The 72,089-nt window shown below is 36.5% G+C and overlaps 2 protein-coding genes across 3 annotated transcripts in view; one reads left to right on the forward strand and one right to left on the reverse strand.

Annotated features, from left to right (window-relative positions):
• Positions 1 to 14,685: 14,685 nt before the first annotated feature.
• On the reverse strand, positions 14,686 to 42,315 carry LOC106881780 (speckle-type POZ protein). 2 transcript variants are annotated; one of them, XM_014932287.3, is made up of 10 exons: positions 42,287 to 42,315; positions 38,479 to 38,678; positions 31,691 to 31,812; positions 30,401 to 30,552; positions 29,867 to 29,994; positions 29,163 to 29,340; positions 28,796 to 28,851; positions 22,553 to 22,675; positions 17,164 to 17,306; positions 14,686 to 15,789 (listed from the first exon to the last, which is right to left on the reverse strand). In XM_014932287.3, exons 2-10 carry the CDS (start codon positions 38,554 to 38,556, stop codon positions 15,645 to 15,647), a joined length of 1,125 nt encoding a protein of 374 aa, XP_014787773.1. In that variant the 5' UTR covers positions 38,557 to 38,678; positions 42,287 to 42,315; the 3' UTR covers positions 14,686 to 15,644. The 2 variants fall into 2 exon arrangements, with proteins under 2 accessions (XP_014787773.1, XP_014787781.1); XM_014932295.3 differs by having other exon boundaries at positions 41,725 to 42,315.
• A 24,477-nt stretch (positions 42,316 to 66,792) lies between these two features.
• The window catches only part of LOC106881795 (RUN domain-containing protein 3B), a 50,538-nt gene continuing 45,241 nt past the window's right edge, over positions 66,793 to 72,089 (forward strand). The window contains exon 1 of the mRNA XM_014932307.3: positions 66,793 to 67,092. Within this exon, the coding sequence (XP_014787793.1) occupies positions 67,007 to 67,092 (86 nt within the window). The 5' untranslated portion in view covers positions 66,793 to 67,006. The remainder of the gene's footprint in view (positions 67,093 to 72,089) is intronic.

Genomic DNA, 72,089 nt, shown 5'->3' on the forward strand with positions numbered 1-72,089 from the left:
TATATATATATATATATATATATATATATATATATATATATACACACATATATGTTAACTCTGTTCATGACATACAAAACTACGCATGTTTTTTTCGAATTTCGAAATAATCAGAGTTTATATGTGTTCTAGATGTTAAAGAGGATAGGGAGAATAGTGTTAGACTATTCGATGCTGATCATTATACTGTGGAATAAGTCAGCGTATGAAGGAAATGGTTATGGGAAGGCAAGAGGAAGGGAACTAAGAATGGTGATAGAGACAGAAAAAGAAAGAGAAAAGAGCAGAAAAAGAACAAAACTAGTGTTTGAAGTTAGTTCATGTGTCATAGGTCATTGTCGAGGAACAGCTGAGTGGTGAAATAGATATGGTGAGGTAAGTATTTAAATATAAATGTATATATAGGAATTGAATAAAGGTTTTCCCTCTGAATTTCTCTCCTATTTGCTAACAAGCAAACTCTAAGGGATCTTCACACTACTATAATTATATTCAAACTGGAAGTGGCTTTAAACGTAACTTAATATAAACTGATACCCACGCAAAATGCCGAACGTAACAGTCATAGAAAAATTTTCTGGTACAAACCACCCTAAAGCATTTCGGTTGCAACCCCAGTAGCGCGATAATTCCACAAACGCCTTAAAAGGCTCTTTCCCACACGACACGTGTGCAACCCAGTTTTTAACAAAAGAACCAACAAAATAATTCACTTAATCACCCTAAATTTTTGTCCAGAAATATCGCAGACTCCAACATCTAACATCAACAAACACCAAATACACGAGTTTAGAGGAGAATACAAATTGCCCCATCTCTGACACGTGCACTGAAATGCTTGATCAAGGTCCATTTAAAAAAAATATTGATCAACTTGAGGTTATGATAGAAAACACTTGCTCAACATGCTGCTCAGTAGGATCGTCTTGAACTACGTAGTTGCAAAACAGTATTTAATTTCTTAATTTGTTAACAGCCACATGTGTGGGGAAAAAATATAGTTTTTTTTAGCACATTTACAAGTAATAACACGATTACCCAAAACCTCCTTTTCGGCAGTGCACTTTATGATAAGTGATGCCAATTATTCGTATATTTTTATTAATGATATCTTTATTAATAAATAATTGCGATGAGATATTTCTACAGAATATATGTTCTATAAGAAGAAATGTCCACTGATTTTGTTCTGAGGTGGTGAGGTAACAGTGATTTATTTAACAATCAACAGACGTTTGTTAACATGCTCAGACTGGTTTCATTAGATAGCAAGAAGCTTTATTGCGCACATACACACAATTAAGTCGTTATTTAACCGTGAGAAAAGGTAAACAAAGAATGAATATTTAGATTTGTACATTAACAAAGCAAATTAGTTTTGTACTTTGACAAAGAAAATTAGTTTTGTACTTTGACAAAGAAAATTACCACAAAATCTTGCATAATAACAGAAAAATAGATTAGCCGATGGTGAAGACTGCACATAGAAATATCAGTCAAAGTCCCTTGAATTACCCATTGCCATAAAAAACTGAAGACTACATAGCATAAACCATGCCTGAAAAAGGTGATGGCGAGAACGCCTTTCTACTCGATAAGAGCTGTCTCTCTCTCCCTCCTCTCTCTCTCTCTCCTCTCTCTCTCTCCACTATCTCTCTCCCGCTCTCTCTCTCTCTCTCTCTCTCTCTCTGTTTCACACACACACACACACACGTGCGTTTGCAAGTATACTTAGTTGAATATGCATATGTATATGTACGCATGCATATGTCTGTATGTATATCTATTTATATATATGTGAGTGTATAATGTATGTGTGAACGCATATGACTCAGTGGTTAGACCATCGAGCTCACAATCATGAGGTAGTGAGTTTGATTCTCGGACCGGATTGTGTGTTGTGTTCTTGAGCAAGACACTTTATTTCACGTTGCTCCAGTAATCAGTTGTAGAAATGAGTTGCGACGTCACTAGTGCCGAGCTGTATCGGCTTTTGCCTTTCCTTTGGATAACATCGGTGGCATGAAGAGGAAAAGCTGGTATGCTTAGGCAAATGCTGGTCTTCCTCAAACAATCTTTCCCAGATATGGGCTTCGGAAGGGAATTTTCTAGGTGCAGCCCCATGGTCATTCATGATCGAAGGGGGGGGGGGTTCGTTTTATATAATGTATGCATTTAGATAGGCGAGGCGTATCTGTGTGATAAGGAGCTTGCTTCCCAACCACATGCTTCTGGGTTCATTCCCACTGCATGACACATTGGGCAAGTGTTTTCTGCTATAGACTCGGGCCGACCAAAGGCTTGTAAGTGGATGTGGTAGACGGAAACTGAAAGAAGCCCGTTGTATATATATATATATATATATATATATATATATATATATATATATATATATGTAGTGAACACTTCTATCGCCATTATATACAAACAAACCATCTTCTCTCACTATAAATATTGTCAGACGCGAGCGTAGTAGAAAGCAACTCATTCCCTGTCATCACGTGACTGACTATTCTTTGCGCGGGTAAATTATTTCCATTTGCCCCCAGGACGCAAATCGACCAACCGTAGCCCCTAATAAGGTCACGTGATATTTTTTTTCTAATACTTCTCTGGAGCCTACCTTCAGCTATAAATAGACTAAATTATACCCGCCAAATCGTCGCGCCTCAGATCTTAGATCTGGCCGCCGGCCACACACGCGTAACACACCAACCAACCAGCCAGTTCCAGCGACGACACCAACACCATCGTCCAACTACGTACTACCAGCATCGCCGCCAGCGTCAACAGCTAACCGCAGAACTTCTCTTCAGCCCTGTTTGTGTGATTTCTTCACCACGATAAATAACAGCCAAGAATTTAGCCTGCGAAGAACATCTGTATTCAAGAACCCGGCTTGGCATGGAAGCCCTAACATCACAACTAGTGATCGCTCTGCCCCACACGCCTTAACTTCTTATATACAGACACTTACCACTGTGTACTCTAACAAAGAACTGGTATCTTAAATTCTTATACGTGTTACTGACTCTTTTCTATCCGCTGTATTTCACGCATACACATACATGTATTACTCGCACACACTCTTTTGTTTACATGACGGCCTGTCTTTTATTGTGTTTTATTATGTCGCATTCACTCACACACAGACATACATTTTAATGCTCCAATAAATCTTACTGTTATTCATCTCTATCGGTTGAGTTCTATCGTCTTCCTTACTGGCATTTACGAATTCACTATGTTATAGAATTATAACATATTTATGATTTGATATATTTTGTGTTCGACCGTGTGACGCGTTAAGAAAGGAGCCTGTTTTTCCATTCGTCACCATTTCTCCTTTTGGGTTCGCACGGTCGTTCTTATATATATGTGTGTTTTTTTAGGTGATTTTAAATGTCTTGCCCGCTCACGTTTTGGTATGCTGCTATATTTCATGTTGAGAACAGTTTAGGTCTTAATAGACAAAAGATGTGATCTATTTCTAGCACATTAATTGTCCACGTTAGTGGTCAACGTTATATATAAAAATGTTCCTTAATCCCCTGAGATTGCAGATACTATTTCTGAATCTCTTTGATTCTTTAGATGTGCTGGCCTCCTGGTAATTAATCGATATTAATTAATATATGATTAATTACCATATCTTATAATAATGTATTACCCATTACCAATTTCTCATACTGAATATGTACGACGCAGTAAATATTTGCTGCAGACATATTCCTGTAATTAGCGCGCCAAAACGAAGACTTTTGAATTTTACCATTAAGCTGTAATTAGCAGAACCATATACACGCGCACTCATGGCGGTGGGCAACTTTGTATACGATTCTGATGATTGCGGTTACATTACGAATCAGGCTGAAGAGGAATAGACAATCGGTAAGATTTGTTAAATCCGAAACCGGTCCCTGTTTAAGAATGTGTGTTTTTTTAGGTGATTTTAAATGTTTTGCCCGCTCACGTTTTGGTATGCTGCTATATTTCATGTTGAGAACAATTTAGGTCTTAATAGACACAAGATGTGATCTATTTCTAGCACATTAATTGTCCACGTTAGTGGTCAACGTTATATATATATATATATATATATATATATATATATATATATATATATATATATATGTAGAAGGTTGAAAATGAACACATGAGTTGATATATAAGGAAAAAAAGTCAAGGTAGAAAATGGTAAAATAATTTTATAAAATACATTCCAGTACCGGTTTTAGTCATTGACACTTTTTCAACTGTAAGTATGGAAAACAATTAAATTTTGGGAAAATTAAAAGAAAAGTTTTTTAAAAGAATATTTGTATAGTATTCAAATACAAGGGGAATTTTCCTTGTTTCTGCCTGTCTCTGTCTCTCTTGTTTACTCTTGTGGGTTCGAGATCGTTGTGAATTCTTGGCAGGGAAGAAGAAGAAGAAGAAGAAGAAGAAGAAGAAGAAGAAGAAGAAGAAGAAGAAGAAGAAGAAGAAGAAGAAGAAGAAAGAGGAGGAGAGGGGAGGAGAATGCGGGAGTGCCATGATAGTAGTGGGATGTTAAATGGTCAAATGCCCTGAAAGTGACATTTTGTGGATGGTAGTAGTGATTGAATCCTTGAGACATCTCTTTTGAATGTATTGTTTATAAAATTTGCATAGGTGTTATTCTAAACAGCAATAGTAGTAAAGTTAGGAAGGAGGTAGCGGAGAGGAAGAAGAAAGAGAAGGGAGAATAAGAAAGGAATGTAGGTGGTATGATAGTGGTGGTTGGCATTCCGTCGGTTACGACGACGAGGGTTCCAATTGATCTGATCAACGGAACAGCCTGGTCTTGAAATTAACGTGCAAGTGACTGAGCACTCCACAGACACGTGTACCCTTAACGTAGTTCTCGGGGATATTCAGCGTGACACAGTGTGACAAGGCTGACCCTTTGAAATACAGGTGCAACAGGAAGAAAGAGTGAGAGAAAGTTGTGGTGAAAGAGTACAGCAGGGTTCACCACCACCACCTCCTGTCGGAGCCTCGTGGAGCTTTAGGTGTTTTCGCTCAATAAGCACTCACAACGCCCGGTCTGGGAATCTTTGTATGTATGTATTAGATATTTTTTTGAAGCTAAAACAATGTAAGTTATAAAAATCAATAATATAAGTCGAATGGTAAGTACTATAACCTGGTAATAGTACTAACCAACCATTCGACCTGTTTTATAAATTCTTATAACTTGCGTTGTTTTGGCTTCAAAAAGATATTTAAAACAGACAATATTCCATGAAAACTATATTAATCTAATGTGTGTGTGTGTGTGTAGACACATGCATACATAGAGATTGCGGACAGAGGGAAAGATAGATATGTATTGTATGTGTGCGTGTGTGTATTCTTAAAAATATATATATGTATACACGGTATCAGTCTCTTTTACCGAACTGCTAAGTTTCTAAGACGTAAATACGTCAACACCGGTTGTCAAGCAGTGATGAGGAACTAACACAGACACAAAGACATTCACACACACACACACACACCTCCGTATTCTTTCTGTTGAAGAGCGTAGCTCGAAACGTTAAAGACTTTCTGTATTCCCGAGCGTCAAACTAATACATCCTTTTGTTGTTTACACCACCTGTCCTCGTCTGTTGTTTTTTTCGTACATTCTCCCATATATATATATATCTTAATATATAAAGCTGAAGTTGTGTGTCTGTGTGAAGCCTTTTTGAAAGTTTATAGAAATCCACATTTTCCACTTTTTCGTAAAAATTTTTACATCAATGGAATTTTCCCGATCTGACCTTTCCAGTGCAGTAATTAGATTTTTTAAATTCCGTTTGCTTTGTGTGATTTAAGGGAGATTTGGCTGTTGTTTCTAGCAACTTTTATATTTCATCCCTTCTTCCTGGAACGCCATTCTTACACACGCGCTCAACATAAAAATATAGAGAGTAAGAGTAAAAGGAGAGGGGGTGAGAGAGAAAGTGATACATACAACGTCATAGATTAAACTTTCATCTCAGTATTCTTTACCTATTTTTCATAACATAGATACGTAAAAACACACACAACCACACATACATGACCTGTGACAACAACATACACATTGCTCTCAATCTCTATTCATTTCTCCCCCTCTTCCTCTCTCGCTCTCTCAAACGTATACACGTGCAAGTAAACACAATCATTCACATCGTGGTATATTTACAAAACATTGATGGCATAACTAGAGTTGTACCCACCAACTTTGGAAGGTCATAACTTTCATAAAAATGAATATTTTTTAATGAAATTTTCTATGCATATATTATTTATTATGTAGATTCCAAATATACAAAAAATTTCGGTGAAAGTGTTTTGGAAGTGGGGGGGTACAATATTCGGAAATTCCATTTAAATTCCTCTTAACTTCCAGGACAATGAATATTTTTTCATGAAATTTTGTACAAATGTACCTTGAGGTATGTACATTTCAAGCATGTAGGAATTTTGAAGGAAACAACTGCAGGTTCCCCAATCGGTGGTGTTTCGGAGCAAGTCGTCCATATTTGTTTCATTTTTCTCTATTATGTGCTTATGTGCATCCTTAGATTTCTAATGAAGTAATAGGCAGTGAAGAGAAGCAGTCATAAGAAAACTTTTAACTACCCCTATTTCTTTCTCTCCCCCTCTCTACCTCTTCCTCTCTCGCTCTCTCAAAAGCACACACGTGCAAGTACACAATCATTCAGTAAAATATAACTCATGTTCGTCAATGCTTTGTAAATTTACCACGATTTTCACTAGGGTGTTAGGATTAGGGTTTTAGGGTCAGGGTTAGGGTTTAGGATTAATGTTACGGTTACGGTTTTTAGGGTCAGGGTTAGGGTTAGTGTTAGGATTAGGGTTGGGTAATCGTGAGGGTGTTAATCTGAAAAATTACAGATATGTGAAAAGTACCGACACTGCCATCTATTATAACTTTTGTTGTTCTGTTTAATATATACATAGATTATGCCTCCAAAGAAGAGAGTTTGCTGGGGAAAGACAGCAACTGGTTTAAAATGACAGCAACAGACTGCAGTAATGCACCACATTCCAGAAGCTATTTTGAACATAATGCAAAATGGTGCATCAACATTTTCTGCCCAATCTGATAGAATTCTGGCAAAACTGTGTAGCAACAGATCGCCAGCAATTGCTTCATCAGGTTATACTGCTAGTATATATATATATATATATATATATATATATATATATATATATATACCGGAGTAAGCACATGAAATGTGCAACAAGGTGGAAAAAAGAGTACTCAAATACCAGAGGTAGAGTAATATGCTTTATTTAAAAGCAGCAGAAATATAACAAAAGACTGTTACTCTGAGTTTCACCGTGAACGGGAACGTAAAACTCAGAGTAACAGTCTTTTGTTATATTTCTGCTGCTTTTTAATTAAGTATATATATATATATATATATATATATATATATATATATATATATATATATATATATATATATATACGACGAGCTCTTTTCAGTTTTCCGTCTACCAGATTTACTCACAAAGCTTTGGTTGGCCCGAAACTATAGTAGAAGACGTTAGCCCAAGTTATCACGCAGTGGGACTGAACTCAGAACCATGAAGTTGGGAAGCAAACTTAGCACACAGCATTTTCTCTCATGTCTTTTCTATAACCATATAAACCCTCTTGTTGCTACCGATTTTTCACATCACGTTTATATTTTTTCGTCAGATCCAATATTTTTCCAGTATACTTTGTGAGTATTTTAACCTGTTTTGACATTTAAATATTTTCTGCATAATTTCTCATTCTATTGATTGCAATCGTCCAGAGTGTGGAAGCATGATACTCGAAATGATTTCAGGTTCCATCAAGTATACTTAGTAACTCTATAGCCATTTCTTCTTTATTTTCAGACTCAGGGCTTTTCATAAGTCGACTGCTTCTCCTTCGAATGTAGCTCACTACATACAGAGATAAAAACTAGGGAAAAGAAATAGTACTCGCTTAATTTTTCAACTAAGAATATCCCCATTCCATCTATAAAATGCTGCCTGGAATGTTTAAACGAGAAAAAGGAAGATTATATGTAAAGAACGAGATTTATTCTCTGAGGAGATGCCCAGACATTATACAGATAATAAAATCGGATTTGAAACTCGAAAACTTCCCCCCATCAAACAAAATCAAAACTATTTAAGCGTAACTTTTTACTTGATAAAATGGATCATATTTCAGAAAATCCACAACAGCTTCCAAAACACTTTAAAAAGATCTTAATATATTTACCTATTTCCGAGGAAATATACGTTTATCTTATCATATAAGAAAAATTTCTTTGGTATACATGACAGGCTGCTTATTATCCAAAATAATATCACTAACGTTTATAAAAGAATATTATGTCAACACAAACATCTCCGTAAGACAAGAAGCAGAAGAAATTTCTATTACTTTTTAAATAGATGATAAAGTGAAATACCCAGACCTTTGTGTACGATGCATTACACTTAAAGTTCACAAGAGCAACTTCGCACACAACCAAGTATAACCGGGATCAGCAAGCAATTTTAGATGTACTTATACTTACAGTAAATATTAGAGAATAGTATAGCCGTATTAGAATGGTTTTGCAGAATCAAAAAGCAGCATTGTAAGTTTACTCGTTTTGATATCACTGACTTTTACTCTTCCATCACTAAACCACTTCTTTACAAATCGCTCTAATCAGTGAATCTAGCATTAATATATTTATGCCTACAAAGAAATCCCTGTATGTTTTCTTTTCTTTTCTTTTTTTTTATAAATCCACCTGGTTTTTAAAACAGCTGAGTCAAATTGTTTCATGTCTCATATGGAAGCGTACGATGGGGCTGAATTACATGAAATCATAGGCATTTATATCTTAGACGTTTTACATATAAGATTTCCTACAGTAATATTGGGGTCCCTACCGAAACGACGGACTCTTAGTCTCAGAAAACACCTCATTAAATTATTATTAATATAGGTACCCACAGTAATGCGTAAGCCTATCTTAATAGAATTAACTTTTTAGACATTAAACGTAGACACAAGAAAAATTCTGCCCTTACCATAGACGCCCAAGAAGAGATTATTTTTAGAACAGTTCCACTCACTGCCAGATATTTTAAATAATTCTTTATGTTAGTGAGTATCATTATCTTCAGATAAATCTGCATTTATCAATGCCTTTCATTATTACAACGCCGCTTTCCGTAAAAGTGGCTTCTCAGAGAAAAAGCAATACCTACCTGTATCTCATGTTTCAAAGCATACAAGTATACCAAGAAATATTCTATGACATTTAAATGCACCAATAAACATAGCTAAATGGTTCCCTACTCTTTCCATCAAACCAGTAACCCGATTAAGATTAGCTTCCAGTAAAAACTTCAGAAGCTCTATTGTAATATCAAAAAAAAAAAAAAAAAACTTTCTAGCAATAGTTTGCCTTCTTCAACTACTTGCAAATGTACTGGCGGCTTGTTAGTTAGTCAGACGAAATTTAAAAAATACACTTAAATAATATTTATAGATAAGCATTTTACTTTGGATTAAGCGAACATCTTTACCAACTTAGACATTCTTTTATTTCGAACAAGAAATTTACAAGCCTGTCCAAATATATCTGATTTTTGAAAGACATATTCCCACTACGTATTCACCTAATTCATTGGCCTATACCAGTGCTCCGCAACCGGTATGCCGCGGAACACTGGTGGGCCACGAGACGATGCTAAGTGCGCCGCAGTGTAACCTCAATATAATTTTTCCCTTATATCTTTAGTTCGTACCATCATAGAGATCCAACCATTTTTTTTATATTTAGATTCAATCAAAACTTATTCCGATATTTAAATATTGATTACATATTCTATTATATACTTCTTTTTCCACTGATCACAAACTTCCGAAGATCGGAAAACTCAAAGTAACGACTTGAACTCCACTTTCATAGATGAGTTCTGTCTTTTCCCCTTCTTGTCCTCATTCATGTGTTTACACGCACACTAGGACTAATCATAATTTTATGCTCGCTCTTATGTACCTATAACACTTGGGAGAGTCTCCTCTAGTACATCATCTCACTATTGCGATCTTTCAACTTTTTCGTGAGGTTCAGCCCTTTCAGATAAGTTTCCGCCACTTCATATCTTACCCTTCGGTATAATTATTTCGCATAGATTGCCCTGGTACTTAACCCAACAATTACTCTTCATATAGATCACAAGTCCGTACCAGTGAAGCTACATCTGATTCCTCTTATACCCAGGCGTTTTCTCTGCTCACTTTCAAAGTCCGTTCATGTACACTGATGTTTCACTACCAGCGGAGTTTCCTTTTAGCGTTCACGCATCCTCATATTCAATACCACCCCTTTGCTATTGTGCAATACTGGACTTTGCACAAGCATCGCACTATCTGCCTTTCATTCGGAGAGAGAAAAACCTTTCCTTACACCAGATCTAATAGCTCGCAGAAGCTTTTTTTTTTTTTTTTACTGATTCTTCTAAGTTTTCGAAACACCCGCCTTTAAGTCCCAGATAAGAGGCTAGCAACTATTTCTAGTCAGTTTTCTAAATATTCGAAAGGATTTATTTCATGAGTGCTTCTTTTGCTAACTTCTTGAGCATCTATTACATATGAAGTCTTTCTCAGCTTGCCAGTAACACCACTCCAGTTTTTGTAAGCCATTGTTTACAATTCGCTCAGGAGATAGAGCTTTTACCTATGCCTCTCTTGCATACACAAAAATCAATCCCACTTCCCTGATTACAAGTCTTTTCTTCCCAAATGAATTATTTTCTTCAATAAAATTACTTTTGGGGGCCTTTCAATTTTAAGCTTTGCACATTTTGATTTTCTTTTCAGATTTTTCAGCTACGAGAGAAGTAAGTCATCAGCACACAATTCTTCAAGGACAATCTTAAACTTCTCTCTTACGGACAAAAGAATTATAATAAACAGCAGCGGGTCGAGAACCAAGCCTTGGTAGACACCTACTTGCAAGCTAAATTCTTCACTAGACCCATTGCCGATAGCATTTCTGTACATGGATTTGATCTCACAAACCATTCATCAACACTGGGGTTTCTAAATGATTAACACTCTTCAGAGAATGGTACTTCTCAAAGCCGTTCGAATTTCCAAAAGATTGGTAGTGGCTTACTCTCAGTTAAGAACTTTCGTAATTGTTTTGGTTTGAAATAAGCACCAATGGTACCATCAGATCGCACACGAAAACTGTATCCCAAGCTAATTCTCTCGGCTATTTTTCCGTTACTTTCATAAACTAGACCATGATGTCTATGGTTAATTCTTTCTAGAGCATCCCCTTAAAGCAGTTAACAATTGATCTGCCTGTACTCTTATTGACGATTATGCAAGTGGTCTAAAATTTACATCTCAGCGGCTACCCCTAATGGTTCAATGGATTTCCCTTGCCTTCGTATCTATCAGCTTCAATAGTTATGGTTTCCCCATTAATCCATTATAATCAGCTACGATAACGAGATTGGATCATACGTTACCGAATTACTCAGCCAAACTAAAGTGCCCCATAGAAACAACCCTTTGCTCATGTCATTACAGCTTAGTGTATACGCAGAATTAACCTGACGTGTTACTCATGGCTAGGTTAAGCTTCATTATCCTACAATCTCTGACTACAATTATCAATAGACATATTGCCTACTCTACTCACCCACAAGAAATTGTACCTATGTTTATTGCGCGTGAATATGGAGGCGACTACATGCTACAGCATCTCTGCAAACTCTATAGCCCTTCTATTCATCGTAACATGATGTAACCCTAAAGAGAGAGTTTGCTCCATCTGAAATCAAAAGTTGGTGAGATCGTATGATCAAGACGCATCAACACGTAGGACGCTAGAAACGGAGCTCACAGTGAAGTAAACATTGAAGACATCAAATGTTGGTAGGATTACTGTAGTAATGCAAGTACGAAATCTAATTTAAACCATAAGTCCGACTCTAACTCCTTGGTGTAGTGCAGGTATAAAAAGTAAACACAAATGGCGTTTAAAATTTACGACAGCTATTTCAGTAGAATTTTAATGCATCTGTAGAAGATAACGATGATGGTGGATTATATAATGTGATGTAATCTTATGAATGCATTAAAATTCTACCGAAACAGCTGTCGTAAATTTTAAACACTATTTGTGTTTACTTCATACATATATAATTGTCACAACTTTAAATATTTTAACTTAGCTATTTATTGAACACTTCCTGATATTTTGCACCAGATTAATGTAGTAGGAATGCGTTGTTAAAACAATAAATAAATAAAATTGTATATGTACACACATGTATATTTACATTATTATATACAGATATACATACACACACATATGTAAATGAGTCTTTATTAACGATGTGTCCCGAAGCGAATTCAGCAATAAATAACCAGTGAGGATTGGCGACAGGAATGGCATCCGGCTTTAACAAAATTTCCTCAACAAATTCCGTCCGACCCATGCAATCGTGGAAAAGTGGACGGTAAATGATGAAGCTGCTGATGAATCCTGTTGGATGGGAAAATGCATGGCTTGAGCTATGCAGTCAGCTTTCCGCCCTTTTTTTTTTTTTTTTTTCCATTGGAAGGGAATTTTAACTTGATTTATAAGCCGTTATTTATAGCTGAATTCGAAAATCTTTTTTACATTACATAGTTCTTGATGCTTCTACAGTTGCGTTCCAAATACGTATGCACGCGAACGTTCAGTTTCTAACGCTTGTCACTCCATACCAACATAGTTTATACGCGAGGTAATTGAGACCATATTTTTACAGCTAGATGCTCTTCCTGTGGCTAACATTTACTTGTTTGTTTGTTTCTGGGGGGGGGGGGGGGGGTATGTAAAGGATTTTTAACTTCAGAGATATTCCAGCTATCAGACGATCTGTTGACAGGAAACATCAACACGTGATTGAATACAACCCACCCACAAATAGTGACGTAACTAACTGAAGCTCAGCGTAAGTTATAAACATTCGTAAACAGACATACACACAAGACAGGGTTTTTTCAGTTTCCGTCTATCGAATTCCTTCATAAAGCACTGGTTGGCCTGCAGCTCTATTAGAATACATTTGCCCAAGGTGCCATGCAGTGAGACTGAACCTGAAGACACGCTGCTGAGAAACAAACTTAATCATATAACCATGCCTGCACCTAAACGTGAGTGTATGATTGTGTGTGTATATATATACACCCACACATGCAAACACGTATATATAATTAGTGATCATAATTTTGTGTATGTGCATACATAACTATGTATGTATGTATGTATGTATGTATGTGTGTGTGTGTGTGTGTGTGTGTATATATATATATATATATATCTATTATAATACACACACACATACATACAAATGGATATATTTATATTTCATTAACATACTCGTGTATATACACTTCATATACACGCACACATAAACACACGTGTATATGTACATACATACGTATGTATGTATACATGTTTGATCAGTATGGAGCCGTAGTAGATGATACTTGCCCACCGCATATCACCTTCGGCAAGTATCATCTTGTACAACCCCGGGTCAACCAAAGCCTCGTGAGTGAATAAGGTACACAGAAACTAGAAAAAGATCGTTGTGTGTGTGTGTGTGTATATATATATAACTGTACGTGAGAGAGAGAAAGAGAAAATGAGTTCATATCTCGTCTATCTTCACACATTTGCTGATTGACTCACTGTTCATACAATGTCCTTTGCTTGCATTCCACTGCAAAAGCATGTCTAGGCTGTTGTTCGTTAGACAAGGAGATTATAACCTCACTTGAAAACATGTAGAGACTGTTGTCAGAGCCTCTGGCTGTAGAAATTCTTCCTTAATGCACTTTCATCTGCACCGAGTAAACATGGAAGTTAAATTGTATGTGTACATAAATTATATATGTATACACAGCACAGAGAGAGAGATAGATAGATAGAGACAGATAGATAGAAACACACACACACTAAAAGGCAGAAGTGGCTACATAGTTAAGAAATTCACTTCTCGTCTATGTGCACTCAATATCATAACATAGCAACTTGAGAAAATATCTTCTACTGTAACCCCACTGACACTTTTTGTGTGTTTACATTTATATGAATGTTTACGAATTATGATGAGATACTACCAGTAAAATTTGTGGAGATTTCCCATCAACAGATTGTCTACCTTCGTCAAATTCCTATAGGTAAAAAAAAATAAAGTTCCTTACTTCAAAAACAATGACAGGAAGAGAACATGGTCATAAAAATTCTGCCTCAAATACCTCCCTGTCTAACACAATGGTAGCATGAAAAGATAAGAATTTAAGTGAACAAACATAAATATATTCAAATATGTGTGTGTGTGTGTGTGTGTGTATATATATTTTTTACATACACATTTTCATGCATCTATCGATGCACACACACACACACACACACATACATACACACACAGAGGCATGCTCACGTTTATGCAGAAGCAGATTCATATCCTATGTATTACATTTTACAAAATGAAAAGGCAACAATATATTTCTGGTTTGCATTGTTGTGCTTACTCACTCCAATCAGAGCAAGTAAAACTACTTTCACTAAGGAATTTTAGCATTACAAAGGAACATATAGGAAATATAGTACCACCAAGGAATGTTTATTCAATAATCAAAAATGAATTATGAAAACAATATGTTCCTTTCATAACATTCATTGAACTACTTACATAAATATCACTAGAATGCAATGGTTCTTCTATCATGCCAAACTTTTCCAACAAGGTTAGACATTTGCCGGTTAGCTTTCACAAGGAATCAGTACAGAAACTACTGAATAGGTGTAGCTTTGAAGTTAAGATGGAAAAGGCAGACATGAAGTGTTTTGGGGGGGATTTTTGTCTTTTTTTTTTGTTTTTTTTAACAGGTGTATGTACATTTGTACGTATGTGTATATCAGTCAGTCTGTGTTTCTCTATGTATTTATATATATTTTTTATTTTTTTTTTAATAAATAAATGACTTGGTGGAAACAACAGTCAATATAAACAGGACCTCCAACAGCCAGTAACTCTTGTAGAAATGTTAGAGTACTCGCTTCTGTAAAAATCAGAGATACCAATTCTACTCTTTGACTATCTGGTGCTTTAAAACGTTTCTAGGAGCAGAAACTTAGTGAGGCCATGAAAATGACAACTCACACTGGGTTGGTGAGGTTGACACATCTTTTTCCATATGATACTCCTCAGATTTTCATCCATTTTCACCATAAAACTGCGCTTTTATTCAAACTGTTACATCACAATCCTATTTTGTACTGCATGATATCCAATTTGACAAATTTTAAGATGAAATGCTGCAGACTTTTAAAAATAAGGCAGTTATTTTGATAAGACAGTGGTGGCCATGAAGTAGCAGCAAAAATATAAAATCATAAGATGACTTCATTTTGGAGACAGCAGTAATAAATGCTCAATAATTCTGAAGAAATTGTGATGAACAGGGAAAAAGATTTAGCAAACAATGGCTTCCATGAGGTCAAGAGTAAGTGTTGAAGTATAAACTGCAGGAAAGAGCAGGAGTCTAATGTAGCTGAATTTTACGACTGCTTCACTCTTTTACGTGGTGGACCCAATGGTGGTGACTGTTGACTTGCAAGTGCCCGAAAAGCATCTGCAATTAGATGTGGATGACTCTGTATGAGTGTCTTCCAGCCAGTTGTCTCCATGACATCTGTAGCATGGCTAAAAAAATAAACAAACATTTATGTATATATATTCAATGAAATACACACTGCTAAGTTCAATCAAATACATTAACCAATAAAAGACAAAATACATGAAACATAAACACAATGGTTAAAAAAAAAAACAGAACTATTTAAAGATAATTTTTATATTGCAGAAGTTTACATTTAACAGAGTCACACAACACCATTTCAAATATACTTAACTTTTCATCCACTTGTTACCTTACATCAGAAAAAGTACTGAAAAGAATATCAACACCATCAAGGTTATTAAATCCAAATATCATACTACCATAAATAACTTGAAGTTGTTTACACTTGTTTTCACACTGTCTGCAGACATGTCCTCTATAAGCACAGCTCTATGTTTGACCCTATTCAACGTTTTCTTCAGAATCTCTACCATTATTGTCATTAATTTAAAGGGTCTAATCATTGTCATCAGTCATAATTTAATATCCATCTTCCAGGCTGGCATGGGTTGGATTGATCCAGTAAAGAGACTTCTTTACTGATCAGTCGACCTGCTAAAAATAGCAGCCAAACTTACCTCAAACAACATTCTACCATCTTAATAAGAAAAGATACACTAGATAATGTAGTCCTCTATACATTTCGGCATAAAACAAATGAGATCATCATGACTTAAAAGCCTTTAGTTCATCTAAATCAAAGCTGCCCTGGACCACACACACCCAATGAGCTTCTTTCAGTTCTGTCTACCAAATTCACTCACAAAGCTTAGTAGGGTCATCTCCCAGGCTCTCATAGAAGGCACTTGCCCAAGTCACCACAGAGTCAGACTGAATCCATGGCCACATAGGGGAAGCAAATTTCTTACCATACAGCCATGCTTGTACCATCTAGAGATTATCAATTTAGATGTTTATGGTTCCTTTAATAAAGAGATACTGATAGTTTTAATCATTCATCTTCCAGAGTTTAATTTTCCATATTTTTAAGTCTATTCAGACATGGATAACATTTTTAAAAATATTATAGTATTTTAATATTTCCTCCACCCCATCAAAAAATCCTCATTACCTGCACTCACTTCAACTAACATACATGAAAATTTTTGTTTGGTACACATTTTAGGTCAATTTCTCAGTGAAAAAAGTAATCCTGATAACTGCACTGAGAATCTGAGTAGGAACAGAGAAATTTTCAGTGCATGTGACTGAAGTGAAAATACAGTTCAATTCTAACAATTGAAATAAGAATATCCTGAAAATGGTTATGAGAAAATGATTGTGTGTGCCATGTAAACAACAAAGTTAAAATCAAATTTCATTAATTTTAGAGACTACATTCACAAATACCAACAAATAATGAAAAATTTAGAAAATAATTTAAACTTCTTACACACCTATTTATAAAATCTATGGCATGTGTCTTGAGTTGGTCAGCACTGTGTAAATCTGCTAAGACTAGTATCTCACAGACACTATCAATGGTGAGGCTGGAACAAAGTGCTTCTTCACACATTACTTTCAATCGCTCAAGAGCATACTAGAAAGAAAAAGAAACAGAAAGCGTACTTCTGATGAGAAATTGTTAAAACATGAACATTAAAAATAAAGATTTTTAAAAAGTAGGTTCCAAATACCCAAGTAAACTGTTGGATATTTTTGTTAGACAATTACAGACAGGTGTCAGCTCAAAATAATTACCAAACCAGACATTCAGCTTTCATTTAAGCAATAATTTATGGACTATGACAGTTTCTACAATTATCTTCAATATTTAATACTTTAGTTTTATTATTAATCTAAATAGTGCTGGTTCTAAAATAGGTATTAAGAGTTGTTGACAGGAAGGGCAACCAGCTGTAAAATAAAACCTCAGGAAAACTATTTGACACATGTCAGCATGGAAAAGTAAACATAAAATGCTGATGTAGGGTGCCACTATAACTTTCTTTTGTTACAAGTCTCTATCATGAAATAGTACTTTTTCTTTGCTACCAAGTTAAAAAGGAAAAATCCCTTGACATATAAATAGCATCAGGAATTATAATTGAATGTGCTTGATGAGATCTACTTTTAAAAATTGAAAACTTAATAAAACACAGAATGTGGACAGTTAAAGTGTTCTAAAGTAATATTACACTAAGAAACAACCACACACTATGACAAAAGAGAGACATACTAAGAAAATGAGATACGGACCAAGATAGGAAATCTGGATGGCTACTGAGTATCTGGCATTCAATTTTCTTTTCTCAACAATATTTTGAATGTCAGCTTATTCTGTAATGTAGCTTTTATATTTGATAAATTTGATGGAGAACAAAGAAATGTCCTCTAAGTTTAACTGATTTAATATAATATAATTTTGTTAAATATCTTAAATTCTTGAATAAGTCTTTTGAAAAGTAATTACAGAGAGGAATGAAAGTTTCAGACTATGTAATACATTTTGAAAAGTTAAAACAATTGATTTATCAAATTGGCCCAAATAAGCTTTCAATATACTTACATAATGTGTTGCACTGAAATGCCAATAAAAAGAAAAGCTAAAATGACAGAGGATTATTGGGAAGAGGTATTAAATTATTGTGGAAATAAAATATGTTTAAATAAGATGTAAACAAAGAACAGACAACTCATGCAGATGTAAAACATTGGCTTTCAACACAAAAAGCCTGCAACATGTTCAAGATGCCTTGCAGAGTTGAACCTAAGATCTTATGGGCACAAAGCAAAATTTCTTAATCATTTGACCATACTGCACTTACATTTTGTGTGTGTGTGTGTGTGGGTGTGTGTAATTTCATTCAGGTGTTAACCCTCAGGGGTACATCTCATTTGATAGAAGGAATTATTTTGAACTATGAACTTTTAAATTTTGGTATCTTTATGAAAATGTCTGCTGAAGTACCAGTATATCTACATTTATTTTTTATAAAAGAATATTCTATGCACTTGAAAATTTGATTGAGAAATCATTAACCTACAACTTATTATTTTGCCCATAAATAAAAACGTGTTTTCTTTTTTGTATACTTTTCATTTTTTTTTTATTCATCATTCTTCTTGACCAGTGGTTCTCAACCAAGGTCCCATATAAGATTTTTAGGAGTCCATGCAACAAAATAAATTGGGGACCCACAATGGTATTTTAAGGACTCTTAAAATCATTTTGTTTTAGGTATATGTACTGGTATGCATTGCAAGAAAATGCTAGATTTCTTTCTCTAGCATTTTACATGGTTCAACCTACACAAGTTAATGCATGAAGAACACAATAGGAATTTTGAAAGAAGTATGTATAAAACTAGTTCTTAAACATCGAATGGCTATAGCTGTTCACCAGAATAAAGTAGCAATCAAAGTAGTCCAAAGTAAAAAATGGTTGAGAACCCTTGTTCTTGACCAATTAATTCAAACCAGAGTTTGCTTTGTTTAGCTTGTAATATGCAAGTGTAACCATGCCCAATTTGATACAGGTATAAATTATTGATAACTAGTAACTACAGCAAATAACTTTTATACATAATGCTGAAGAGTCAAATTTCAATAAAATCTCATGAATAGTTGCATATACTATTGCATAATATAAGTATTATTCATGAAATTGAATTCAAATAAAACAATTGTAAGATAATGTAATCGAAGGACCTCTTCACCTCATCCCCCTTGTTTATATATATATATGTGTGTGTGTGTGTGTGTATTTCTATTGCATGATACTTGGTGTGAAATTGTATATTGAAACAGATATTATATTTGGGAAGGATAGTTTTTTTTTTTTTTTTGTTATTTTTGCCAATAAACACATGCACTATTTATTTGATCTGCAGTGAAGACCAAATAAATAGGGCATGTGTTTATTGGCAAAAAAACAAAAAGGGAAATGACAATCCCCAAATATAACTATAATAGTTTGATTTAGCTCCACGTGACTTTCAGGAGTACGTAGGACATATCCCTCTCGGAGGAATACACACACTATATTAAATGGTTTCAGTCATTGGCCTGCAGTCGTGCTGAGACGCCACATAAAGTATACAATATTTTAGGAAGTTACCTCCCTTGAGTGATATGTGCTTGGCTGTTGGTAGGAAAGTGTATAGAGAAACAAAGACCTGTACATGTTTCATTGATTATGTGAAGGCGTTTGATTGTGTCAAGAACTCGAGATTGATGGGAAAGATCTAAGGAGGATTCGAAATTTGTATTGGGACCAGAAAGCAGCCATCAGAGTGCATGGAAAATTGGGCGAATGGATTGCCATTCAGAAAGGCGTCCAGCTGGGTTGTATTTTGTCACCTGATTTATTCAACCTGTATAGTGAGAAAGCTCTAAGCAAGATCAAGACAACTGCAGGGCTACAACTGGGGGAAAGGAATTATAACAATCTGAGGTATGCAGATGATACAGCTTTGTTTGCGGACACAGAAGAGCAGCTTCAGGGATTGATTAATATCATGACTGAGGAGAGTGGAAAGCTTAGATTGATTAACTGCCAGAAAACCTTCTCAGTGGTCTGTACCAAGAAAGCACAGGTACCCCACATGTCGCTTGACGGTGAATGGAACTGGGATAGAGCAGAGGGACAGTTTCTTATATCTAGGAAGTTGGATAACATTTGATGGAAAGTCAGATAAGGACATCAAGTGCAGAATTGGATTAGCAAAGAAGACTTTTGTGGATATGAGGAGCATTTTTTGTGCAAAGGGAATCGGAATGGAAGTCAAGAAAAGACTATTGGAAGTGTTACATCTGGTCAGTGCTAACATATGGATGGTGGAGACTGAGTTGATGGGAAGGAGAGCAAGAGGAAGGCAGAGAATGAACGTGCAGAGCGAGAAAGACCTGGGTGATGTTGCGAGAGACAGAAATAAATGGAGGAGGAACAAGCCATGATTCATCAACGGCGTGAATATGTCATGACACAAGAGAGGTGTCAGCATGTGAATATGGCTGAATTGTTATGCTTGCTTCATAACCACAAGGTTCTGGGTCGATCCATACTTAATTCAAAATGCATGTTTATTTGCATTCTGTGCTAGCAAAATGTTCATTTATCAAATCTTATATGCTGCTTTTTACACCATGCCAAACAGTTGAAAGTTAATTTGGTAGTTCACATTTTATTTGTAATATCCAAAGAAGGTATAATACCAAAGGTTGTTTTTCTGGCTATGAAATCAGGAAAACCTAGTAGGAATTATACTATTGACATTTCAAATTGTTCAAGAAAAAAAATCAGTGATTAAGTTCTACTTATTACCAGACAAACTATGCCCTTTCAGTCTCTCTCATAAGACACACTGTCAAGAGAATCAAAAATTGTCTAAGCAGGTATGTTAATAAAGAAAACAATAAACATGGAAAAAACAATAGCACAGCTCAGTGTTGTGCAATGACTGAACAGCATTTTTTTTTTTTTGAGCAATGCAGTCCAGAATATGCAGATGCACACTTTTAGATGTGTGAGAGAGATCTTTTTACATCCACTTTCCATGCTTGCATAGACTATATATTATGAAAGGATCTAATGGATCAGAGGATACATCTTGCATTTGGCATTTCTAAAGCTGGACATCCTTTATGCTGCCCACTTTACAGAGTTTCTTTTTTTCTTTTGCAGAACCAGTACTAACGAGTTCACTTTGTAAACTGCAAAACTTAATAGCCCCTTTGAAAGAGAAAGAGTGGACACTTTAAACAAGGTGATGAGAGGTTAAAGCATGATGCAGGGAGTCAAACAAATTTACTGTTTGTGGAAGAGATGGTTACTTTGTTCCTTACACTTTTAGACAATTTGTATAAAATTTAATACACTATCAAATAAGTTGAGATTTAATGGAATGTGTGTTGCAACAACTACTTTAGTGAATATGTAAGCTGCTTGTATTAAAGCAGCTTTTGGCATTAACTAATTTTCATTTGTGTCAGTATCTGGGTGATTAGATGTGTAAAAGAAATGGGTCTTGAAAATTTTTATTTTGAATACAGCTTATCAGAAGGGCATTGTTTGTGACAAGTGCGTGTGTACGTACACACATGCAATTATGTGTAAGTAGTCAGTCGATATTTTAAAGTTACAGAAAAACTGAGTCAGTTGGGACTGACAACCTATGATGCTCTGTCAGGGCTACATCTATGAAATACTTCAATGTGTGTAAAACACAGCTATCAATAACTGGAGTTTGATTAAAATCCTGAATCATTCAGTCAGATATGTAGTAGTAGTAGTATGAAGGCAAGCACTAATAACAGTTTGTGACTGTGTCCACCATTTGTTGGTGTTGTTTCCTATTCCTGATGGAGGTCACCTTTGCACCACTCACATGACATCCTTCCAACACATGGGATCTATTTGGTAGTTGTTACTGATGATGGTTTTACGAGGCCAAAGAACAAATCCTGCTTCAACCTCTTTTCCTTGTCTTTTGCAACACACAGAGGCTATTCTTTCACATGCCAGTCCCCAGACAGCATAACTCAAACAAACAAGAAGAATCAATTGCTTTTAACAATTTGAATTTCTATAAGCCAATTTGAATTTCTATAGCTTCTACATAATCACTTGACCTGCTAGGAATAGCAGCCAAATCTTTCTAAAATCATACTATGATATTTAAGAAATAAAAAGAAATATATTGGATAGTGTAGTCTCATGATAAACTATGTCTGAAATGATGAGAGCATTGTTATAGTCAGAATGCCATTGATCATGGGTCAATTGGACTAGAGTTGGCATGAAACTAAATATTCAAAATATGTATAAAACAAAAATAAACTTACTTTATCTGCTGCTGCTAAAAGATCATCTGCCATTTTCTCTAAGTTTGGTGCTTTACCAGTGTAAATAAAGCGTAACATTTCTCGCATTACTTCATGGTCTACATCTGTTATTTCCACACGGTTCTAAAACAGAATCAAAAGACATGGAATGTTTAGAGTAAACTGTCAAAAAAAAAAATCTTTCTCTCTCTTTCTTCAGTCTTATAGGGTCATATCTACAAAATAAACTACCTAACATGCTCTCCTTCATTTTAATTACTCTGGCTTCTTAAAATTTTTTTCATTAAGTAGCACCTCTGGCAAGTGTCTCCTGACCCTAGCCCAGCAAATCCTTTTGAATGAAGCTCATGGATAGAAACTGTGTGGAAGCCTCGCTCTCTCTCTGTATGTGCACATATGTGCATATATATACATATATATATATATATATATATATATACATGCACACAAACACACACACAATCCGTGTTTGTCCCCCACCACCCCTTGACAACTGGTGTTGGTTTGTTTACATTCCTATAAGCAATTTCATAAAGGAGTCAAAGTCAAATGCACCAGACTAGTGGAGGGTGATTGTTCAACTAAACCCTTCAAGGCAGTGCTCCTGTGACTGAAACAAGTTAAAATAAAGGAATATATGAACTCAAAAGACTTGTTAATCCAGTTTCATCTTCCTTGTACTTCCTCTCTAGAATTCTTATACCTCAATTCCCTATATTTTTTTAATTGACCTCAGTTCTACAACTGGAATAAGAGTACATCTTCATGCCCTTATTATTTCAGCATGTTTTAGCTACTAAACAAAAGCAAGCATGTAACACACCACCAGCATGTAATACTCATAAAAAAGCTTTGCTATTATTAAAAGAACCGTTCACCACCTTCTGAAATATAACACTTATGCATCTTATCAGTTGTGTTAAAACATACACTTCACTATGCACTTAACAAAACTGTTTTATTACTTGCTAGATTGTAATGATCAAAAACATTCACTACTTGCTATAACATTTAAGTACTTTTTGAACTTACATTTTTAGACTACTCTTTTACTTGCTTCAGTCATTTGACTGCGGCCATGCTAGAGCACCGCCTTTATAGTCGAGCAAATTAACCCCAGAGCTTATTCTTTGTAAGCCTAGTACTTATTCTATTGGTCTATTTTGCCGAACTGCTAAGTTATGGGGACGTAAACACACCAGCATCAGTTGTCAAGCGATGCTGGGGGGACAAACAGACACACAAACACACACATATATATATATATATATATATATATATATATATACGATGGGCTTCTTTCAGTTTCCATCTACTAAATCAATTCACAAGGCTTTGGTCGGCCCGAGGCTATAGTAGAAGACACTTGCCCAAGGTGCCACGCAGTGGGACTGAACCCAGGACCATGTGGTTGGTAAGCAAGCTACTTACCACACAGCCACTCCTGCACCTAATATTTCGAAACCATACCTTAGATTTTTCTCATTGACCCCTTTGAAAATGTAGACTACATTGAAAATTTGAATCATGAACCAAGTTAAATCATAGGTTGTAATAATTACAGCATTAAGAAGAAATGCTATATTTTAGACCAAATTGTTAGAAAACAACCATATTTTTGTTTTCCTTTCATTTCAAATACCAGCCAAATGTTTAAAACACATCAGTGTTTGAAAAGATTCTTAAATAAGAGGCTCTTAGACGGAAGAAAGCTAAAACCTCTGCAAAACATCTCATATGGCTTACATGATGAAATAATATGTAATTAATACAGGTACTGACAATAAGTAAATATGAAATGAGAAAAAATTTTTAATGAAATAGAATTAAATGAGCATTCATGAGCAAAAATAGCCAAGGGTTTACACTTTATGACCATATTTCTACTAAAATACACTGCATACAACATTCCACTAATTTTGAAGATATTCAAAAATTTTAAGGGATTTCAAGAAATAACTTTAAGCCAGTGTTTGGAACATAGCAAAAGGTTCTTCATAAAATTATTTTGAGAGATTTCAATTTAAATATTAATGAACACTTTAAACAAAAAGCTTTTTGTATCACAATACCAGACAATCTCATGCAGGTTGGTATCAAATGGATCAAATATGCAATTTAAAAATGATTAGATGTAATTAATGTACTTGATGGTATTGTCACAGCCAACAGAAACCAACCAATGATTAATGGTTGCAAAGAATGTAAAATGTTAACATTTATGTACAGCTCAGTTATGTTCACAGTCTTAATCGAATATTTTTCAAAAAGCAGTTAAATACAAAATGCTACCAGTGTCAACATGAAATTAACAATCAGTTGTGATGAGAAAAATGAAAGAGAAGTGAAAGCTAATGACAAGTTATAATTGATACCTAATAAGCAATCTATATTTGTTAGATATGTTGAAACAAAAAGTAATATGAGCAACTTATTTTTTGTTGCTAACGCTAAGTTAGTCTTGATCAAGCAAACCAAATCGAAGCATTCTAGTTCATCATTTTCATAGTTTAACATCCGTTTTCCATTCTAGCATGGGTTGGATGGTTTGACAAGGAACTGTCCAGACTCCAATTGTCTGTTGTGGCATTGTTTCTACAGCTGGATGCCCTTCCTAAGGCCAACGACTTTAGAGAGTATGTTGGGTTCATATATGTGGTTTGATCAATAAGCATCCAGACTGTTGCCATAATAACAAAGCTATGTAGTTGTGAGCCCTGTGCCGGTAGCACGTAAAAAGCACCATCCAAACGTGGCCAATGCCGAGTCAAAGACATCAACATCAGCAATATCAAAATCAAATCAAATGGAAATTGTAGCTGTGAGCCCTGTGCCGGTAGCACATAAAAAGCACCATCTGAACGTGGCTGATGCCAGTGCCGCTTTGACTGGCTTCCATGCCAGTGGCACGTAAAAGGCACCATCCGATTGTGGTCGATGCTAGCTCCTGTGGCCCCTTGTGCTGGTGGCATGCAAAAAGCACCCACTACACTCTTGGAGTGGTTGGTGTTAGGAAGGGCATCCAGCTGTAGAAACATCGCCAGATCAGATTGGGGCCTGGTGCAGCTTCCTGGTTTCCCAGACCCCAGTCAAACCGCCCAACCCATGTCAGCATGGAAAACGGATGTATGATGATGATGATGATGATGATGATGAAAGCATGCAGAATGAAGCCGCTTGGCACAGACTGACCTTGAACTCTGCTGTGCATGCATACTAAGTTTAAACTTTCTAGCTCATTTCCACTGTTTACAGCAATGTTTGGAAGGAACATTTGCAGTGTGTGATCGTAGCATTGACCATGACAGAGAAAGTTGAGCAGAGAATCTGCATCAAATTTTGCCAAAAGATTGGCGGTACCTACTCAGAGGCCTTCAAAAAGTTTCCATTGTTCTCAACACAATCAAGATCTTGTGCAACTGAAACCTGAGTGTCATTTTGGTCAGCTGAAAACAGTTTGGCACAAACTTGGCAGGCATGCATCTCGTACCCAAATCTTCAGTGATAATGGACTGAACTGAACCATAACTAACCTGCACATCCTCTGATAACTCACAGATGGTGATTTGACAATTTCCCCTCACAGTTGCATGCACATCTGCACTGTTTTTCTCAATTCTGCTGGTTGCAGGTCTCCCAGAACATTCATCAATATCAACATTTTTTCAGCCATCTTCGAAATGTCTGAACCACACACACTTGTGTGTGGCTCAAATACTCCTCTCCATATACTTTCTGCAACTTTGTGTAGGCCTCTGAGCAGGTATCGCCATTACAACTTTCGCTGTCATGGTCAAAACAATCACTACACAAGTTCCTTCCAAGCACTGATGTAAACAGCGAAAGTGAGCTAGAACGTTAAAACTTAGTGCACATGTACAGCAGAATCCAAGGTCAGTCTGTGCCAAGCAGCTTCACTTTAACTTCATTACTATGGCAACAGACTCGGATACTTATTGATTAGACCTAATATGCAGCGCCAGCATAAGTGCATTTTAGGTGGCACCAACATCTGGAAAGGACAAGCCTATGAGGTTTACAATTTTTCGGATGATACAATATGGTATGAGAGATTTGGCTATTTGTAGCAGATTGTATGACCAAGCAGAAGCTTCCTTGTTGACTAATATCTTTCCATACAAAAGAAATGTAGATAAAGGGTTCTCAAATGCAGTTAAATGTGTGGAGTTTATGTAGCAGTTGTGTGTATTATAATTCATGCATTAGAATAAGTCATAGGACAATAAAATCCAAAACTAAATGAAGAGAAAGAGCAACATTTGTGATGAGATGCATTTACTATATAACAATCTAAGACTATGAAGTAAACTGAGACAAACAAATTTGAGAAGAAAAAAATTTAAACATTTGACAAACTACAAAATCATCATCCGAGACGATGATGATTTTGTAGTTTGTCAAATGTGTAAATTTTTTAATAGTTTGGTGTGAGTGAATGGGGCTGTTTGTGACCTTCACAGGTCTTGGAGATCAGTGAGGCACATGCAGTCAACGTTCTTGAACCCTTGCAGGAAAGAAATGGGCAGGGAAAACAATCTAGAAGGCTGACAACCTCAAGACAATTGAGTGAGTAAAGTGGCCAGTCTGAGGAACAATATAAGTGATGAGAGGAGAAATGGGTAAGTCAAGTGGGTCTAAGTGAAGATGGCAGAAGATCAGCCAGCATTGAAGAACTGTAACCACTGCAGCAGAGATAGAAGTGGCACATCTCTAGGCCAGAGGTTGAAGTGTGCTAGTGAATGATTTCATCCATGAAATTGGTGGCCCTTTCTTTCGGACACAATCGAGGATATTTGTATGTAGAGTGTGTGATAAAAGGGAGATTTCATTGCTATTTCTTGAGCTTTGTATAGGAATACTAACTGTAAGAAGTATTTTCTAGTCCCAAAGATGAAGTGTAACTGTGATGTAGCTTTTGTAATGTTGAGGAAATGAGACTGCTAGTTATGGTGAATCCTAGCATTTGCAGAAATTTGAACATTCTAATTATGTGCTGTTCACGTTTAAGAGGAGAGGATGCAAGGTTTTTATTTTTTATATAAGTAGTATGTTATATATATATATATATATAGAGAGAGAGAGAGAGAGACACACACAAGTAATGATTAAGCTGTATATGTATGTACATAAGCATCATTTTTTTAACATGTTATCTGTGCAGGCATGGATTGTGTGTGTGTGTGTAGTGATTGTCTTGATGCTGCAGAAGGAAATAAGATTGAGATAATTATTTTGGATATCACTAGTCATGAAGATGAAGCTTGTATGCAAAAAAGGGCAGGAAGAAATGAAGGATGATATCACCTACATAGAAAAGAGTGTTGTTGAAGACAACAGGACACAAGCATTGATAGAAGGCATCAGGGAAAGTTCTATTAGACATGATATGATGGTATGATTTAACAGGCAGATTCTAATTCAAGAAATGAGAGAAAGATGGAGCTCATAAGCATGCAGTTTAACTCAATTTGTATGCCTGGCACTGTTGAAATGCATTGCTGATACCACATGCAGAAATATTGTGTTAAAAATTGTCAAGAGGAAGAACCCACTAGTGAGTAATCTTGGAGAATAAGTTTCCAGTAGATCTGATCTTACAAAAGTCATACTGGTGTCCAATGCAACAATAAATTTTGGAAACTAGGTAAGAGTTTACTTCTAATAGCTAAATCAAAACTAGAAACCCACTTTTAATTGAGCAATGAAATAGTCCTCGCAAAATCAGACAAATGTCTGCAATATTATTAATAAGTATTTGCAGTGATAGTAAATTTAATTTGTTTTTGCACAGTACTTGAAACTAATTGCATCAAAACAACAAAACTTGAAGTTGTAATTCAACGGATTGCAAATGAAGGGTATAAACCAATTAACACCTACTTTCCCCATGTTTGCATGGGGTAAATATACTATGCGTTAGAGAAATTATTCTTTTGACTACATACTGTACCTACCAATAGCCACTTGAACATGACAGGAGATTTTTGTTTGTTTTTATGTGAGGGATTTTCAGATGGGTAAGTAAACTGGAATTATCAGATCCAGATATCTTCTTCAGATACACACCACATTGACAGTAGAGATCTCAACTATGGCCACGTGATCAATAACAGGAGTGCTTTCACTTCACAACCATTGTTTTGGCAAATTAGGTATCAAAAATAATTTTAATATATAAATTTTATAAAGCATTTTATAAAAGATGTCTATTTTTTCATTTACCTGTTTTCTTTCTTCCATTTCATGCTCAAACATTGCATTAAATACAGGGGAGCGGGCTGAAAAAGAAACACATTAAATTTTTCATATTAGAACTGTTTCACACTATGTTGATGTATTCAAAAAGTAAACATAAGAATATGACATTTGACAAATGCAGAAAGGCTCAATTTAAAATGCTAAATCATTAAAGTACATCTTGCAGCATTAAAATTTCAAAATAATGTATCACAGCAAATGCAACAAAATGAAGCACCAAATTTGAGTAGAGTAAAATTTAATTGGCCCAATATGTGACAAGTAATTATTTAATCAACCCCAAAATGATGATAAAGTTCAACAGTAATAACTTCAGAAAAGTAATTCTTACCAGCTAAAATAGCTTTATGTGCTTGAAACTCTCGACCACCAACACATAACGTAACATCACTAAAAGAAGACCGTTCAAATAAACCACCTAAGTCATCACTCAGCCGACATTCAGGCACCTTAACAGGTGTACAATTACTTTGTCCAGAAACATTTACTGTATCCCCAACTACACTCACCTAAAAAGCAAACATTTATTTTAGTATTTTAAAAAGCAAAATACAAGTTAATAATTAACAAATAAAAGTGTAATTTTTAAAAATGAATTTGCTCTTTCTTACATTGCTAGCAATCAACCACATTTAGAAAAAAATTCATAATCTAACATATTTTATAACTCGAATGATGTCCGAGTACATATGTGCTCATGAATGATCATTATTATATAACACTAAACAAATTTTTTGGCATGTAAAAAAAAAATTTACACTAAAAATTCAATTTCTCTTTGACGTTTTCCTAATTTAAACTTAACTTAAAAAACTTTGCAGACAAAAACCAACAAACATTTAAATTCATAAATTAAGGCCAAGAAACTATTTAAAGAAAACTTGAACAGATTAGTAGGAAGGTGTTTGAAAGAAACTAATTTAAAACTGTACCGAAATAAAAATTTTAGACTGTCACTTCTATTAAACAATTAAAACTATGCTTGAACATTTTAATTGAAAATTAATTTTAACAAATTTATTTTCAAATAGTTACCTCACAAAATATTGTCAACTTGTCGTCAGGTAAAAGTCCATTGGCTTCATCCATTAAAAAATCTCGTCTAATGAATTTTTTAAATCCCCAATCTTTTCCCTGCACAAATCTATATGCCCTTTGGCTTTCTGCAATAACAAACAATAAAGCATTATAAATTTAGTGTTACAAAGTTAAAGCCACTGTTATGTGTATGTATCTTTTATTTTCATCCATAACGGTTTTTCAAAGACAGAACATAAATCTTTATAAATGTTGGAATATAAATGTGAAAGCTGAAATGTTCATCAAAGCAACTATCATTATCAGTTTTAAAGCAGCGAATGTCAATTGCAATATAAAAAAATACACAGACTATGGAGAAAATAGGTTAAATGTTCACCCCTAAGTAGTCAAGAGACAGAGAACAGTATAGTTCAAAAAAGTAGTAGCAAGAACAAAAATCATCAAATATTATGAGAAGTATGTTTAAAAATTCAAAACCAAGATAGCAAGCTTACAAACAGGTAATGTAAACAGAGGAAGACCACTTACCCATTGCTTTAGTTTCTTCTCGTTTGGCATTTAAAATAGAGAATTTAAATTTAGCCCTAACTTCACTTTTGTTGCAAGAAACTAATAATAAATATAAAGAAAGGTAATCTTTACTTTCTTCATCAAGTCCTTTAGGGTTGACCCGTAAACACCTGAAAAATATTGAAAATTATATTGTCAGTCAATTGAAGAAGGAATAATAGCAGCAACAGTTTAAAATCTTATAATTTCCTGTTGACTAAGAAATGAGTAAGCAGTTACAAACAAATGAAAACCTCTTGCTGGATCCTTAATGTAAAATACTGTCCAACAGTTTTAAGATCATCGTTCGTTCGTTTAACGTCCGCTTTCCATGCTAGCATGGGTTGGACGATTTGACTGAGGACTGGTGGACCAGGAGGCGACACCAGGCTCCAATCTGATTTGGCAGAGTTTCTACAGCTGGATGCCCTTCCTAACGCCAACCACTCCAAGAGTGTAGTGGGTGCTTTTACGTGCCACCGGCACGAGCGCCAGTCAGGCGGTACTGGCGACGGCCATGCTCGAAGTGGTGTATTTTACATGCCATCTGCACAGGAGCCAGTCACAAGTGCCAGAGAGGCGATGCTGGTAACGATCATTGGCCACGCTCAAAATGGTGTATTTAACGTGTCACCTGCACAGGGGCCAGTCCATCAGCACTGGCAACGATCTCGCTCGAATGTCTTTTCACGTGCCAGGAAGGCGATGTTGGTAACGATCACGCTGGTGCTATTTACATGCCATCGGCACGGAAATAGAGATGTTATTGACAAAAGCTCCAGGTTCAGATCAACTGCCCAGCAGCCTGAGCATGTGTCTTTAAATATAGCCCTGTGAATGGATTTGTTAAGTGGAAACTGAAAGAAGCTTGTCATGTGCATGTATGTGTGGCTGTTTCCTTGTCTTGATTGTGCAATAGTTGTAAATGAGTGTCCTCATCACACAAGCAATGTCATTCATTTCCAGTCTTCTGTGAAAACATGTCCATCTCTGAGAAATATTCCCTTGCTTGGAAACAGGTGAGGGTTGGCAGAAGGAAAAGCATCCAACCATGGAAAATCTGCCTGTGGTTGGTGTTAGGAAGGGCATCTGGCTATAAAAACCTTGCCAAAACAAACACAGTAACTTGGAGTAGTCTTCTACCTGGCCAGCTCCTGTCGACCATCCTACCCATGAATGCATGGAAAACAGACGTTAAACGATGATGATTGCCATTATTGAATGACAATTATATTACGAACCCATAAAAATGGTTTGAAATCAACATACCATTTCAATTTGTCATTAGCTCCCGCAGAAAAGGTTGAGCTTTTCAATACTTCACCCATTTCTTCTCGACAAAAACTAAAATTATTTATGGTCCAAATGTAGGAAAACTTTACTACTTTCACCTGTAAAGAATTTAAAAAAAAAAAAGAAAACATATTTAGAAAGTTAGATTTTAATATTTCTTCAAATAAAACAATACAAACAAGACTATAAAATGATCAATGTATTGACAAAGAACATACTAGTAATAATCTCTAACATTTTTGATTAACATACAATACAAAGGGGACCTGTTTCATAAACATAACATCCTCTACCACTACAAAAAAAAAAAGCAAAAAAAAACGAGGTTGTTTAGTACCTGGGTTAGCATTGATCCAGAAAACATATTGGCTTAAAATGTCATCTAGTTCAATTCTACCACCTGGACTTTGGCTACCTTTAATAGAGTGTGCGCTGTTGCGAGCATTTAAACCTAGTTTCCAATGCAAGGATAACTTCCTTTCACCAGTCTTAGAAATGATGAAAACAGTCATGAATACTGCCCTTCTTTTTCTGACTAACTCATATAAAAAAATAAAGAAACTACTCCAGACATGATGTCCCTAAGCTTTTTTCAGATATAGTATATCTAGAAGTGTATTAATCTAATGTTGCCTTTCTTCTATTAAGGTAGGTTGTAATTTAACGGAAATTTACTTATTTCTAGCAGGATGAGCAACCATGTAAAAGCTTACTTCATAGGTTCAAAGGGTTGGTAAACAAAGAGTATAGATAGCTGAGAGGGGTACAATCTTAAATGGATTTGACAAAGGCTAGTAGTAGTAATACTGAAAATTCATTTAATTCTAAGAACATTTTCAATACTAATTAAGCATAATTAATATTGCTTAGATGTTGAAGTCATTATGGTCTTACATTGATAAAATTAAAATGACTAGCTACATCAGCCATACTGAAAAAAAGATATCTACACAATGCAGTTTGTAGAACTCATTTCTACTTTCACTGAATTTTAAAGGCATAAAGTGCTACATTATATGCATGTCTAAGAGAATTTAGTACTGGAGTGGTTTGTATTAGAACCTGAAACTATAGATGCTAAATTTCTAGTATAACAATGCAAAAGGAAAGTGTTGCTGTCATCATCATCATCATCATCATCATCGTTTAACGTCCGCTTTCCATGCTAGCATGGGTTGGACGATTTGACTGAGGACTGGTGAAACCGGATGGCAACACCAGGCTCCAGTCTGATTTGGCAGAGTTTCTACAGCTGGATGCCCTTCCTAACGCCAACCACTCAGAGAGTGTAGTGGGTGCTTTTACGTGTCACCCGCACGAAAACGGCCACGCTCGAAATGGTGTCTTTTATGTGCCACCCGCGCAAGCCAGTCCAGGGGCACTGGCAACGATCTCGCTCGAAAATCCTACAGGAGCCAGTCAGGCGGTACTGGCATCGGCCACGCTCAAAATGGTGCATCTCATGTGCCACCCGCACAAGAACCAGTCCAGGGGCACTGGCAACGATCTTACTTGGCTTGCCGGGTCTTCTCACGCACAGCCCATTTCCAAAGGTCTCGGTCCGTAGTCATCGCCTCGGTGAGGCCCAATGTACGAAGGTCTTGCCTCACCACCTCAGCCCAGGTCTTCCTGGGCCTACCTCTTCCACGGGTTCCCTCAACTGTTAGGGTGTGGCACTTTTTCACGTAGCTATCCTCCTCCATTCTCACCACATGTCCATACCAGCGCAATCGTCTCTCTTGCACGCCACAACTGATGCTTCTAATGTTCAGCTTTTCTCTCAAGATACTTACACTCTGACGGGTATTCACATTGACATTACACATCCAACGGAGCATACTGGCTTCATTCCTTGCGAGCTTACGTATGTCCTCAGCAGTTACAGCCCATGTTTCACTGCCATGTAGCATGGTTGTTCGTACGCATGCATCATACAGTCTGCCTTTTACTGAGTGAGAGTCCCTTTGTCGCCAGCAGGGGTAAGAGCTCTCTAAACTTTGCCCAGGCTATTCTTATTCTAGCAGCTACACTTTCAGCGCACCCACCCCCACTACTAACTTGGTCGCCCAGATAGCGGAAGCTATCGACTACCTCTAGTTTTTCACCCTGGAATGAGATAGAAGTTGTTTCCTGTTTGTTTGCAGTCTTTATTGCACCTGAACATCTGCCACAAACAAAAACTAACTTGCTAGTTAACCTGCCTTTGATGTTGCTGCACCTCTTATGTGTCCATAGCTTGCACCGGGTACATCTTATAGAGTTACTACCTACTCCTTTTCTACATACTGAGCAGGGCCATCTACCTGAAGGGGTTTGTGTTTTATCTACCTTCCTACTTATTAGGATTTTGGTTTTAGCTAGGTTGACTCTAAGGCCCTTCAATTCTAGACCTTGCTTCCACACCTGAAACTTCTCTAGTTCTGTCATAAACATCATATTTCACGAAGTAGTTAAATTTATCACTGACTGTGACAATAATAAGAATGAAATAAATTGCTTGAAAGAACATCCACATTAAACAAGTGAACAGGGTTTTTCTGAGACATCAGCTTATCACTTGCGATTACAGCTAACTGAATCCCTAGATCAATTTCTTTAAGCCTTCAAACTTATGGCTAAAGAATTTAACTTTAAGGTAATATCACAAGAACTATTTTTAAAAAAACCTCAATAATGAAGGCTATTATTTCTGGAACAAGACTCAAAACTTTTCAAGAACCAATGTTAATTTGAAAACAACGGTTTCCCAAACCATAGTCTAGAACTTAGCACTAATGAATGTCAATGTTCACAATTAAAATATCTTTGTGAACACACTACTGATACAGAGAAGGTCACTTAACAGGAACCTGTTTCAGTTATATTTTTCTGTTCTTCTTGGATATATAGGAATGACCACAGAAAATCGCCATCTAAAAATGCCATATGGGAGGCCTCATTTTCTCTAGTTTTCAATTAAATTAAACACTTAGGAGTGGTTGGCATTAGGAAGGGCACCCAACTGTAGAACCAAGCCAAATTACACTGGAACCTGGTACAGGCTTACCTGTTCCAGTCAAACCATGTAACCAATGCCAGCATGGAAAGCAGATGCTAAATGATGATGATGACTTGGATAAAATGCTGAAAGCTTGTACAAAATGCTATCATTATTAGTTAAGTCAAGTCTGTCCAAACTTTTAATACTGTTACACGGTTTCATGTCTCAACATTGTGTAGTATTTCAATAAGCTCTCAGTGGTTCTCAAAGTGGGGAGTATTGCCCCACTGGAGGCAGTGGAAAATTCCAAAGGGGCAATAATGGGGTAATGATTCATGTAAAAATAACAAAATAATGGGTTCATTAGGTTAAGTTTTATTTGTGATATACAGTTGCTTTGAATTTGCTTCAAAAATAGGTCTACATTTGTGATGGTTACTTGGGCTAGAAATGTAGCCTGGGTGCTAAGGGGGCAGCAGCACCAAAAAGTTTGGGAACCACTGCTCTAAACACAAAACTATGTACCCTGTGGATGACTGTAAACTTATGAAGCAAGAAATAAATGACCAACTCAAAGAAAGCATCATAGAACTCGGTCACTCACTGTGAAGAGTTCAGGTTGTAATAACAAAAATAAAATTACAAACAAAACCTTGTCAGTGACTTCTGTAGCACAACATTCATATTTGAGCAAAGTCAATATGAAAGATGCCTACAATCAGCTGTAACTAGCAATTAAAAATCTTTTCTATGTTGATTTTCAAGCCTTGAGACAACTGTATTGGTATACAAATTTTTCATTTGGTTCTACAAACACTGATACATTTTCAATGAATGATTATACATGTACCAACAGACTTAATACATTAAATGATGAGTCAAATTACCTCAATGAATCTTATGACTCTTCTTACCCATAATTAGACAACATTATTATATGCACTAACTCTTTAGAAAGCTCACAAAAGAAATATAAGCATATATCAAAAAATATATTTTTGACCAAACAAGCTTGAAATGCTTTGGTTATTGCATTGAAGACCACAGAATAACTCCTGTTCACAATAAGCTGTTTCATTAAAATTCCTACTTCTGAAGAGGAATTTGAAAAAAAAAAATTGTTGAATTGCTAGATTTATTACAACATATGGGTCACAATTTTTAAATCAAGACCATTAATGAAATGTACCACTTTCTAAATTTTCCAAGAAGCTGCTACTACCTTCAAAAATATCAAAGTTGAACAAAATGCTTGCTTTCCTGCCATCAACAAGTTCATCCCTTTTACAACCAATTTCAATTAACCCTAACCCTTTTCATTTGTACCCTTCCCAAGATTGAATTTTTGTAGCCCCTTATTCAGAAAGAAGCTTTTATAATTGATGAGGGCTTATAAAAATGTTAGTACTACCTCCTATGAAGATACTTCATTCTGAATACAGATCAACAAAATATCCAATTTATTTGATATATCCCATAAGTGTAAAATAAATAAAATATTATGCTGGAGAATAAGAACTTTCAAGTAGTTTTGACATTTTTGATTTATGTGGGGAAAGTGTGTGCATTCTGATGTCTGTGCAATCAGACTGTAAACTTTCAACAAATTCATGATAGATTACGTCACCCAACTATAAGAAAACTTTTTGCATAATGTAAAGTAAAGGTAAAAAAAATCTTCCTTAGATTTTTTCAAATTCAACTGAGGACATATGTGAATTCTATTGTGGCAACTAAAATATGCTCTGGACTAAAATCTAAGTTTTATAAACTTACAGATTAACACCTAATAAAGGCTACTCAGTCTATGGATTGCATTTCACTGGATTTTATGGGACCTAAACAGCTGGTACTTGTTGGCAACCGTTAATTATTCACATAGCCCCTTTGTATTTACTTGTATAGATATCACCCCTCGAACTAGTGTTTGATGTCTGAAAGAGCTACTTTCTCCAGCTGGAAATCTCAGCACTGACCGCAATGATAAAGAAGTTCAATTCATATCAATGAAAGAGAAATTTCCTAAATGACCACGGAATTGTACAAACTAGAACTACAGGTAATGGCCAATGTGAGAGAATCAATACGACAATATGGAAGTCAGTACTGGGAATAGTAAAATCAAGGTATCTTCTAGAATCTAATTAAGAAGGCTTTCTTGGAATGCATCATTCTACTCAATCTCTCCTTTCACTGTCTGTCAATGAGAATCCCCACAATCATTTTTTCCTTCTCTTTAGACATTCTCCAGTAATTATTCTCAACTTCCTTGGATAATTTATACTGTTTTGAACTTGCAACAAAATGTGTGCACATGCAAATGTGATCATTCAATAGAACCACTTGAAATGTAAGGACAAGTTTGCTTTTCTTCAGATTACTAACAGAGCAGTAGACATTCTATTGTGATTCGTCATGATATCCAAAATCTCCAGAGAAAACAGTTGAACTGGAGCTTGACTGACTTGATCCTAATCTCAATAATACTCCCAACTGACATTTTTCATTCCATTATAATACTCTTTATCAGAGGGAGATTCTTTCAGTGGCAGAAGTGAAATTATTTTCCCATGGCCTATTACTACAATTCATGAACATTGCCATTCAAAGTGAACAATCAAGCTGCTGGAATGATTTAATCTGCAACTTATTTTGTAATTCTCATAGTTTGTTTTTTTTCTGAAAAAGACACAGAATATGATTCTGTGTTATGTGATTGAAAGCTGTTTCTCTTACCAGAAGTTGCACTGTATCATTAGTTGTTAAATGGTGTCTTTAGTGTAGAATAAAGACCTTACTGTTACTTCTTACAAAGCTAACAGTTTCTCTTTTCATGCTATATCTAATTAGAACCAAACTATTTTTTTACTAACTTCTATCATTGGACAGTGATCATGTTAGGGAACTGACTTCGAAATATTTAGTAACTTATATTAAACCCTGTATTTTGTCCAGAGTTTACTGATTTGTGAAGAATGCAAAGCAAGTCAACCTTTTCAAAAATGGATTAAACTAAATACTGTGGGTATTTTTCTTCAACACACTAATTTGTACATTCCATGTCTATCTGGCACAGTTCTGCATGCTTTTTGTGAATCAAATGTCATTCAAAAATCTTTTGTTAGCTCAATCATGTAGTAGAAGAATATGTCCAAAGTTCTGTGCAGTATAACAGCCAGAACCATGTAAATGCTAAATGAATTCTTTAATTATATACAACCTGCCTGTGCCAAAATCCAATCATTTCTTTTGAATCATGACATTCAATCAAAACCATAATGCTTACCAAATATTTTTCTGTGTTTGATGCTTATAAAAGCCTATCATTCTGTTACATTTTCAAATACTTTTATGGGTGATCTAAGTTCAAGAAACCGGATTTATAAAAGAAAATATCCAATTAATTTTTTATATTTATTGCAACTCTCTAAACTCTGTAGCTTTATATCCTGTTTTGGAGAACAAATGACCAGTCCCTTCATTTACTTGAAGTGTAATTACAGTGATAGACACAGATTAGGTCTTCATGTTAACTGAGCCACCTGCTTTAACTATAGTAAAATATATCCAATTTATTATGATTAAAACAGTTCTAGCATGAGCCCTTTAATATAAGCTATATTATATAGCAATGAAAAGCAAAATGGATACATATAAGCTATTAAAGTGATTAATAAAAATAACATAACTGTATTCTATTTCATCTCTTACTTTCTAATACCATAAACTTCTTTCTTAAATAGCGAAATTGTATGTGTCTGTGAACAAAGGGAATGAGAGGTACCTGTGTATAACACCAATTTTCTGCCACAGGGCATGACATCTCCGGTGGTGGAGGTGTCGGCACCCGGGAGACTGCCATCCTGGTGTGGTCACTGGCAGTAGGATCTTGGTCCAGTGCTTGTGATGATGGCGGGGACGACAGCTTGAGAGATTGGTAGGAAACCACACAGAAATTAAATCAATATGTCCGCTAATTTTGAACTGAAAATACAAAAGAAACACTTCATAGCTCTTGGAAAATAATGGGAAAATGGAATAACACTATTGTTAGTTACCATTTAACTTAAGTACCAAAGCTTCTGCAACAATTTTTAGTATATTGAAAAATCATTATTTAGGACTGGAAAATTGGCACTTGAAGGTAGAGATATGGTGTCTAGTAATCACCAGTAACTGAATTTTTAAAAATTCGATATAATTTAATTAACTGATTAATTCATAGTTTTTTTTCTAAAGCTTTGATATTGCCATATATTCATTTGTGTCAAAAATATGAAAAAATCATTTTCAGGAGCTAAATTCTAAGAAAAATTCTAAATAAAATTTCATCTACTATAGTTAAGGAAATTAAAAATCACTTTGAAAAATGTAAATTGCTGTATTGTTTATAGTAAAGAATGCTGTAGTTTTACAATGAGAATAAAATTTAGCATTTCCGTTTATATATACCAAATACAAAGAATGAGAAATTTCCTAAAACAATTTTTAAAAAACCAAATCTTTGATGATTTAATATCTACAGAATTTTGTTAATGCAAACAAAACTACGAGTGAATAAAATTAACGCTAGTCACAGATTCAAATAGATGCTATATGAAGATATATTTAATAATAGGAATCTAAGACCCATTTACAAAAGTCGCATCAAACAAAACGATAAAGCAGTAAGTGGGGCCCAAAATGAACTAAATAAAATATATAAAGCTAGTTAATAAAGGTAACCGATTTCAGATGAGTTATGATGATTCATTCTATGCTGTTTCAATTCTGATGAGGGGAGGGGGAACCGAGCCATTCAGAAACTAGATGTAAATAGGATTGGAAAAAGTTTCCTATCTCGTGTTCAGATGAGAGTACGGTTCTGTTGTAATCAACAGAACATTTAACAAAGATTCCAAGTTGACTCTGTTTTCTTCGTTAATGTAATCATGAACCTTTAATGGAATAACTGCAGAAGAAATGTTTTAGAATTACTAATTGCAAAACAAGTTGATCAATATTGCAAAACGACACACTAGAAAAATATATAGACGTTAATAAAGTGCTCAGTTAATATGTACATGTCCAAAAGTTACAGAAAATTGGTTATGTTGAATGAAGCAAAGGAATTTAAAAGCTCGATACACAGCAAATAATGAATGACCAAAGTATCAATAGTAAAGGAGGGAGTCCAGTACAGTACCTGCATTGCAACAATTCCCCAAACTAATAAAATGAGAGTTAATACAACAAAACTAAGTTAACTCCGTGTTTTTGAATGAACCTTCATTCAGATACGAACAAAGAAATAAGCTGAATAGCTCGATAGATTTCTTCTAGTCTGTATTTTAGCACTACCTCGGAATTAAGTTAGCTTCATTCCATATAATTAATTCTTACTCTCTCCTTCATTGATTAATCCAATCTAATTCGATGTACATGGGAAATGAACAAATAGGTGATTGAATCCATGTTAAAATGTTTCATCGAAAAGATTTAGCCCAATTTAAAAACTTTATAAACAGAAATACATGTTAAAACCTGAAATATCTCTTTCTATGGAGTATTATCTTAAAGGGTTTTACTAAGCAATGAAATACTTTAAAAGTATAGTTTATACACATACTCGTACACAAAATTAATCTCAGATCGTTGGTGATATTCAAGGGTTAAATGTTTCGATACCGTTGAGAAGACAGCAAAAAAAGACTAAACACTTGCACCGAGGAAATTAAAATGAATAAACCAATATGTTTGGATAGGTAAAAGATAACTTAGTAAAGAATGATAATAACGTTGACCGAAGATCTATACGGTTTTTAAATCAGAATAATCTAACACCAAATTAATGATAAATTGCACATAAATATGTAGATACAGAAAGGGGGGAAAAAAAGGAAACATCTGTTAAATAACCTAATTATGTTTCTCTGAAGATACAGCTTGCTAGTGGATCCCCACAGAAAAGAGACTCGATATTCAGAAGCTTGAGTCGACTGACCAAGTAAAACTATAGAGTCAATGCGATAGCTACAATAAAAAGGATTTATAACCAGTGAATAAATCAATGGTATTTATGGGTGCCTTGAAAAATTAGAGTGCGCCTGAGTGATCACATATAAAACTCTGTGTGTGTGTGTGTGTATATATATATATATATATATATATATATATATAAGGAAAGCGATAAAGAGAGGAATTACTGGAAGTCCCCTTGCTTCAAGCCACTACACTAGATGCCGAGAATTCATTTTTGTCTACCACAGACTAAATTTCATTCATTTAACAATGAACCGCATATCTTTTCAGTTATCAAATATACCAAATCACTCACTAAGTTATGACTAAACCAAAAGTAAATTCTGGAAATGTGCCACAAAATAAGCCTATAAATTAATAAAACAATTTTGTGTTTCTTAACGAGTGAGAAAATTAAGTGATGAGTGAAAAAGCCTTTTTTTTTTTCCTTTTGTACGTAAAAGTCTTCTCGGAAAGATGTTGAGTGAAAAGAGATTGACTTCTTAGTGAAATAGCGTTTTCTGGGGAACATCAAGTTTATTACTATAAGCTTTAAAATTAGATAAATCGTTTTATTAACAATTGAAATTAGTCAAGAAATATTTCCTCAAGACCCACCATAAATAGTTTAAAAAAAGAAGAGAAAACAAACTGAATACCGAATAATAATAATAATAATAATAATAATAGTTATTTCAAACGTATATTAAAGAGATATCTAAACTACAAGGCTGTAATTTTCTACTCGTAGATGACAATTAGTAAATGTGAATATGGAAAAAAAAAAAAAAAAGAGATATATAACTCAATTAATATGGCGCAAAATACAATACGATTAACCTAAACATAAATTGCAAAAAGGATTATTTTTAAAAAATCATTAAATACCATTCTAAAATATGCCGTATAGGCGTAATAGGTACTGCATCAGAGATAAAAACATCAACAAACATTAACATATTAGAATGTGGCTATAAGGTGTATACGCAAACGCGTATGGGTAACACATATATATAAATATAATACGTACCTATATATACAAGCACACACACACACACGTGTGTGTGTGTGTTACAGCGTGGTACAGTATTAAACTCAGCTGGAGCAAACCAACAACATATATGTTATATACAACGATATGTGAGTGTATTATAATCTACACAAGGCATAAAAAAGGCAAATAGAAAGCAGGAAAGACGATAGATACACTAAGTAGAGAAGGAAATTAGAGTGAAAAGAGTTAATGTAACTTCTACGCCTTTCAGATTAAAGAAAAAAATGGATAAATATTTTGTAATTATTAATTATAAATAATATTTCATACATGATACTAACATACAATCAAAGTGAATTGTCTTTCACAGTAATTTGGATGGACACACACACGTAATATATACAGATTTCTAACACAGAAAGGCGAAAACAAAAGAGAAAAAAAAATCTCCAAGAAATATCTTTAAAATATAAATCGAAATTAAATTTTAACAGAGAGATAATGAACAACAAAATATAAATTTCGAAAATTGAAAGCTTAAGGAAATGATATATTCTCGGCATTAAATCCGTCTTGGCATAAAAGAAAAAATTCTAACCTGTTCGGAACACTGGCGTCCATTAATTTAACTAGTAACTATGCGCATGCGTGATTTAGATGTCGCTGTGTACGTTTCCTTTCGACTGTCATGTATAGCAATCCCTCACCGACAGAAAGACAAGAGCTTTTCGAATAAAGTTTAGCTTTTCTGTTTTCTTTTTTTATTATTATTAATAATTGTCTTTTATCGTTATTATAATTCATTATTTCTTCTTTTAAAATTATTCCATTTTTTTTAAAAACGATAAATGGGAATATGTAAAATATTTACGAGTAAAGATATCAGCTGATTTATTTGTCTCGGTAGTAGAATAAAGTCAGCTGCATGCAAATTGGCTTATTTAGGGGTAAAAAAAAAAAATTATAATGGGAAACAAGTGTAACCACGAGTTGTTATGAGATGTTACTTTGATAATAGTGTCAAAATTACGCATAAAACTCCGAGGTAGGGGTGGGTATTATTCGTTTATAATTTAGTTAGGTCTACCCAACCAGAAGTGTCACCATAGCAACTGTCACAGAGATATTCTGGAGTTCAGCATAACACAGATACAGAGAGAGAGAGCCCTGCGGCTGGGCGAATTTGATACTGGACCTTGCGAGTCACGAGTTCGTTCCCCACAGCAGCTGTTGCAGTCCTCGGCAACAAGACATTTAACGAAAGTTGTCAAAGGGTCCCTGGGCACCATTCAAGAACGTGTAACTAATAATGTCGAGCATTGATTATCTCCCTTGAAATATTGTTTGTTTATATTTTAATACACTTTTTTACTATTGACGGGTAAAGGAACAATTTTTACATATTAGAAGCAAATAAGCAATAAAAATACTTTTTGAATTTGAAATCAATACTAATAAATAAGTTGTCCAATTAGTTTGATCGAAACAATTATTTAGTATTTCCTTGTTTTATTTTTATCCTATACAAATCGTTGATGAAGCAAAACAAAAAAAAAATCGCGGTTTAAAAACTCGCTCAGCCAACGTTTCTAAGTAACGTGCATATATTTGTATACCTTAATTTTATTTACTTATTATTATTGTGATCTGTTGCCTTTTTTTATTTGAGCCAAACATTTCTTGCAGTCGTTACTAAATAAGTAAAGAGGCAGGTTCATTTACTTTTAAATGGTGTCGTAAGTTCGGCGTTATTCTTCAAGTTTTACTTTGAGAAGCAAGTCAATGTGGGAGCTTCTACGGTCTTTGGAACTGTTAGAAACAGCAGCAAAATCTTCTGCAAATAATACCTATTGCCAATAAAATTCAAATTGGTTTATGTAGTCCGAGGTAAATTGTCCGAAAGCTAAGAAGGTCATAACTAGGACGTCTTTGATGATTAGTCTGACCTGAAGTAAAACTGTACAAAGCGAGGGTCCACTTTCACCTATATGACTGCAACTATATTGTGAGAATCACAGTTGGTCAAACTGATAATGGCGCATCACCGGCCAAAGGGGTTATATCCTGTCAGCTCTGAAAAAGAGAACAGAAATGACAAGCTAATACAAATACTTAAGGTGTGACTGGGTGGGTGGGTGTATGTGCGTGTGTCTGAGTGCGTGTGTGTAGGAAATAATATCGAAAAATAAAAGAAAGAATAAATAAAAATAAAATACACGGCAATAGGAGCAAAGAAGAGGGTTATAATTCATAGGAGACGCAGATCAGCTTCTGGGAGATGGCGAGAAGCATTACTGGTAGAAACAACAGGGCAACCATCAATACTGGTAAATTCAGAAACATGGACAAACACCACGAAAAACGAAGTGGAGCTTATTAGATGTCGCGCAATATCGAACAATGTTAATTGTGTATGAATAACGAAAAGGAGCTCCATACATTGGAATGAATAGTGAAACGAGAATATAGCTTTACTCCTACATAACTATTTATAATTAAAAAGAAGTTTGTGTATGTACGAGTTAGTTCAGAAGGAAAAAGAATTTTATGGGATAGGTGAAAGAAGAAAAAGAAGACAATTGGATCGATGAATGAATAGACAAGATAAAAGTTTACATGAGCAAAGAGACAATAAAACAACAGAGCTATTAATACGAAAGAAAAGAATCGAAGAAGAATTCAAAAAATTGAACATAGAATAAAAGAAGTAAAAGTAATTATTAAACTGAGATTCTTGAGGAATGAGAATTTGGGGAAGTATAGTGTATGGACACATAAAGAAATATAAGGTTTGAGATTAAATATAATATACGCCAACGCGAAGAATAAAAATCAATTACGAAATTTAAAATGTACAAAAGGATGTGACAAAACAGAAACGACAGAATGTCTAATGCAAAAAGATCAGGAAAGTAGTGGGATAAAGCATTAAAGAAAGAGGGAAGTAACAAGATATAAAAGACCCAGAATGGCTAAGAAAACAAGAACGATAATCAAAAGAATTGAAGAAGTAGAGAAACATATGTAGAAATGAGGAGAGACAACAGGAGAGAGAGAGAGAGAGAGAGAGAGAGAGAGAGAGAGAGAGAGAGAGAGATAGAGAGAGAGAGAGAGAGAGGCGATGTCAAAATGTTTTGCACGCAAATGAAGTGTACACGAGAGATAGTGATATGCAGCAATGGAACCACAAACTGTCAATAACTAAGTCATTTAACCTATATGAACCTAAAAATGTAACGCTACAGACAACAGAAAACTTAATGCACTTACCGTCATTTCCTTGTAGTTGGTTTACACCTCCTACCAGTTCAGTTCAGATCCGACCATGTTGATAGATTAGAGAAAGGTGATCTCCATCTAAGTTTAATCATTACAGAAACATTGTAAGTCAATGAAGTATCTGATGACTTCCAATCGATCTAATAAGTTGTAGAAATAGCAATCAGAGCCTCTGCGTGGTAGCTCAACCTGCTAGAAATAGCAGCCAAATAATCCCTTGGATAACGCAGTCCTAACCGCAAGATGGCTAAGAATGGAATGTTTTAGATTATAGCTCTCATCAGTCAGGAGTGAACTGGGGCTGAAAATCAACTACATTGATTGTTTTAAATATAGTTCCCATGTAAGTATCTACTTGTGATGGCGATTTGTCGCCAATGAAACAATACAGAAGAATGAAGTTGCTGGAAGAGACATTGCTGATTTTTTACATCCTATAGATTCTGTAAATAAAAGCATTCATATCATCTAATAATTGCGTTAAAATTCGATGATGAGTGCAGACACATTCTTACAGTGAATGTATTGGCGTTAACTCCACCAAGGAAAGTCCTAAACCCGACTGCAAAAGGAGGAGGGTGGTTGCTCTGCCGAAGGTGGTTGCCTGGCCCTGCCGAACAAATATCTTTTCACGCCGAAGACAAGCAATCATGTGGCTGTCTGGAATGTTCGAACTGGTCACCACGTCGGACAGAAAGAGATCATCTCCCGGGAACTTATCATGAGTGACGTATCGATCGCGGCATTATCTGAACTGCAACTTACTGGACCGGGAACAATGATCATCGACCCGCCTACCCTCGACACAAAGTTGAGGCGCTACTATTCTAGCGATGACAAACGATCAAAACGCACATCATCTCTGCCTATCCTCCGACTGACACCAGCTCAGACCTCGCTAAGGATGACTTCTACGATCAGCTACAACATGTGCTGAACTTAATCTCACAAACGGAAAGGACTATCCTCACTGGCGACCTCAATGACCATGTTGGCTTGTGTAGATATGGCTGAGAAACTACTATACGCATCTTCGGACATGGAAAGATCAATGATAATGGCCCCTGCCTTCATTCGCCACAACCAGCAATCTGATTGTTTGGAACACTCACTTCCGACCTCCTCAGAAACACCGGCTCACATGGGAAATCTGTCTGGAAAGGACTCAGCGATCCTGGACTATGTGCTTATCAATGCTCGGCTCCGATCATCACTCCAGGATATCCGCGCTATGAGAGATCCCGACTGCGGCTCTGACCACTACCTCGTTCGTGCCTGGATTTGCTTTAAACTTCAACAGGTGAAACGGAAATTGCTGAAAGTGACCAGATTGAATTGGAATCAGCCGAACGATGCCGCCCAACAGCGTGACTTCCAAATTGCCCTGACCAACCCCTTCGCCTCACTGGCTGGATCCGTCAATGTGGACGATGAGGAGCTTAAAATTTCAGAGACCATTTTTTAATGTGCTAAGCCTCTGTGCCGCCTAATCAATGCAGGATGCAACCCTGGGTTTCAGATGAGTGCCTCGACCTGGTAGACATATGCAAGAAAGTGAAGCTGGTCGACTTCGACCAATACCGGCAATTAAATCAAGAAGTCCGTCGGGGGATGAAAGCGGAAAGGGAAGAATACTGGAATAGGATGGCAACCGATCTCGAGGAAGCTGCGTCCAAACACGAGTAATGAATCTCTATCGCACACTTCGACAGCTGAGTGGAAAGACTAAGTCGACCAACGGTAATATTAGGAAAGCTGATGGTCTGTTTGTGCGATCGCTGGATGAGTGCTTTCAGAGTTGAAGAAATTTCTTTGATGAACTCTACAACTACGACCCACCCCAGGGACTGTCGGCAGCTCCATCACCTGTCGACCCTCCCGACACCCTGATGACCAATATTGAGCCTACACTAGAGGAAGTGAAGGAAACCGCACGCTTGTTGAAAAATGGGAAGTCTCCTGGCTTGGACCAAGTCACTGCTGAGGCAATTAAGGTTGGAGGCGTAGTGCTGCTAGAACGACTCCTTGCACTCACACCCATCTAATATGGCTATCATACAGCACACCTTTGAGATGGAAGAAGGCCATCATCATTCCCATCCATAACAATGCAAAAAGTGCTGTGGTATTAGCCTACTGTCCATCGTTGGAAAGGTCTTTTTGAAGATCATTCATTCGCGGCTCCAACAACATCGCGAACAGACCAGGAAGGAAGAACAAGCTGGTTTTCGATTTGAGTGTGGATGTTGCAGCCAAAATGCGGTGTCTTCGTCAAATGCTTGGTGTCCCTCTACATGACCGAATCTCAAACAACAACATCCGAGAGCAATGTCAGTAGCAGCCTTCCATTGAAGACCAAGTCCAGCAGCGCAAACTACAGTGGTTTGGCCACGTCTGCAATATGAGCACCAGGAGACTTCTACACCAACTGTTGTGGAAGCAGCGACCCGCGTATTAGTGAATCCAGTACTATGGGCAAAACAAACTGAAGAAGACCTGAAGTCGCAGTGCCTCGAACTCGAGCATGCTAAGGCCTGTGCCATGGAGTGGAAAACGTGGAATAATATCATCGCTAGAGCCTGTCATCCAGCGGCACCCACAGTAATATGTATTGGTTGAGTGGACAGCTCCCTTGCTCATCTCCGGTCGCCAGGTGTGATATTCTCTACGGATCTGGCGTTGGCGTTAGTTTTTGTATATAGTGATTAATTAGTGCATGTTCTAGTGTTGTACGTATCTATGTGTGTGTGTGTGTGTATACATACAAACATACAAACATACATACACGTGTCCAGTTACATCACCGACGCTAAAGCGTTTTACACATATGTAAATATACATATAGCTGCACTTATACAGTTGTGTTGTAACATAAAGATTTCTCGTAAAAACATTAGCCCATATTTACTGCTCATAAAATGTTCTGACGGGAAATCTAATTTGTTATATCTGTCGTTTGCAATGCTCACAGCATAAGCAGAATAAATTAGAATTATGCAATAGAAGCGGATCTATAATAAAAACTTAATCAATAAAACATACTTAATGTATGTGTGTTGTCTAAACACTAGAATATAATATACTTCAGAGTTGGGCAAATGAAATCGCCCAGATGTGATCACCACAGCGACAGATATGTATTTCGCCGTAGTTGCGGCTTGTCTACGTCGCGTAACTAGCAAACAGTTTATACAGTATCTGTACATAGTTCAGACTAGCGGATTCAATCATGCTTCGGAATTGACACGAATGTGCGCGCGCGCTTATGTGGTAATATTGCTCAATATGTTCGCTTTGAAACGAACGTAACACATTAAAGAAATTTGAGGTAAGAAAAATTAATTAGAACGTTACAAAATAACATCTCAAATAGCGAGAGATCTCCGTCCACCTCAAAATTGTTATCGTTATCTGTTAGTGTTACATAGCATGTACGTAGCTTTAGGTGCTTCGATTGTTTCGCATATCTCAGGATAGATTGATTAGTTTCTATGAGAAATTGATAACTGTTTCGTACAGCACTTCTTAGTTGTAAATTTAGCAGTAGAATATATTAATAGTACGACTTAATATGGCCTCACCATCAGTCTGAGGAAAACTGAAGTACTGTTCCAGAAACTGCCATGAGCCACATACCGACCAGCGCAAATCATCATGGATGGATACCTCTCAACGCAGTCGAGCACTTCACCTACCTGGGGAGCGTTATTTCTAATACGCAACCTGTGAAAAAGATGTTGACAACCACATTCTCAAAGCCAACACCGCCTTTGGACGTGTGTAGGAGCGTGTGTTATAGAACCGTGCACTGCACCTATTCACCATGATCAAAGTCTACAAGGCAGTTGTCATCACGACCATTGAAGCCATACATCCCGACCATTGAAGCCATACTGCTGTTCAAACAGCTCAGATGAGATGATCACATTTCACACATGAATAAATCCAGAATACCGAAGGCCGAATCCTGCAACGAGCTCAGTGGAGACAAAAGAGACAGCAGAGACTCCCCCTCACAGAATGAGGGGGAGTCACAGCACAGAGTGAGGCGGAGGGGGAGTTTGCATCCAGATTGCTGCAAACAACTTTGAGGAGGCAAGAGCAACTGCATCGGATGAGAAACGCTTAAGAAGGAGAGAGTTATCGTCATGACCCCCATCTGACCAAAGCTTACATATTTGCCCCAAGTGCACCAGAACCTGTCGTTGAAGGAGAGGTTTACACAGCCACCTGAAGGCTTGCCGCTCTTCCTCGTTATCTTCGAACACGAAGGACTGTCATCAGCATCATTTATAACAAAAGTGAAATAATGACTGGATAACTTTATTTGTTTGCAATGCTTCAGTATTGCAAATTCTGTATTTCTCAGAAACATCAAGTTCAAATTTTGTGCAGCGATTACAGCCGAGGAAAATCAAGATGAAACTTCTGCGAGTGATAGCTTTTTAAAACAAAAATGGATTCAAAATCGAACCTCAACCTTAACATGTGATAAAGCTCCTAAAAGTGTGAAAAGGAAAAGAAGTGCTCTTCCAGATTGTTGGAGTATGAATCAGGCTGGAAGTTTCAAGAGAAAATACGATGGGTTACTTGTTATCAACAAGAACCTCGGCTCTAATCGTTGCGCCAGATTTGAGTTCATGCTTCAGTGAAATGCAGAATTTCAATGCTGAAGCATTGCGAACAAATAAAGTTGTCCATCAAGTATTTCTTAAAAGGAAAAGCAGAGTATATGGGGGAGGTTTTTGTATCCGTATATATATTGGTCCAGTGGTACCAAGCTTAAAGTTAAGTACTGGGCTCAATGTAACCAACTAAGCCTTTCAAGGTATGACTGCAGTCCAATGACTGAAACAAGTAAGAGAATGAAAGAATATATTTATTCATATAAAAAAAATATATATTTATATATTATTTAATATTATAAATTCGGATAGACAGACAGACAGACAGACAAACAGACAGACAGACAGACAGATAGATAGATAGATAGATAGATAGATAGATAGATAGATAGATAGATAGACTTAGATTTACCCACATTAAAACAGTTTTTTAAGTTTGACAGAAATATCGGGTTTCATCAGCATGGATTTATTTGCATTTCTCAGAGTAATGTTTCAGCATTTACTGTAGGTAGTTTTCATTATTATTTTTAATTTAATTTTTATTTTGGTGACTTTAGTCCTTAAATTCAGCCATTCATCTTTGCAGCCATTCATTTTGCAGTCATTCATCTTTGAATGACTATGCATATCCGCATACCATTTAAGGCAAGTCACGTGGAGTCCATTTTGTCATACTTAACCCGTTTCAGCAAATTTATAGGACAGTTGCATCTTCCTCACCGCCCTCACCTTCACTTCCAAGTGTAACTTATCCCTAGTTCATTTAATTGCGTCCATCACAACCTCTTTCGACAAAAAAAAAAAAAAAAAATGCCATTTTCCTCCGGATGAAGGAAAGCGGTGGGTGATCAGCCTACCTTTCCTGGCCGAAAGAAATTGGTGAGGTGATCTTCACGCTGGATTATAACAAGAACAAGTTCTATTCAGACCTGTGCTGACTCCTACAGGAAACCCCTGTCGATGATAAGGTCATAATCCTAGGAGATTTCAATGCCAGAGTGAGCCGAGATTCGGAAACCTTGAAAGTAGTCCTCAGAAAACATGCGGTTGGGAACTGCAATGACAACAGGCGCCTCTTGCTTGAGGTCTGCACCGAAAATCAGCTCGTCATCATCAATACCATCTTCCAGCAAAGAGACAGTCTGAAAACAATCTGAATGCATCTGTGGTCCAAACACTGGCACCTCCTTCACTACGTTCTAGTGCGCTAACGAGATCAGTCTGACGTCATGCACACTAGAATGATGCATAGCGCAGAATATTATATTGACCATCACCTCGTTCGTTGCAACCTCAAACCCCACTTCAAGCCCGAACAAAAAAGAGAGGACTCACCAACAAGAAAATCAAAACTAGCGGTCTGCAGCTAAACGAAGTGAATGTAAACTTCCACGCAAGCCTACAGGCAAAGTTTGATCAATCCAATTGCCCCTCAGATCCCTCTCCAGGAATCCTATGAGAACAACTGGAAACCGCCATCCTATAGACCTCTGTAGAAATCCTTGGGTTTACGAAGAAAAAGAACAAGGATTGGTTTGACGAAAACGATGTACTGATCCAGGAATTACTAAAGAACAATATGTCTGCCTACCAAACATACCTGGCACAACCGTCCTGCCCAGAGAAGAAAGCGGCCTTTCGCCAAGCCTGCTGCTTTCTGCAGCGCAAACTCCATGAAGTTCAGAATGAGTGGTGGACTAATGTCGCACGGAGAACCCAGCTGAGATATTGGTGACTACGGATGGGTGGGGTTCTACGAAGCTCTCAAGGCAGTTTACGGCCCAACAAATCAAGTCCGGAGTCCCCTGAGCAGCTCAGACGGCCAGACGCTTCTCACAATCCTCCACATCCAGCAGCAGCCAGTCAGAATGGAACTAGATGAGGCTCCAACCCTGGAAGAGACCACAGTTGCCATAGGCCGGCTGAAGACTAGAAGAGCAGCAGGAGTCGATGGCATACCTCCAGAGATATGGAAGCGTAGGGATCCTGTCCTACATGCTAAACTACACGAACTCCTCGTCGCATGTTGGGAACAGGGCAAGCTGCCACGAGATCTCTGCAATGCTGTCATCATTACACTGTACAAAAACAAAGGGGAAAAGTCAGACTGCTCAAACTACCAGGGGATTATCTTGCTTTCTATTGCAGAAAACGTTCTAGCAAGATTACTCCTCAACAGACTTGTTCTGTCCATCGCCGAAAATTATCTCCCAGAAAGCCAATGTGGTTTCAGAGCCAACAGTTGCACAACAGATATGGTTTTCGTCCCCAGGTAGCTCCAAGAAAAGTGTCGGGAGCAAAACAAAGCACTTTGTACAACATTTGTCGATCTGACAAAAGCGTTCGACACTGTGAGCAGAATAGGTCTGTGGCAGATCCTAAACTGACTTGGCTGTCCCTCAAAATTCCTAACCATGATCATCCAGCTTCACGAAGACCAACAAGGACAAGGCCGCCTGAACAGTAACATATCAGAGCCATTCCCATTAACAACGGCGTAAAGTAGGGCTGTGTCCTGGCACCAACTCTTTTCAGACGTCGACGCTGAAGACGGCGTTTTCATCAGGTACCCTCTGGATGGCAGTCTTTTCAAGCTCCAGCACCTACAGGCCCATACCAAGATACATGAGCAATTGATCCAGGACCTCCTCTTTGTAAATGATGCCGCATTTGTCGTGCACACAGAAAGAGCCCTGCAGTGCATCACATCCTGCTTTGTAGAGACCGCCCAGCTCTTCGGGCTGGAAGTAAGCTTGAAAAAGACTGAAGTCCTACACCAACCAGCTCTTCAGGAAGAGTACAGCCCACTCGCATCACCATTGCCGAAACAGAACTGAAGCCGGTACAGCACTTCACTTCCCTTGGATGTATCATCTCATCAAATGCGAGTATCGACAAAGAAATTGACAGCAGACCTGCAAAGGCAAACAAAACATTTGTCAGACTGTACAAGCGTGTGAGGAACAACAAGCATCTTAAGTTCAGTATAAAAGTCAGTGTCGACAGGGCCGTCGCTCTCACGACGCTTCTATATGGCTCTGAGTCCTGGGTCCCCAATTGCCATCATCTCAGACTGCTTGAACGTTTTTACCAACGCTGCCTCCATACCATCCTCAACATTTACTGCAACGACTACAAAACCAACACTGAGATCCTCAAAGCAAAAGTCACCAGCCAGGAAGCCATTTTACTTAAGAGACGACTGCATTGAGGAATGCACGTTGACAGGATGAAAGACAACCGCCTACCTAGGATCATCATATACGGTGAGGTCACCATCGGCTACCACAACAGGGTGCAACAAGGAAGCGTTACAAGGACTGCTTGAAGTAGACCCTTAGCATTTGTGACATTGATTATCGTGAGTGGTCCACTGTAACAGCTGACCGCGTCGCTTGGCGTCATACTGTCAGCAACGCTGTTTCCTCCTTTGAGATCTCTCGTTGTGCCTCTCTTGAAAACAAACGTCAGAGACGAAAAAACAATACTGTTGCATCATCAGACCTTGAACAACCATATGTCTGTCATCCCTGCAATCGGATATGTCGATCCCGCATCGACCTTATCAGCCATGAACGAGCGTGCAGACGACGTGGACAACAGCCTTCCTAATCTTCGTCGGTGAAGCCAAGCCATGATGCTATGTATGTATGTATGTATGTATGTATGTATGTATATGTATGCATGTATGCATGTATGTATGAGCCGTTGTGCATACCAACACTGTCGAATTCCCAGAATCTGGAAGCTGGACAAAATTATAATTGTAAAGCCCAAAGGAATTAACACCACTCAAACCCATTATCCTTGTATGCACATCCTCAAAAATCTTAGAAAGACGAAGCTGACATCAGAAACCTATGCAGCTTCCCCAGCACGGATTCAGACTACAACATTCAACTACCACTGCTCACAAATCTGCCGCAGAAAATACATGGCAGAAAAAATAAAGAAATAATAAAATTCTGTTCTATATTTAAGAGATGAGGAATTATGTACATTATTTACATTATTTACAATTGACGGATATTTGTCCTCATCTTGTTTGTTGTTAGCACAACGTTTCGGCTGATATACCCTCCAGCCTTCATCAGGTGTCTTGGGGAAATTTCGAACCTGAGTTCTTATTCCTAAGGTATTTTTCGATGTTGTTGTTGTTGTTGTTATTATTATTATTATTATTATTATTATTATTATTATTATTATTATTATTATTATTATTCAGGTCACTGCCTGGAATCGAACTCGAAATCTCGGGGTTTGTAGCCCGCGCTCTTAACCACTACGCCACTACGCCATATGCCCACGGGCATATGGCGTAGTGGTTAAGAGACGCGGGCTACTAACTCCAAGATTCCGAGTTCGATTCCAGGTAGTGACCTGAATAATAATAATATCCGTCAATTGTAAATAATGTAATAAAATTCTAGCGAACACTATTATTAACAAAGCTTTCGACTCCATTCCCCGCTACCAACTCATAGAAAACATACTAACCATCACTTTAGGAAACAACTCAAAACACTGGTCAGCAAACGCCCGCGAAGCCTATGTAGTACACTAGGATAACTCGCCAAGAACTCATAGTCTTTTTAATGGAGTACTACAGGGGACCTTTTTCTCATCCACTGTTTTCAATCTATACGTACATAACCATCCCATACATCCAGGAAATGTATAGAAACCTCATACGCAAATGCACAGCACAACTACTTGAAATCTATTTGTTTAATTCACCAAGAAATCTGACTCCACAGCAACAGACTTAAAGTAGCACCCACCAAACCTATGTTTCTTATTACTAGCAACAGTTATTACACTCAACAGCATAAACATACCACTCACACAGAAGACAAAAATACTTGTGGTTATATACATCATCACAACATTCATGCAGAAGACATAGCTAGAGAACACACACACACACACACACACACACACACATAAACACACACTGAGCGAGAGAGAGAGAGAGAGAGAGAGAGAGAGAGAGAGAGACAAACGGTGCAAAGAGATACTTAGCATAACCATGGCATAGACACCCCATTTGGCTACCAAAATTAAGTATGAACAATATATTAGATCCATCACAGACTAAGCCACGACTACCTGGTTCCCCAATTTCTCCGTAATAAATTTCAATAAACTATAAAGGACACAAAATGTAGACCATACCTGCACACTGCCAATACAACGAAACGAAATACTAAAAGTGAAATACCACCTGGACATACGGAAAGTGCAGTTTGTTATTTTAGCAAGCTTCGGCCTCTACACTGCCTGTCACTTCACGAAAAACCATCCCCAAATGCCCAGTCTCATATATCACGTTCCAGAAAGCAAGTACATCTTAAAAGTAGGATCTCTCCCCGTCACATGTACGACGAACACAAACATATATAGAGGTAGATGCAACGTCAATAGTCACACTGGCTCCAAACACTGTGCCGGAATGTACACTACCAACAATAAATGCTGGGGTGCCGTGTTCATTTTTCTCATCCGACCTTGACCATAAACAGAATCTAAGGGCGTATGGGAATAGACTGGGCAATGTATTATGTCCTGGCCATCTCATTGCACCGTTATGATTCATTACTGTTGGAATATTCCTTATGGTCTTCAACAGGTAGAGATGTGGTATAACTAGTAAAATGGATCGCGCCATAAGTTTACCTCATCAGGCACTACGCAACACCAACAAGTTGAGTGATCAGTTTATTAGTTTCAGTTCGTGGCTGTTTATGTCAGTTGCATCTAATTCACCTGAAACTCTCAGTGTTTTAGCAGTTAGGTAGCTTTCAATACCCATTTTGTATTTCCTCGTTTGTCCTGACGTGTTGATTAGGTCTTTTGATCCAACTTATTCATCCAAATTTTTTAACTTCTATAGTTACTCAACGAGTAGTCAGCTTACAGAAAATTCCTTATGTTTTACTCGATCTACCACTACGATATGTTCTTCCCATTATCATGTATTACATATCATTTGTTATTTCATTAAAAACTAGAGTGAAGTAACGAAAGCCGAGGTTAAGGTTTTGGTGGGTACACATTTATACACTAAAATCTTTACCAAGTCCGCTACTGATCATAAACCTACTTTTAACACTTTCATACATGACTTAAATCTCTTCCACACTAATCATAGTTACTAGCTTTTCGTTGTCACCAGATACCAAGTTATGAGATATCAACATACCTCTTTAGAGTCTTTAAAAATAAGGCAAAAATCTTTCTTCGTAGCTTAGAAATTCTTTTTCTTATACTTCAACAGAAATATAACTTCTGTAAATCATGTACTGGTATAAACTCAAACTACATTATAAAGCAATGTAACTAAACACGTGCTGTTGTCGATTTCTTTTCCTTCTTTGGACTTTCCTCTTTCTCCTTTCCGACGAAGAGTTATACTCGAAACGTCATACTCTCTCCTTTCACCGAGTGTCAAACTAATACATTTCTTGTGCACGTCCTCTTGTTGTCCGTTAATTGAATTCGTTTACTTTAATTGATTGTTTATTTGAACTGACTAAATATATACTATACTTTATTAATAAAGCTGCAAAGACATCACAAAAACTGTTACTCAGAGTTTCATGTTCGGTTCGCCGGACAGTTTTGGTGAAGATTCTCAACCAAAACTGTCAACGTGAAACTCAGAGTAACAGTTTTTGTGATGTCTTCAAAGCTTTATTAATAAAGTATATTTACTCTACCTCCGGTATTCGAGTGCTATTTTTCCACCTTGTTTCACATTTGTCTGCTTACTCTGGCATATGTGTGTGTGTGTGTGTGTGTGTGTGTGTGTGTGTGTGTGTGTGTGTGTGTGTGTGTGTCTTAACTCTCCAATACAAGCGTATCTTGCTTACATTAAAGTAGCACTTGGAGACCAGAACAAAACCTGTGTTGAAACATGGTGTAATGAAGCAATTCATCAAAGCTCTTGATCACAGCTGCAAATATTTATGCACAACCTTCCCAAGTCTCAGTAATGAGAAGAAGAAGAAGAAGAAGAAGAAGAAGAAGAAGAAGAAGAAGAAGAAGAAGAAGAAGAAGAAGAAGAAGAAGAAGAAGACGGCCGGAATATTTGATGAACCTCAAATAAGAACATTCCTCAGGGATCCACATTTTGTTACAGCTATGAGTGCGGCGGAGTCTAGAGCTTGGAATGCCCTCTCTGATGCGGTACGGAATTTCCCTGGAAACAGGAAAGCTGACAACTACCAAGAAATTGTGGAGTGGCTGCTCTTGAGTCTGTAAGCACTTGAATCTAGAATGATCGTTAAATTGCACTACTTACACAGTCACTTGGGTGAGTTTCCAGAGAACTTGGGTGATGTTTGCGAAGAACAAGGTCAACGCTTTCATCAAAATGTAAAAGTAATGGAAGAACGCTACCAAGGTCAATGGGACTCAGGCATGATGGTAGATTACTGCTGGAGCTTGATGAGAGACATTCCAGAAGCTGTATACAAGGGATTGTCAAAAAAGAGGAAGTTCTTGCAGTAATAAGATGATCAGAATGAATTACCACAACGAATAGATTTTGTATTCATATTTTGTTATAACCAAGCTTAATTCTTATATGCTAATGTGTATTTACTCCCACAACTTTGTGTTTTGATTGAAAAAAAGAATGATATATTGTCTATTAAAAATTGCATCTACATGTGTTTAATTCTTCCTTTATAAGCATTAAATAGTTGTTTCTAGCAAAATTAAAGATATCTCAAAAATCTGATGTGATAGACAAAATCTGATGCCAGAAGATTATTGACTAATATTACAGAGGAAAACAAAATGCTGCATGACAATAATGATGACTTCCTATATGTGTTTCAAGCTTTTGGGTAGCTTGGTGTCACATTAGCCATTCGTTTATTTAATCTAATTGTACTTGAAAGTATTAACCCTAATTACTGGCTTAGAGGACCGTCAACGGCTGTTAGAAAGCTAATGAAATGCTCGAGAAAAGACATCAATGTTTTAAACACATTGATCAACCTTAAATAATAGCTTACAACGCGTCGAGCTGGCAGAAACGCTTAACGGTATTTGGTGTGTCTTTACGTTCTGAGTTCAAATTCCGCCGAGGTCGGCTTTGCCTTTCATCCTTTCGGAGTCGATAAATTAAGTACCAGTTGTATACTGCGGACGATGTAATCGACTGGCTCCCCTCACCCCCCAAAATTTCAGGCTTTGTAGTAGAAAGTATTAATTAATATCCTTCATTTAATGATATTTATATTTTTTCCTTTTCATTATTACGGAAGAGAAAGGTATCGATCAGGCAAAATTATTAGCGCGTTGGACAAAATACTTAGCGGCATTTCTTCCGGCTCCTTAAGTTCTGAGTTCAACTGCTTTCGAAGTTGACATTGCTTTTCATCATTTCAGGGTCCATTAAATAAGTACCAGTTGAGCATTTGAGTTGATGTACTCACCTTACTCAGCCTCTAAAATTGCTGGCCTTGCTCCAGAATTTGAAACTTTTATTATGGAAGAAAGAGTATGGTGAGTTGACCGAATCGTTAGCGTCGGAAAAAAAAAAAAACTCCTTGCGGTAAATAGTTGCGGCTCTTTACGTCCTGAGTTTAAATCTCACCGAGGCCAGCTTTGCTTCGGAGGCCGACAAAATAAAGCAGCAGTCAAATATCGATCGATAGTATGAACTAACTCCTCCACCCACATTTCAGGCCTTATGCCTATATTAGAAACCATTATTAAGGAAAGAAAACTTCCCATATTCAAGACATCTTAGTTGCTAATAACACACTATCTTAGCCAAAGACATTATGTCGACATGAACTTTATTGTCATTGATACAAATAATTATGAATGACTAGATTAATTAATTCTTCACTGGAACATCTGGCACTTCAATCTATTTTTAAATCCTACCGGGAAAATAAAACAAACTGAAAGTGGGACATAAAAAAATTTTGAATGTTGTTTGTTGGGTGGGATTTTGAATTCGATTCGATATCGAATGTATGAGTGTTATCATCTTTAATTGTTACATGTTTTGTTCTGGATATAATTTATGGTTTCTTCTGATATAAATAGCATAAGTAAGGCGCCGAGCTGGCGGAAACGTTAGCACGCCGGGCGAAATGCTTAGCGGTATTTCGTCTGCCGTTACGTTCTGAGTTCAAATTCCGCCGAGGTCGACTTTGCCTTTCATCCTTTCGGGGTCGATAAATTAAGTACCAGTTACGCACTGGGGTCGATGTAATCGACTTAATCCCTCTGTCTGTCCTTGTTTGTCCCCTCTATGTTTAGCCCCTTGTTGGCAATAAAGAAATAAGAAACATTAGCATGCGGGGCGAAATGCTTAGCGGTATTTCGTCTGTCTTTACGTTCTGAGTTCAAATTCCACCGAGGTGGACTTTGCCTTTCATCCTTTCGGGGTCGATAAATTAAGTACCAGTTGCGTGCTGGAGTCGATCTAATCGACTGGCCCCTCTCCCCCAAAATTTTGGGCCTTGTGCCTAGAGTAGAAAAGGATATAAATAGCATAAGTGACTTCAAGTGGTTATTACAAATCATGAATCAGTTCTGACATACATTCCTAGAAACCCATTTCCATCTGTAGTGCTGTTAATTAACTTCAGCTCAATTCCAATGATCAAAAGCGTGACAGTTGTGACCATAACCCCTTATTGCGAAGTATTGTGTTCCCAGTCCTTTTTGATGGTTGGGTGTGATTCGAGGGAGATTTTGCTGATATTTCTTTCGTTGACTCAGAACAGTGTTGGTTGTGTTTTGATGATGAAATTTTAAACCTGGCACTGCAAGCTAATGTAACATGTGTCAACTGTACAATGTCCACATGTTTTGGAGAGTGGTGAGGGCTTCACAAATTTGTAATCTACGCAATCAACTTAGAACTAATAGAGAGGGACCGGATACTAGAACTTGAATGCGTCCTTCCCGACGCGAAAAGACTAGAGACCGGATTGTCAGCTAGTCAAGTGACATTTGACAGGAGCAATAGTCAACAATAGGTTATAGGGAGTCCTGAAAACGGTAATTAAATATGAATCGATAGCGTTTAGTAATGGAGTAGTAATAGAAAGAAATACATTAGAAGAGGAGCTAGTAAGTAAAGTAGAAGAAGCAAGTAGAAATGGCATTGCAAGCAACGAGCTGTAGTAAGAATGGCCTTCGACCATTGCTTCAGTGCGAAACACCAAGGTTGCATTATCAGAGCTAAAGCTCGTGCGCTAAAACAAGAAAGAACAAAAGCTGTTCGGTGGGCACAGGTGGTGGAGGTGCAGGGTGGCACCAAAGTCACAATTCAGTCTTTGACGGACCAGGATAGGCGCGTTCTACTCAGTTCCAAGCAGATGTAGGCGGCGTTCCAACAGCACTTTGCTCAACTCTTCTGAGTAAGCAATAGGTTAGAGACGATTATGGACTTCAGTGCCTACCTAGACGATCTCAGCGGCTCTTAACAGAAGAGGCAAGGACTGTGAAAGGCCAATATCAGCACCTGAAATGCAAGTGTTATTGAGTAGTTGCGCAAGAGACAAATCGCCCGGTTTGAATGGTCTGTCTATGAGTTTATACCAGATCTGCTTGGCGACCTCTATCGCAACTGGTAGCAAAACGGGAAAATTCCACTTCTGTGAGCTGAGTCGTTTTAATGCTACTGAGAAAGAATGCTAACAAAGGAGATATAGATAATTTCTGGTCCTTAACTCTGTTAAATGTAGAGATTAAAATTTTGACCAAGGTATGAACAAAGAGGTTGTCGTTTATCGTAGGAGGTTTCTTCGGTGAAGTACAAACGCCTGAGATCTCTCAACAGATCCGTTTATGATAACTTTCACCTTATCCGATACATCATAGAAAGAGTAAGTAACAAATGTGGCGATGGTGGGGCTCTGGTCAATTTAAATCTGTCGAAAGCCTTCGTTATAACTGATCATCGCCACTGGTAGCAATCCTAAAAGCAAGCCAATTTGGATGCAGGCTAACTCACCGAGGCTGTTGATTCGCAGACACGCGCTGAGCCTGCGCCACTTGCAGGTGATGAATCTGTGTATTTTCCTTTTGTAAATTTTTTTTTTTTTTCGCAGCTCATCTCTTTAACAGGGTCGCGGTTCTGCAACAAACCCATCCACCTACCCACAAAAAAAAAAAAGAGAAAAAAATTAGGTGCCTAGAACTTAGTGAGTCGACAGGTGCACACTACTCTCTACCAATCGGGCAATGCGGTTGGAAGAAGTTCGATTTTAGTAATTTAGAGAGAGGGCTAGAAATGGATAAGAGCGATGACGTTCTCGGGAGAACTCTAGGCGTCGACGAGACCGAACTAGCTGGTCTTTTTCGGGGGACTTTCAGGCTGGAGACCACCGTGGATAATTTCCAGAAATCTCTAGCCTGGCAGTGATACTAAGGAGCACTGCTAGTTCGAGATAAACACTTCGCGCACGTAAGTACTGCTGAGCGGGACTGCCCGAGATGTGCACCGAGCGATGAAATCGCATGCATTCGTGCCATATCCGAGCATTGCTGTCTTATGGAGTTATGTAGAACAGCTGTTGTTGCATATAGGATAAATCTAACTATTGGCCGAATTCGTCACGAGATTCGCCCTACTACCCACATTTAACAAGGCAGAGCATGCGGTTTTTCTCTGTATAATGGCTATGGTGAAAGAAGTTGTATGGTAAACGAAGCTGAAAGGAATGAGAACAGATACTTTCCTCTTCGGTCAAGGTCCTATTACCCCGTGAGGGCAGAGAGGGAAGTGCTCCCAGTGAATTTGTCAAATGGTGGGTAACTATGGCAAAAGTGGTTAGAGTCAATGAACCTACTCTAAGCATGTACCTATAAATTGGAGAACCACAGTTGGGTGACGGCTTGTGTTCTTAGTAGTCAAGGTGATCTTGGATCTGTGGAGTTCTTTGATTGGCTCTAGCTGGAAGTTCTTCTTTAAGAGGAGGACTACATAATAGGTGTATTTTCATATTTCGTATACTATGTATACTTTTATCTCATCTCTCTTCCTTCCCCTCATCTTATATATAAACCCCACACAGATTGTAAACTGTCTTTGTAATGTTACCCTTATTTTACGCTCCTGAAGCAAACAAATTATTATTATTATTATTATTATTATTATTATTATTATTATTATTATTATTATTATTATTATTATTAAGGCGGTGAGCCAGCAGAATCGTTAGCACGCTGAGCAAAATAGTTAGCGGCATTTTGTCCGTCTTTACGTTCTGAGTAAATTCCGCCGAGGTTTACTTTGCCTTTCATCCTTTCGGGATCGATAAAATAGGTACTAGTTATGCACTGGGATCTTTTTTTAAAACGGGGGCCACATTTTTCATTAATGTTTTGTGTTTCGTTAATGAAAAATGTGGCCCCCGTTTTAAAAAAGATCCATCCTTTCTACTATAGACACAAGGCCTGAAATTTCGGGGAAGGGTGTGGGTCGATTACATCGACCCCAGTGCATGGATCTTTTTTAAAACGGGGGCCACATTTTTCATTAACGAAACACTTTGAAACTTGGAACACTGGTAGAATGTGTCATATAAAACATCTTTTTCTCTTAGTCTTCTTAAAAAAAAAAAAGAAATCCCTAAGTTATTCCATGTTAAAGTTGTCGTATTTCTGTAATTTCAACCAATCACTGACGTCCATTCAGCCGATATACATTAAGTGCCGACTACATAAACAAACAATTCTGAAACAATTCTATCGGTGATAGGGTTAGGGTTAGGGTTAGGGTAAAACAGCAAATTTAAAAAGAAAAAAGCAAATAAAACGAAGAAAAAAAAAAGAAAATGAAAAAAGCAAATAAAACGAAGCTATGGCTTAATCAGCCAAAGGAGTAAATATAAACAACTGAATACTTGTCAGTGATTGGTTGAAATTATCGAAATAAGACAATTTTTTACATGAATTAAATTCGAATACAAAAATATTTTTCTGTTCTATAACACAAAATAGATAAGTATACGAAGTTTGAAAGTCTTTCGGTACCAAAAACACTACGTAAAACATTAATGAAAAATGTGGCCCCCGTTTTAAAAAAGATCTGAAAGGATTATTATTATTATTATTACTATTATCATTATTATTATTATTGGATCTTTTTTAAAACGGCGGCCACATTTTTCATTAACGAAACACTTTGAAACTTGGAACACTGGTAGAATGTGTCATATAAAACATCTTTTTCTCTTAGTCTTCTTTAAAAAAAAAGAAATCCATAAATTATTCCATGTTAAAGTTGTCGTATTTCTGTAATTTCAACCAATCACTGACGTCCATTCAGCCGATATACATTAAGTGCCGACTACATAAACAAACGATTCTGAAACAATTAACCCTAACCCTAACCCTAACCCTAGGGTTAGGGTTAGGGTTAGGGTTAGGGTTAAAGCAAATTTAAAATGAAAAAAGCAAATAAAACGAAGGTATGGAGATTAAATACGCTTTACATCGCTTAATGAGCCAAAGGAGTAAATGTAAACAACTGAATACTTGTCAGTGAATGGTTGAAATTATCGAAATAAGACAATTTTTTACATGAAATAAATTCGAATACAAAAGTATTTTTCTGTTCTATAACACAAAATAGATAAGTATACAAAGTTTGAAAGTCTTTCGGTACCAAAAACACTACGTAAAACATTAATGAAAAATGTGGCCCCCGTTTTAAAAAAGATCCTTATTATTATTATTATTATTATTATTATTATTATTATTATTATTATTATTATTAACAATTTGTATTTTTCTTTAGTTTAAGTAGATCATTTTCTTAAATTGTCGACTGCTAAAAAAGAAAAGAAAATTAAAAACAGGTAATGATTGGGATCTGACATGGGCAGTGGCCAGGAAGAGAAAAAATTCAAATCTATTTTACATTCAGCATTTATTATATCTTAATGCCTTGTCAGTTAGACAATGGGAGGATCGAGATGGTACCATTGTTGGGCTGCGCTTAGGGCATTAGTTGACCTTAATCCGATCCTTCTCATGTTAATACTTACATCGTTCACTCCCTTGTTTATGTTAATACTTAGATCGTTAAGTCCCCTGAGAAAATAACGATCACCACAATTTTTTCCTTTTTCTCAACGATGAAAGTTTTAGGGCAATATTCCCTTTTAAGTCAAAACATTTGGTGCACATGAAGCTGTAAGGAGATATTTGAAAACATTGCCTTTTTGTGGTGTATCTATCTAGTAAGTGTACATGGCAAAGCCTATCCCTTATTAAACTTGACTCACTAGAAGAGTTTTCACTCAGTTCAGTAAATTATTGAAACACTCGTCAATTATGGAGGTCTCGTTGATAAAATTAGTGGGAGTGTTGATTCTGAAAATTTTTAGCCGTTGTTTTATTATTGTGTAAAAGGAAACAAATATATAAAAATAATATTTATACATAAACTTGATCGGTTCGCGTTTTAGCCACTGCCTAGTAGTGTGTTTAAATTGTTCACTGAACTTCACTGCGAATTAACCCAAGTTTTTCAACCCAACCCCTTAAATCACAAAATAAGAGGGGCGGAAATCAGCCTTATTTTTCATATCCTGGCAGCAACACTGAAGCTAGAAGCAGGATAATAATCTAATTCTACACCTTATCACATTCAAGAATATAAACACGTTTTTAAGCACAACACATATGGAATCAAAAATAAACACTACCTTTCACTGGCACTGTTGTTCACGCAGTGCTCTCTCTCTCCCTAGCGTGAAGCTTCCTATCTCGGACATGTGAGCATGGAAACAACAGGCAAACATCGCGTCGCTGGAAGTGTGAAGCGCACAGTTCTATACAAGGATTTTTGTATTTTTTTCATAAACTAGGTGATGGCTACTGACATTAAGCTTAAGGATTATATAATGTACAAGTATAAAGAAAAAATTAAAGAAAAAAGGACTCATTATATTGAATGTTATCGATAATATCGAGTGGAAATGGAGCGGGGGTACAGTTCCGCAGTGTCTATAGACGGACCGCGACTGGTTCTCTTGCTGCCTATTGTGATTGCCATTCTAAAAGTAGCAATGGTAACGCGATACAAACCATCAGCGCAGTTCTCCAAGTAATGACAATGACTAAATCTTCAAAGACGATCAAAAGGCAATATACCAGTTTAAATTATTTTAGTTTTGTACCTATAAGTTCTAAGTTTAAATCGAGCGTGGGCAAACCTTTTACAAGAAGTGGGCTGCATTAAACATGGCTCATGATCAGACGGGTCGCACTATTAAAAGAAAAATGAAGGTAACCTTTCGTTAGCTGTGCCATTCAGAAAGTCCCACGAACCGCTTGATGCCAGTGTGCTGCAGGTTGCCCACAAGTGGTTTAAACCCCAACTAGAAACGATTTTGACTTTTATTTCCTTCAGGTCGAAGAAAATAAGTACAAAAAAAAAATACCGAGTACGATTTCATCAAGTGTATCCTAAATAAAAATTGACTTCGTGCCTACATCGCCCACCCTAACACATACAAAAAAAAAAATCAATATATAAAGTTTGTGGCAGCTGCTTTGGTGCGACAATCAGTTTTCATAAACTGAGTCTTTGACCTGGTTTCCATTCTATTTGAAAATTTTCGCGTACACCATTATTGCTTAAAAAAAAACAAAAAAAAAACACCGAAAATTTTAATAAAGCGTAATAAACATTTTTCGAATTTCTCCTCCTTAAACAAAATCTGAAGGCTTTAATGCTTATATAAAACATCAATATTTGAAGTACAAAAACAGTAGAATGTCGGACGATATGGTCTACACTATTGTGCTTTTCATACCCACTTAAATTTTAGCTGCAGTAGACTTTACCTTTCAACTCTTCCACCTTGAGGGTGTCTGTGAGAAAAATGAGCACTAGTTATTCAGTCAACTGTACCCATCTCCTGCAAATGTATAGCCTTGTGCCATCCATCAACAAGGATTGAACAAAACCACAGAAATGTTTAATTTATACACATTTCGCCCACGAATCCAAGAATATACCTTTCACCACCCGAAACAATTTATGGATCGTAACCCCAAAATTTGAAAACGCTGCTAAAGATCTATTTTGCCTTTTATAGATTTATGCTAATCGATATTTCGTCAGAATATTGATTTTTAATGGTTTCCTCACAAGTACATCTTGTGATGGCAGCAGCCTTACCAGCAGCAGTAACAACAACAACAATAGTACACACATTTTCATGGATTAAAAAAAAATTTGATTCAAAATATTTACTTGTTGGTATTTCATTCAATTTTTGATTTATACATTTTAAATTGTGAATTACGATGGCAGCATTGATGACAAGAATGTAGGCGGTATTAATGTTACTGTTGGTGGTGGCGGCGGCGGCGGTAGTGGTGATGACGAAATGACAGCAATGAGAAAGAGGTTAATTGATGATAATGATGATGATGATGATGACAACGGTAAAGAAAATAACGATGACAGTTATAATAATGTTGAGTAGGAATAATATACAGATGGATATGATGATAGTATCGTTACTGTTTAGTCCCTGGTTAACCTCGATCAAGAAAACCTACAATCAAAAAACCATTCTTTCCATGATCATCTTATTTTCTTGTTTATGAAGATTTACATTATCTATTGTTTTCTTTATTTAAAACAGCGGAGATTGATTTGAAAGTTATTTGGCTGCTATTTCTTGTAGGTCAAACGGCCACGAATAGACTTAATATCTCACGAAGATTATGATGATGGCAGTAGAGCCGGTGATGACAATATGATGATGACGGCGACGATCACGAAGACGACGGCGACGACGACGATGCTGCTGATGCTGGTGAAGATGATGATGATAATAAATATGTATAAGATAGTTGGTTCATTAGTATGACAATTTGAAAAAAAAAATTTTGTTACAGTAATCGGAAAAAAAATAAAAAAAACAAAACAATACACTCACTTTCCGGAAGAAAATATAAATTTTACATTAAAATTCCAATGAATAACGGTAAATCTATGTCTAAAAAATAATCCAGAATTTATTAAATATCATTTTACGTAATAAAAGAATTTCTTCATTGAGTTAATACCATTTCTACTTTCTCTATTCCTCTTACTCATCCTCCAATTCTACCCGCCTCCCCCCGCTGTAGACGCACTCTTCCTTTGCAATCATTCATTCTCTCACTCCCAGTCTTTCTTACTCTCTCTCTTACCCCGCATCACTGCTGATACAAGAGTAAGACAAAGATAAGGACGTCTGAATATATTATCATAGATAATATTTTACAGTTCTTGTATTTAATCAATGCATGACGACAACTGTGTAGTGAACAATTAGTCGGCTGGTTGTTGGGGTGGTTTTGTAAATCACCTGCGCAATTATTAGCAGGACTGTACGTTTTAAGGGAAGCTGAGAGCTGCTAACATGGATATTGCAGCGTCATCTCGCCGAAAAGCATTGGCTATCAGGCAATGGACTGTACAACGGAAAAATCTTGTGAATATCTGCAGGTAAGATATCCGTTGGACTAGAAACATAGATACACATTACACATATACAAATCGAATCACCTGGTTTCATCTATTATTGTTATTTGGATCGTCGTGTAACAAATTTTAGAATTTAATTAACAAATGACAGGTCTTGTTTTCTTCTTAGTAACCTAACATACCTACCATTAGAAATATAAATTGTATGTTTAGATAAGGAATAGAATTTTTTTCCTCCTTATTACTGTCATTAATTCGTTTAGTTGATTATTTAGACACGACACCTTTCTTACAAAAACAAACCTCTTCCCTATGTTTCGTGTCATCGTGTTTCTGAATGTTCTGTATATAGGTATAACTATTTATTATATTATATTAGAATAACACTTACATTGGTTTAAATAAGTTCCTTGTTTGATACTATTTTGAAAATAACTGTTTCTTACTTTTTTGTTTTTGTTTAATATTATTCAGTGTTTTCAAGATTGAAAGATCTGTTTATATAACTTCGCTGAAATGTGATATGATTTGAATATCGAAAACTATAGTAATTTGATATTAAAAAAAATACACTGCACACACACACACACACCTATGTATATGTATGTGGCTTATGTCCGGCAAAATTCAACTCGTGTTTGTAAGAATGGTTTATCAATATTAACAGCGAAAAGGAACAAAAACAGACATCTAAATATTCATCATATTTTATATTATTGTGTATAAAACTGGTTAGATTAGTTTTTTTCTCTTTTGAAATATCATAAGCCTGACACCTCGTGACATGTTATTTACAAGTCATTATCAAAGATCTCATCGAACCCCAATAAATCAGGTTATTCGCACCGTTTTAGAGGAAACTGACTTGAGATTTTGTTTTTCTAAAACATCCCCAGTTACCGACAGTTATATATTTATTTTGTCATCGGGGATATATGTTCTTAATTTATATACTACATGTTGATCTAAGCAAAAAAAGTCGAGAAGCGACACACATACACACACACATATAAGAAAATGAAATCTGTTCTTTAAAATCTCATGAAATACTAGAAATTGGCATATATTTTCATAATCTCAATTTTCTCCATTTGTAAAAAAATATACATTAATATCTGCAAATTTCACTTCATTGCAAATTCCGGAATTACCATTATTCGCAGAAAATTCTCGAAAACCATCACATGTTTCATCTTATTTATTTAATAAAATATTTTGAATACTCGTAGTACGTTCTTTTTCTTTCTCTCTCTTTTTTTTTTAAAGTTCCATTTAAAAAGTTTTGTTTTTCTTTAAATTTCTAACATATGTGCATATATTTTCTATGTAATAATGAATGAGTGTGTCTGTTGTAAATAGCAGATTATATAAAAGATTTTGAAATAGTAAATATCATTTCTCTAAGACTAACATAAAAAATTTTTTTTTAAACTCCACAAAAACTAAGCCGGTATTTGTTTCGCGACTCCAGATTTTATTTCCTTCTGCTTGGCCGCGGTCGACGTTTTTTCGCTGCAGGGATTTTTTTTAGGGGCGACCGACTTACAGTGTAGGTCTTTTTTTTTTTTAATTTCACTTCGTGGGCGTAAAGGGACGTAACTCAACGGACCTATCTGCTAAAACGCCGCTGTTCGAAATGTCTTTTCTTTTTGTTGCTTGTTTTTTGGTAAAAATATGCCATTATTCAGCAGAAAATATATAATTTTTGTTTAAGAAGTAAAATAATAGAAATCATTTTAAGAATATTCGTAACCAAAATAAAAAAGCATTCTTGATTAAAAACAAAATGCAACGCAACCAAGTATAGAACCTATACGTGATCAGTAGACCTGCTAGCAACAGTACGCAAATATCTTCCAAGTCACTCTACGGTCTTTAAAAAAGAAAGGGCACATTAGATAATGTAATCTTAGATGCCCAGTGTCCGAAAACTATGTTGGCATTTAGTTTTAATCAAAAGTGCTTGTGTTAACGCAGGCAGCGTTAAAAGGTATGCTATTAAAAAGCATCGTCATCAGGTATCGTCTGCTTTCAAGCAGGTTGAAAACCATGGATCTCCATCTCAGTCTTGTACTATTTTATACATTCACTGCATGTCAGATCTGTTCAGTTCTTGATATGACGAAAGTAAAGAATACGTACAGCCGGTGTTTAGGGTTAGGGTTTTTGTTACGCCGAAAATGGGTGGTGTACGTATTCTTTACGCCCTTGATATTATCCATCCATATAGGTTCTTGGTTTGTCTCTCTCTCTCTTTATTTCTTTCTTTCTTTCTTTCTGTCTCTCTCTCCCTCTCTTTCTTTCTTTCGTTCTTTCTTTCTTTCTTTCTTTTTTTTTTTTAACCTTCCTATTCATTTTGCCTTCCATTAACAGTTCCAGATATAGTTTACTCTCTTTAACGTTTCGAACAAAATTTTTTTAGTTTTTACCAATCTCAATACTTCATTATTGGTTTTTGCGTTTTGTCCATGATATTCTCAGAAGTCTTAAATATACCCACACTACAAAAGCTTACAAGCTATTTTATATTACTTTAATTAATGGTCCTTCATTTCGTAGAGTGGGCCATACATAACACCTTCATGATCTCTTTGTATATATATATATATATATCATCATCATCATCATCATCGTTTAACGTCCGCTTTCCATGCTAGCATGGGTTGGACGATTTGACTGAGGACTGGTGAAACCGGATGGCAACACCAGGCTCCAATCTAATTTGGCAGAGTTTCTACAGCTGGATGCCCTTCCTAACGCCAACCACTCAGAGAGTGTAGTGGGTGCTTTTACGTGTTACCCGCACGAAAACGGCCACGCTCATATATATATATATATATATATATAGATGGATCTTTTCAATATATATATAGATATATATATATATATATGTGTGTGTGTAGCGGACGTTAAATGATGATGATGATGTATAAAGTTATTGTCAACGTTGGTAGCTTGCCTCATCGAGGTATCAGGTGATGCCCGTGAGGGCACTTGGTTTTCTCAACGCCTTAACCTTGCCATCGCCCGTGGTAATGCTGCAAGCATGCTGGCTTGCTTCAGTAGATTCTGTTAAACCTTGTGTGCGACCAGTTGCTGTGATGAAAAAAAAAAAAAAAAAATCCTCACAAATGGTTTCAATACAGTTTTAACAGAAAGATTTGGAAGAATTAGATGCAAGTTCTCTGGTAATTTTCTTTCATGTAAATAAATATTTATGTTAATTTAAAAATTTGCCAGCAAAATCTTATAAAATGACAATGTTCTAAAAGGTGTACAATCTCTTTGTAGTTTTGATATTAATCTTTCTTAGTGTTTGACTTTTTTCCAAATTCTCCTGTTTTCTTCATCGCATTTCCTTATTTTCTGATTGTATATATTCGAAGTATAGTTATCATTGATGTGTATTCAATTGGCTTTTCCTCAATTGTAATATTTATTTTTTATGATTTGCCTTTGATTTAATTTTCTTCCCTTTCATTTCCATTCCATGAGAAATTCATTTGTCATTTACTCAAGCTATTAGATCATTTGTATTAAAAATTACTAAAGCAGTACTGTCTGCATATACAGGGTTGATATCCATACTTCCTATTGTCAAACTTGGCATGTCTTCTACTTCTCTGAAAATTTTCTCAGAGTATGTTAAATAGCTTAGAGGATAGCATACAACCTTGCCTAACGCCTTTCTTAAATTTAAATTCTGAAATTTTTCCCCATTCAGTCCTCACCACTGCTGTTTGCTTTTAGCACATTTTTGTTGTTCGGAGGTCTAGAAATGAGTATCTTCTTATTCCAGTATTATAGAACTATTCGATAATGGAAGTAGACCAATGTGATTTTTGTTGTCCGTAGTGAATGGAAACATTTAATTCATTCATTTTTTTTATTATTGAGTAAGACAAGTTACTCAGTATTTTCCAAAGTAAGAAAACATGAAATGATTCATTGCTATGATTGTGTTAAATTTCAGCAGCAATTTGTTTGTTTGGCACCGATTGCCGATATCTGAGCATGCTGACAAAAAGTTCAGGTCTCTGGTTTTCCTTGTATTGCTAAGTTGCGAGACTTGGAACTGTCTGGACCCCCAAAGAGGCCACCTGAACTCTTTCAGTACCAGGACTCTTTGCAGAATAATGGACTACTATTTGTTGGAATTCGTTTCCAACCAACGACTATAGTTAGAAACTGAGATGTGTCCTGTTACTTATATGATCCGGGAGCATCAACTTAGACTGTTTCCTCTTCTGAGGATCCGGCTAGGGCGACAGCTTCTGTCGGTCGGCCACATGTCTCACGGTTATGGCGGAAGAGGAAGTATTTCATGGTGATGGAAATTGACTGGGAACCACTCAGAGGGTTGCCCTGGATGACCTGAGCAAATACTAATAAATGGTGGACGAAGCGATGCACTGCAACGGCATATGCCCCCATATCTGGCCTGACCTTGCACCGGCTGGCGATCTTTTAAAAGTTTGTTTTCGGTTAAAAACCAATATTTATCTATTAAGCACTATAAGGAATGATCTTTTTCTCGGAATTCTCTTTGGATGGGTTCTGTATCTTCCAAACCGATGGGATTAAATCACAATTTTTGTAAAATAAGAGAAATTAACCTTTCTCCCCCCTCCCCCTCTCCCCTCAAAGGTTAAATGAGAGAAAACTTTGAACTGATTGATATTTTACATGCCTGCGAAGTTAGATAGCCATTTCGCCAAAGTTAAGAGAAATTATTCAATTTTATCTCATGACTAAACGTAAAACAACTTGATTTTTTGATAAAAATATTTAACATTGTCGGATTGGAAGGCCAGGTCAGAGAAACACAATACCATTGTGGTTGATAGTTAAATAACGGAAAGAATATTCGTTTCTTACATTTTTTTTTTCTTTTTCTTTTACTTGCTGGATGAGACTAAACAAACTAATTGCTGCTGAAATTGAACCAAATTTATAATTATAACCGTGACATTTTCTATTCTCTTCCGAAAGGTATTCAATAAATTGTCTCTACATCA

Source organism: Octopus bimaculoides, chromosome 4, assembly GCF_046866305.1.
Source record: "Octopus bimaculoides isolate indiv1 chromosome 4, ASM4686630v1, whole genome shotgun sequence".
Classification (NCBI taxonomy): domain Eukaryota; kingdom Metazoa; phylum Mollusca; class Cephalopoda; order Octopoda; family Octopodidae; genus Octopus; species Octopus bimaculoides.

Coding starts and splice junctions, on each gene's coding strand:
- LOC106881780 (XM_014932287.3), bottom strand. CDS start 38,556: ATGGCAGTCTCCCGGGTGCCGACACCTCCACCACCGGAGATGTCATGC. Junction 30,553..31,690: donor GCTAATGACAAATTGAAATG/GTATGTTGATTT, acceptor AATATTTTTCAG/GTGTTTACGGGTCAACCCTA. Junction 17,307..22,552: donor TTTTAGCAGCAGCAGATAAA/GTAAGTTTATTT, acceptor TTTTCTTTCTAG/TATGCTCTTGAGCGATTGAA.